Source organism: Micromys minutus (assembly GCF_963924665.1).
Source record: "Micromys minutus genome assembly, chromosome: 13".
In the NCBI taxonomy this organism is placed as follows: domain Eukaryota; kingdom Metazoa; phylum Chordata; class Mammalia; order Rodentia; family Muridae; genus Micromys; species Micromys minutus.
Window position 1 is genome coordinate 57,306,583 of NC_137982.1, and position 72,089 is coordinate 57,378,671.

Genomic DNA, 72,089 nt, shown 5'->3' on the forward strand with positions numbered 1-72,089 from the left:
TATACATTTATATTTGTAACAAGAATAAAAAAAGAAAAAAAAAGCTACAATAGATTTAAGTTTAAGAAGTGGCACATGGGAGAGATTTAATAGTATTATGCCTGAATGAGAGGAGGAAGGAAAGTGAAAGAGCATGATTTCAGTTAAAGATTTAGAAATACATACATATATACACAGAGATAGATAGATAGATGGATACATACATATATATGTATATATATATACATAAATAATATTTTAATAAAAGAATAGGCTGTATGAAGAAAATGAAAGTTTTTAAAGAATAATTTGTACAAAGTGATGGAAAATAATTTAAGTAACAAAGCTACTTTAGTTGCTATATTTTAATTTTATAAATACATTCAATAAGTATGTGTAATCATGTTTTTCTTTTACCTCAAATAGAGAAATCTCTCCACATTGAACAAATTACTTATTGTCTAACTCATTACCAAGGTGGTCATGATGCCCTAAGAATCAAGCATAGACACAGCTTTATAGTGATTTTTTGAGAAAATATATAAATCAAATCCAAAATGGAAAGGATCACATCAGCTGTGGATGTCCACAAGATTCCATCAGAGAATGTAACTGAAGCCACCATGTTTATTCTCCTGGGCTTCACAGATGACTTTGAAATCCAGGTCTTCCTATTTTTAATATTTCTTGCTATTTATCTCTTCACTCTGATAGGAAACTTTGGACTGGTTGTTTTGGTCATTGGGGATTGTCGGCTACACAACCCCATGTACTATTTCCTAACTGTTTTGTCTGTCCTGGATGCCTGCTATTCTACAGTAGTTACACCAAAAATGTTGATCAACTTTCTAAATGAAAATAAGTCCATTTCACTCTTTGGGTGTGCAACCCAAATGCTTCTCTTTGTTACTTTAGGAACCACAGAATGTTTCCTGTTGGCAGCAATGGCTTATGACCGCTATGTAGCCATCTACAACCCACTTCTGTATGCAGTGAGCATGTCACCCAGAGTGTACCTGCCTCTCATCATTGCCTCCTATTCTGGTGGAGTTGTGCATGGTGCTATACACACAGTGGCCACTTTCAGTCTGTCCTTCTGTGCATCCAATGAAATTAGGCATGTCTTCTGTGACATCCCTGCACTGCTTGCTCTGTCTTGTTCTGACACCCATATAAATGAGCTTCTACTCTTGTACTTGGTGGGCTTGATTGAGGCGGTCACCATCCTAATAGTTCTGGTCTCCTATGGATTAATCCTCTTTGCCATTATGAACATGCATTCTGCTGAGGGTAGGAGGAAAGTGTTTTCTACATGTGGCTCTCACCTCACTGGAGTCTCCATTTACCATGGTACAATCCTTTTCAGTTATATGAGGCCTAGTTCCAGCTATGCTTCAAGTCATGACATGGTAGTGTCAATATTTTATACCATTGTGATTCCCATGCTGAATCCCATCATCTACAGTTTGAGGAACAAAGATGTAAAAGAGGCAATGAAAAAATTGTGGGGAAAGTGTGGTTCATAATTAATGTTCAATTATAACATAAAACAAAACAAAATTACATCGTCAATTTCAATTTACAGGAAATACACATTGTTAGGAATTGCAAACGCGCTATAATTTAATTAGTAGTGTCTTATATGATCATGATTATATTAAAAAGACCAGTCTTTTTTCTCATGTGACATTTTTAAATAGCAAATTTCTTCTACGGCATATCAAATTAATCTGATCCAATTTATAACTATTTATGTCAAGTCTCTTTAGTTATAATTATATGATTTTTCTTGTTTGTTTCTACTAAACAGAGCCTGTATATTCAAGAGCCTTTGATTAAATGATTGTCATGTAACCTGTGGTAAACTGTTAATATGTTAATATTATGTAACAGTCCCCACTCAAGATTCCTTACTGAAGAATTCTCATAGAGTACTTTTTTTTCCTCAAGAAAATTTCCCACAGAAAGACATTCATTCAAAAAGTAACATGCACTTAGGGTTTCCAAGTTTATCTTTGCATCTAAATTTTTTCCTACTAAGAAATTATTTCCTTTACATTCACATGAATTGGATAGATTCATTATAAACATACTACAACACAGTCATAATATTTGCTGACGATTATTGTTATGCGTGTTAAAATTATAAAAACACATAAAATTTAAAAGTAGGAAATAAACACACAAGCACATACATGCACGCACAGAAAAACACACATGCACATATCTACATGTCTGTGTACATGTATGTATGTTATTTATAGGTATATGTGTGTATATTTTTGTCTCTGTATATATAGGCTTCCCTAAGAGATGATACAGTAGATTTCTCTCTGGGTTATCTGGGATTCTTGAACCTTGCTTCAGGTGCTAGAATTGTTTTCCTTGTCTCTATATCTATGACATTCAGCCATAGATTTTCTCTTTCAGGAAAACATATGGTCAAATAAAAAATACTCGGAATGAAAACAAACACACTATATTGTCACATTTATCTATTCTTTATATGTTTTACTTATTTAATTTTATTCTAATATTTCTCTTCCTTAGTAGAAATTTTGTCTAGAAATCAGTATTTCTTCCAAAGAAACACTACTTTACTTCTAGGTTTATTTTACTCTGAAATAATCAGAAAAATCTAACCAAAAAAATTATAAATAAAGAAGGTTTTATTTTAAAAGAATTTGTTGGCTGGAGAGATGGATCAGTGGTTAAGAGCACTGGCTGTTCTTCCATGTTCCCTGGATCAAATCTTAGCATCCACATGGCATCACACTACTGTGTGTAGCTCCAGTTACAGATGATCTGACACACTAATATGAAAGCACATAAAAAGCATTTGTTCTATGTATTTACACACTCTCTCTCTCTCTCTCTCTCTCTCTCTCTCTCTCTCTCTCTCTCTCTCTCTCTCTCTCTCTACCTCCCTCCCTCTCTCTCTCTCTCTCTCTCTCTCTCTCTCTCTCTCTCTCTCTCTCTCTCTGTCTGTCTGTTTGTCTTTGTGTGTGTTTGTGTGTGTGTGTGTGTGTGTGTGTATAAATACTCACACACATGCTTGAATGCCATGATACATAGGAGGAATTCAGAGGATAGCTTAGGAACAATGGTCTTTTTTCCCCTACTGTCACTGATATTACTGAGATAGCCTTAGATTGGTCAGCACAAGGATTTTATCATTATTTTTTTATTTTATTTATTTTTTTAAGGTTTGATACTCTGTATTAAGGTCTAAATAGTTACAATGAGAAAAAAGTACATGTAAAAGAGGATGTAACCCGGAATTAGTCAACATTTTCTTGGTGTGTAAGGATGGAGAATAATGTTTTTTGTTGTTGTTGTTGTTGTTTCTTTGTTTTGTTTCTTTCTTGAGCTTCATACAGTCTGTGAGTTGTTTCTGGGAGAGTGCAAACCTCTGGGGTTAGCATCCCACTATCAGTGACTGTATATTATGTCTGTTCTTTTGTGACTGGGTTATCTCACTCAGGATGATATTCTCTAGATGCAACCATTTTCTTAAGAATTTGGTTAAGTCATTGTTTCTGATAGCTGAGTAGTATTGCATTGTGTAAATTTACCACAATTTTTGTATCCATTCAACTACTGAAGGACATCTCGGTTCTTTCTAGCTTCTGGCTGTTATAAATAAGGCTGCTGTGAACATTGTGGTGCATGTATCTTGGTTGTATATTGGAGCATCTCTGGGGTATATGCCCAGAAGTGGAATAGCTGGATCTTCAGGTAGTACTATGTCCAATTTTCTGAGGAATCACCAGACTGATTTTCAGAGTGGTTGTACCAGTTTACAGCCCCACCAAAAGTGGAGAAGTGTTCCTCTTTCTCCACAACTTCGCCAGCATCTGCTGTCATCTGAGTTTTGGATCTTGGCCAATCTGACTGGTGTGAGATGGAATATCAGGGTTGTTTTGACTTGTATTTCCCGGATGGCTAAGGATGTTGAGCACTTTTTTAGATGTTTCTCAGCCATTCCATATTCCTCAATAGAGAACATTTTGTTTAGCTCTGTACCCCATTTTTAATAGGGTTGTTTGATTCTCTCATGTCTAGCTTTTTGAGTTCTTTGTATACCTTGGATATTAGGTCTCTATCTGATGTGGAGTTAGTAAAGATCTTTTCCAATTTTGTTGGCTTCTGTTTTGTTTTCTTGACAATGTCCTTAGCTTTACAGAAAATTTGCAATCTCATTAAGTCCCATTTGTTAATCTTTGACATTAGAGCTTGAGCCATTGGTGTTTTGTTCAGAAAATTTTCTCGTGTGCCTATGTGTTCTAAGGTTTTCCCTACTTTCTCTCTAATAGTTTTAGTGTATCTGGTTTAATGTGGAGATCTTTAATCCACTTACACTTGAGCTTTGTACAAGGAGATAAGAATGGGTCTATTTTCATTCTTCTGAATGCTGAGTGCCAGTGGACCAACACCATTTGCTGAATAGGCTGTCCTTTTTCCACTATATGTTTACGGCTCCTTTATCAAAAATCAGGTGCCCATATACATGAGGGGTTATTTCTGGATCTTCTATTCTATTCCATTGATCCACGTGCCTATTTTTGTACCAGTACCATGCAGTTTTCAGCACAATTGCCTTGTAATAAATATAGCTTGAGGTCAGAAATAGTGATTCCTGCAGATGTTTTCTTGTTGTTGAGGATGGATTTTGCTATTCTAGGTCTTTTGTTATTGCAGATGAAATTGTACATTGATCTTTCCAACTCAATGAAGAACTGGGTTGGAATTTTGATGGGGATTGCATTGAATCTGTAGATTGCTTTTGGTTGGATGGCCATTTTTAAAATGTTGATCGTTCCAATCCATGAGCATGGGAAACCTTTCCATTTTCTGAGATCTTCCTCAATTTCCTTCTTTAGATTTGAAGTTCTTAGGTGTGAATTTCAGGTCATACAGATTCTTCACTTGCTTAGTTAGAGTCACACCAATGTATTTCATAGGTCGTGTGACCATTTGAAGGGTATCTTTTCCCTAATTTCTTTCTCCACATGTTTGTCCTTTGAATAAAGGAAGGCTACTGATTTGTTTGAGTTAATTTTGTATCCAGCCACTTTGCTGAACTTGTTTATCAGCTGTAGGACTTCTCTGGTGGAATTTATGGGGTCACTTAAATACACCATCATGTCATCTGTAAAGAGTGATGTTTTTACTTCTTTTTTTCAGAGTTGTATCCCTTTGATTTCCTTTAGCTGTCTAATTGCTCCAGCCAGGACTTCCAGTACTATGTTGAATAGGTAGGGATAGAGTGGGCAGCCTTGTCGGGTCCCTGATTTTAGCGGGATTGCTTCAAGTTTCCCACCGTTAAGTTTGATTATGGCTGTTGGTTTGCAGAATATTACCTTTATTATGTTTAAGTATGGACCTTGGATTCCTGTTCTTTCCAGGACTTTTAATATGAAGGGGTGTTGAATTTTGTCAAATGCTTTCTCAGCATCTAGTGAGATAACCATGTGATTTTGTTCTTTGAGTTTGTTTATATGGTGGATTACATTGATGGATTTCTTTATATTAAAACATCCCTGCATCCCAGGGATGAAGCCTACTTGGTCATGATGAATGATCGTTTTGATGTGTTCTTGGATTAGGTTTGCAAAGATTTTGTTGAGTATTTTTGCATCAATTTTCATAAGTGAGATTGGTCTGAATTTCTCTTTCCTTGTAGGGTCTTTGTGTGGTTTAGGTACGAAGGTTATTGTAGCCTCAAAAAATGAGTTAGGTAGTATTCCTTCTGATTCTATCTTGTAGAATTGTTTGGAGAGTATTGGTGTTATGTCCGCAGTAATTGTCTGATAAAATTCTGAACTGAACCTGTCTGGACCTGTGCTTTTTTTGGTTGGGAGGCTTTTGATTACTTTTTCCATTTCTTTAGGTGTTATGGGATATTTTAGATGGTTTACCTGGTCCTGGATTGACTTTAGGATCTTGTATCTTTCTAGGAATTCATCCATTTCCTCCAGATTTTCCAACTTTGTGGAGTTTAGAATTTTGTAGTAGGATCTGATGATTTTTTTGAATTTCCTTAGTTTCATTTGTTATGTCTCCACTTTTCTTTCTGATTTTGTTAATTTGCATTCTCTCTCTTTGCCCTCTAGTTAGTCTGGCTAGAGGTTTATCAATCTTGTTGATTTTCTCACAGAACCAGCTCTTGGTTTTGTCGATTCTTTCGATTTTTTTTTTTTTTTTTGGTTGTTTCTATTTGGTCCATTTCTACCCTAAGTCTGATTATTTCTTGCTGTCTACTCCTTTTGTTCTAGAGATTTTAGCTGTGCTGTCAAGTTGCTGATCTATGCTCTCTCCAGTTTCCTTTTGGAAGCGCTCAGAGCTATGAGTTTTTTTCTCAGTGCTGCTTTCATTGCATCCCATAGATTTGGGTATGTTGTGTTTTCGTTTTCTTTGAAGTCTAGAAAATCCTTAATTTCTTTCTTTATTTCTTCTTTGACCCTGCTATCTTTAAACAGAGTGTTGTTTATTTTCCATGTGTATGTGGGCTTTTTGTTGTCTTTGTTGTTGTTAAAGACCAGCCTTAGACCATGGTGATCTGAGAGGATGCATGGGAGTATTTCAATCTTCTTATATCGATTGAGGCTCGTTCTGTGTCCAATTATGTAGTCAATTTTCAAGAAGGGGCAATGGGGTGCTGAGATGAATGTGTATCCCTTTACTTTAGGATAATATGTTCTGTAGATATCTATTAATTCCAGTTGGTTCATAGTCTCTGCTAGATTTACATTGTCCTTGTTCAGTTTTTGTTTCCATGATCTGTCCATTGGTGAGAGTGCGGTATTAAAGTCTCCCACTATTATTGTGTGGGGTGAAATGTATTTTTGGAGCCTGAGTAGGGTTTCCTTTATGAATGTGGGTGCTTTTGTATTTGGAGCATATATTTTAAGGTTTTAGAGTTCTCGTGACAGATTTCCCCTGTAATGAGTAAACAGTGTCCTTCCTTATCTTTTTTGATAACTTTTGGTTGAAAATTTACTTTATTTGATATTAGAATATCCACTCCAGCTTGCTTCTTGGGGCTGTTTGCCTGTCTTTATTTTTTTATTGAAAAAATTTATTTTAAAAAAACAAAGATAAATGTAAAAATATTAAGCATTTTCGTATAAAAGTATACAAATATATTTTGTCATTGTTTGGCTTTTTTTTAAGGTTTGATAATGTACATTATGATATTCCTAGGTACAATGAGCATAAATTTTAAGTAAAACAAGTTGTAACCTGGAATCAGTCAAAGTTTTCTTTGTCTGTAAAGATTAAGCATAGTGGTTTTCCATTTACTTATTTTTTTCTTTTTTTCTTTCTTGAACTTCATATAGTCTGTGAGTTGTTTCAGGGGTGTTAAGAGCTTTCTGAGGTTAGTATCAAATTATCAGTGACTGCATATTATGTCTGTTTTTTGGGACTGCATTATCTTGCTTAGGATAATAATCTCTAGATGCATCCATTTTCTCAAGAATTTCATAAGGTCATTGTTTCTGATAGCTGAGTAGTAAACAATTGTGAAAATGTACCACAATTTCTGTATCCATTCAGGTACTGAAGGACATCTGGGCTCATTCCAGCTTCTGGCTGTTATAAATAAGGCTGCTGTGAACATGTGGTGCATGTGTCTTTGTTGTATGTTGGAGTGTCTCTGGGGTAAATACCCAGAAGTGGATTAATGTGTCTTCAAGTAGTACTATGTCCAATTTTCTAAGGAATAGCCAGACTGATTTCCAGAGTGGTTGTACCAGTTTACAACCCCACCAAATGTGGAGAAGTGTTCCTCTTTCTTCCTATCCTCACCAGCATCTGCTGTCATCTGAATCTGTGATCTTGACATATCTGACTGATATGAGGTGGAATATCAGGGTTATTTTGATTTGCAATTCCCTGATGGCTGATGATGTTGAGCATGTCCTCACAAGCTTCTCAGCCATTTGATATTCCATAATTTAGAAATTTTTGTTTAGCTCTGTACCCCATTTTTTAATAGTGTTGTTTGATTCTCTGGTGTCTAGCTTTTAGAGTTCTTTGTATACCTTGGATATTAGGCCTTTGTCTGATGTGGGGTTGGTAAAGATTGTTTCCCACTCTTTTGGCTGCCGTTTTGTTTTCTTGACAATGTCCTTAGCTTTACAGAAACTTTGCAGTCTCATTAAATCCCATTTGTCAATCTTTGACCTTATAGCACGAGCCGTTGGTGTTCTGTTCAGTAAATTTTCTCCTGTGCCTATGTGTTCTAAGGTTTTCCCTACTTTCTCATCTAATAGTTTCCCTATCTTACAACCTCATCTTCCATGAAATTTACATCATTCTCACTAACAACCTTCTCTATGAGGAGCTTAGGTACGTTTCAGAACAGGCTAGGGCACACTCAGAAGAAATCTTCCAAACTAATGCTGCCACCCAGTTGAGGCTGAGGAAGTCTCAGGACAGAATCCTAAATGGATCTACGTTACCCCATTGGAACATTTTAGTTAAGTGTTTATATATAACTTTCCTCTTGGTTGGTCTCTGTAAGGCTGCTCTAGAAGCAAAAAAATTTGAAATAATAATATTTCTAAGGATTTACCAGAACAAATTTAAAATTCCATCACAATTACTTGACTGCCTTACAACGTTTAGCCACCAATATATCAAACTTAATACTGAGAACCAAGATGAGAAACAACTCCTTATTACTTATTTTATGCCCACTTACCTGAAGTTTCTTTGAAGCTAGAGCCAAACTTAAACACCTAGAGAGGGAATGCCTTACTCCATACAAAGAATTCTTAACAATGGCATTCAAGTTGTAGCATATGAGAGCTGAGAAAGTCTATACACAAAATGCCTAATGATCCTTAAACCAGTTCATCTAGCCATACTCCCTATTCAGGCTTCCTCAATTTCAACAGCCTCAGGATCTCTGAGTCCCTGTTTTAAATTTTTTCAGGCAGGTCACTGAGCCTGCTCATACCAAATCCCTTAGTACCGCCTTTAGCAATGTGTAAAATGTCATTAAAAGAACATTGGGTTATTGGCCACAACCATAGCCTTCATAGAATCAGAATATCAGACCTGATTACATTTCAGCCAACCTTATAGGTTTGATCATGGGTGAATGAGAAGGTCCAGATTTACTTGACCTGACCACTGCTATTTTCAACAATGAACCACAGGTAGTAATAATGATATTAGGGTGATCCATGCTCTTCCTTTTGTAAACTAAGACCACTTACAGAGTCCTAATGGAGTTTTGGTGAACCACATCTTCTTTTATTCCCTCTAGTGTTAGAGTGGGGATACAGCCTTAACAACTTCAGTATACCCCAACAATAGGTTGTATTTTGGGGGTTATCCGTCTTACTCAGACATTTCTAATATTACCAACCTATTCTTCCTTTTACTTATAAGTTATCTTTTAGCCATAATAGGAGGTAATCTCTTTTTTTCCTCCAAACCACACAACCTGGCAGAACTTTCCCTTTACTGAGCTCCCAAATGGATACTAACATGGGTCTTCAAGTGAATTCCCAAACCCCTCTTTAACAAAACATCATCTCTTTCTTGTAATTCATTTATAAAACCTACCAATTACAGCAACCATGATCAATACCAACTCTCTATCTAAAGTCTTGGGGGACTTAATCCTTATTTATAACTTCTTAAGAGAAAGCCTTTTATGTCAAATAACTTGACCTTTTAGTCCTCTCATACTCATAGTTAAAAGCAAAACACAAACAAACAAACAAACAAAATACCCCACCAAATCCAAATTCAGTGTACCTCCTGCTTGCTTCATGATCTTCAAATTATGCATTAGTTACTCTGAAACCACTGTATTTTCTCTTGTACCATCCACTCAGAAACTTCTCATTTTTCTCTTCTAGACCTCAATAATGCATTTTTTCCTTATAATTTTCAATCACCAATTATAAAATATTTTTTATTTTGCTTGTGCTTACCTGGATACCCAACTTTGTATTCAATTTGTTTGGACTACCTATGGCAGGGGTTATGGGAAAGCCCACAGTTATTCTTACTTCCTCTCTTTGTTTTTTTTTTTTATCTAAATTTAGAAAATTGGGCCATCTGGGGCTAACAGAGACTAAAGAGCATGCAGTGGCTGGACCTAGGACCCCTACACATTTGTAGGAATGTGAAGCTTACTATTCATGTGAGTCCCCTAAATATTGAAGCAGAAGCTGGCTCTTACTCTGTTGCCTACTACTGGATCCCTTTTTCCTAATTGTACTCTATGGTTTGGATACAGTAGAAGAGGATTCAATTGGGCTTATAAAACTGTATATCCCAAGGCAGGCTGGTACAATATGGAGGGTTTCCCCTTCTCTGAGATAAGAGGACTGGACTAAGGGAATGGACTTAAAAGGGTGAGATTAAGAAGAAGGATGTGTGAAGAGCAGTGATCATAATTTAAATTGAATAAATAAATACATTATAAATTATATAAGTTATATTTACTTTTGTAGTATATTCCTACAAATGAGCCATTCTGAAACCTCTACACTATTAAAATTTCTTCTGGCAAGGGACGTAGATTCACATTCTAGTATCCAACTGTCTAACACTCAAGTTACTTAACTAGACCTAGCTATTACTCTAACACAGAAGGCTAGATTGGAAACACTAGTTAGAAATCAATTCAGCCATTTACAGTTCCCACCAAGCAGAAAATTGTATTCTTCCTGGGGATGGCTGCTTTCTTGTACTGTGTTTTTGTCTCTTTCTATATTCGTGTTTACCCCTTCTATGAGGTGTTTCTTGTCTATTCACATAAGACCCTCCTTGCACCAATTTCCAAGTCTTTTAATAAGCTTCAAATAGCTTTCCAGGTCCAAACCAACAATCAACAGGACAAACTACCCTTTCAGTTGGTAAAGAGACTTGGGTACCCTGAATCAAACTTTTGATCTGATTTAAGCTCCTGATTTGACTTTCTTGTGTTGTGAATGGTTTGCTTGTTTGCTTTTGCAACTCAACATGTTTGATTTGAAGTTCTAGACTCTGCCTCTTTCACTACCTCTCCACTCAACCTTCTCTAGTTATTTTTCTCTTGTCTGGAGCCATATATACTTCCCAGCATTCCTCCCACATGGGTACCTCCCGGCAAGTAACCTCAGTGGCTCTGCCATGGTAGGCAACACTCTAGTTAATAAAATAAGTATTCTCCTTCTTCTATTAGAATTAACACATTTTCCTTGCCTTCTCTTTGTAGGAAGTCTGCTAAGTTCAGCACTTTTAGGTGCCTGAGAGCTTGTCCCATCAAAACTCTACCTTCTTGCAACTCTCACTAGTTTTCTGTTTCCTCCTGGGTCTCACTCTCTTATTACAAGCAGCTTTACCTCAGAACAGCTGAATGCCCAAATGTAGCATGCTCAACTTTCAAATTTTTTCATATATATTTGCACTTTCTACTACTACACAAACAATACAAAAATCTTTTATATCTAAATTTGCTCTTCTTATGTTTCTTCTCATCTATATCTTTCTGGGGTAATACTTCCATGTGTATATTTACATTAAAGATAAACACTATGTTAACCAGCTGTTCATGCTAATAAGGTTGGAAAATTGTTCTACGTTAGGCTGATAAATGCAATCCAATTATGTATGATCCTTAAAAATTTCTCATTCACAGGGCTTTTATCCCTACATCTGTTTCTTCTATGATCACAGAAAAAAAAATTTGCCAAAACTAGGTATAATAAAAATTAAAATATATTTTCTGTACTTTCAGCTTTGGATGAAGGCAATAAAGGATGAAACAATTTCTAAAGCTTCATTGAACTACATCATGAATAGAGTCATGGCAATTGACAGTATATGGAAATGGAAAGAAAAGATGGAAAGCTATTCCATGCTCATATATTGCAAGAATTAACATTGTAAAAGTGTCCATCTTGACAAAAGCAATCTACAGATTCAATGCAATCCCCATCAAAATTCCAACTCAATTCTTTATAGAGTAGGAAATAGCAATTTGCAAATTCATCTGGAATAAAAATAACAACAAAAAAACCTAAAATAGCAAAATCTGTTTTCAACAACAAGAAATCTTGTGAGGGAATAACCATTCCTGACCTCAAGCTATATTATAAAAGCAATAGGGATTTTTTTTAAAAATCATAGTATTGGTACAGAGATAGGCAGGTAGATTATTGGAACAGAATTAAGGACCCAGAAATGAACCCAGACCCTTATGGTCACTTGATCTTAGACAAAGTAACTAAAAGCATTCAATAAAAAAAAAAAGACAGCCTCAACAAATGGTGTTGGTCCTACTAGTAATCAGCATGCAGAAGAGTGCAAATGTGAGAAGGAGCCTTTGGTCCAGGGAGGGCATATTTTCCCAATGTAGGGGAATGCCAAGGCAATGGGTTGGAGAGGGTGATTAGGAGCTAGTACATCTTCCTGAAGACAAATGCAGGGGGAAGGGAGATGGGATCTGGATGAGGTAAGGGTGATAACATTTCAAATGTAAATATTAAGAGTTTCTAGTAAAAAATGAGAAAAAGAAGTCAAATGTGGTTTATACATGTTATTGGAAAATCTATCATTTATGACCATTAGAACAAGTATGCTTCATTTTTTTTTATTTTTGAGTTGTAATATAACCATGAAACATATTAATTTCCAGTTCTTTTCTTGTGGAATTGAAGGTTGAAGGATGAGACTTGTTTTCATTATAATAAAACAAATACACAAACATACTTATTTCTTAGATTGAGAACAAAAGTAACAGTGGTATTGATTAAAACATAGGTTATAATTAAATTGCTAGAGACATATTATAAATATTTCACTGGAGACTGAGTGTAACCTTGCAGAAAAGTCTGTCATGATTGCCAAGTATACAGATCTATGTATATTTTCTTGTGTTTTTCGAGGGATGAGGGGGTACAAAAGAAAATGGGGACTGTGTGTATGTGTCTGACTCTCTCTCTCTCTCTCTCTCTCTCTCTCTCTCTCTCTCTCTCTCTCTCTCTCACTCTCTCTCTCTTTCTCTGTATGTGTGTGTGTGTGTGTACACGTGTGCATGTTTTACTTATTGATTAGGTGGCATTTCACCAAGCTAGGTCATAAACAAATATGAAATTGTATAGAATTACAAACCTGAGAACTAAAAATATTTTTCACTTTGGAGAAATGATAATTTGCTTTTGAAACAATGATCAAATGAATATGTAGCCTATATTTTGAAATGTTTCCACAGATACACACACACACACACACACACAGAGAGAGAGAGAGAGAGAGAGAGAGAGAGAGAGAGAGAGAGAGAGAGAATTCAATGTTAAAAATAAACACCTAATTCTTCAGAATGTGGCTGAATTTAGAGCCATGGACTTTAAAATATAGGTAGTTACAATATAGTTTTGATGGGGGTTAATCCAATATACTTAGTATCCTTATAAGGACAGATTAGCAAAAAGACATATATAGAGGAAAACTACAAGGAAGACAGTAAGAAAATACAAGCATCCACAATCCACACAAAAAATCTTAAGAGTATTTACCACTGTACACTTTTTGTTTTTAGATATCTAACAACTAGACCTAGAAAAAATAAGGTTTTCATATAAATCAGGTTCTTTATATTGTCCTGTTATGAGAGTCAGATCCAGCTACTACACTACAATCAGTTTAGCATATTAGTAATTGTGTTTGGAATATCTGAAAACACATATTTTTTTAAGAAACAAAGAGTTTCCACATCTTTAGATATGTAAATATCATGTAGAATGTAATCATTGTTTAATTTAAAATGAACATATAATAACTGCATTATTCAAATAATGATACTTAAGGATAAAAGTGAATGGAATTTCTTCAAAATCAAAACACTGAGGTGGTGGTAGATGGCTCAGTATGTTAAGTGCTGACTATGAATGTTTGAAGATGTGAGTTTGAATCTCTAGAATACACAGAAAGCCAAGGGAGACAAGATACAACCTATATGACAGTGGTTCTATGAGGAAATGAGTGATGGAGACAGGAGAATTACCTTGAATAGTACAGGCCATCTAACCTATAAGGGACAAATAGCAACAATTTTATGTGTAAAAGAATTAAGGACTGATAAAATGTCCAGTATAAAATATATGAAAATTTCTTTTTTTAAGACCCCATGGTGTAAGGAACACAGAATAAAACATGTATTTTTTTAATTCAAGGTTTGATAAGAATTTTTTTCTCAGAACTTTTTTCACTGCCTCTTTTACATCTTTGTTCCTCAGACTGTAGATGATGGGGTTGAGCATGGGAATCCCAATGGTGTAAAATGTAGACACTATCATGTCATGCTCCAGGGAATAGTTAGAACTCGGTCTTACATACATGAAGAGGATTGTGCCATAATAAACAGATACAGCAGTCAGGTGAGCTCCACATTTAGGGAAGACTTTTATCCTTCCCTCAGCTGAATTTATCTTCAGAATTGACAACAAGATAAAAGCATAGGAAACCAAAACAATCAAGATGGTGACTAGTTCTATGAAACTCACAAAGAAGAGCAACAGCTCATTTATATAAGTTTCAGAACAGGAAATAACAAATAGTGGAGGTATGCCACAGAATATATGTTTGATTTCATTGGACCGACAGAAAGACAGGCTGAAAGTGGCCACTGTGTGGATAATAGCATGCAGAATTCCACCAGCAAAATAAGCAAGGATAAGTGGTACATAGACTTGAGGATACATGCTCACTGCATACATAAGTGGGTTGTGAATGGCTACATATTAATCATATGCATTGCTGCCAAAAGAAAGCATTCTGTGGTTCCAAATGTGACAGCAAGAAACATCTGTGTCACACAACAATGAAATGAAATAATTTTGCTTTTAGACATAAAACCTACTAGCATATTTGGAGTGATATCTGAAGAATAGCAGGCATCTACAGAAGACAATACACTGAGGAAACAGTACATAGGGTTGTGGAGTTGGTGATCTCCAACAACTAAAATAAGTCCTATGTTTCCTATTGGAGTAAAAAGGTAAATTGCTAGAAAAAGGAAAAAGAGGATGATCTGAAGTTCCTTGTTGTCTGTGAGTCCCTTAAGGACAAATGAAGTGGCTTCTGTGATGTTTTTCATGTTGGAATCTCATGCAACAATTTTGAAGATACTCAGGCTATGGTTCATAGTACTGTGATAACAGCAGATAGTATGTAAGTCAGTAAACATAGACTAATTGATATACACCAATCAGTGGTGTGAGAGAAAATATCTGTACCATATATGTACATAGTGTAATCCTATATGCCACTTAAATATGACGAAATATAGATACTGTTGTTTAAATTACAGAGACTGATATACTACCTAAAATGTTCTATTTATCCAATGCAATCAAAATTTTAATGGGATTCTTCACATAAGAATTATTATAGTAAAACATTACTGAATTAAATTCAGAACAAAGGGATCTCTCTGAACAAATCAAAATCATCTTCCAGAAATCAATTGTGAAGACACCTATACATAATGTAGCACAAACCCTTAAGATCAAAGACAGTTTCTACCAGTACAAAACCCAGGAGTATAATGTAGAAGGAAAAGAGACATAGAAATAAGCAAGCAGAGATTGTAACTTTTTGCAGAGATTTGCAAACAAATAGTAGAAACAATCTCCTTCAATGTGTGAAGACAGGAAAATGGTGATGAGGGCTAGAAGATTGAAATTAGACATCAGTCTCTCACTATGCTCAATAATAGTTAAAGTATATCATTTATCATAATTTTAGTATTGGCTTACTGAAAAAGCTTGAGGAAAATACAGAGGAAACACCTCAAAATACAGGCAAGAACATTCTTAAAACAACTCTCATAGCATAAAATATAATCCCTCAAACTGAAGATTAAAATTATAAGAGACTAAGCATTTCTGTCCAACAAAACAAAAATACTCTTCAGAATGAAAAAAGTCTATATCCTCTCAAAACTCCTTTTGTTCAGTATTTATCACACAAGAGATTTTATTAACTTCCACAATGAAAAAAACAAACGAATAGATAATTCTTTTAAAAAAAGAAAAGAAATAAAGAAGAAAAAGATGGAAGGAAGGACAACAAATTATTGCATTAATTGAAACAATGTTCAACATTTTTAGGAAAAAATTTTAAAAAATGAAGTACTTTGAGATTTTTCTTTACACAAGGAAATGTCTATCCACATTAATACAAATGACAGTAGGTACTGGACAAAGATCAATACTTAAAATATTTAGTAGGTATGAAAACACAAGCAACCACATTGGAAATTTGTATATTTTGAACAAAAAAATTATTATAGAAAGTAAAAAGTCTTCCTACATATGTCCAAGGTTCTATAGGTTCTACCACAGAGATAATTGCACATCTATGGTTTTTTTTTTTTTTTTTTTTTTTTTTTTTTTTTTTTTTTTTTTTTTGCTAAATTATCCACAAAAGCTAAGAAATGAAGAAGCCTAGATATTCATCAGCATGTGTATGTGAAGAAGAAATATGATGTAAAAACAAAGTTAAAATTGCACTGTACATACCTAAAAGTGAAATCATGTGAAAACAAAATGGATGAAGCTGGGGATAGCCTCATAAGCAAAATGAAATACAGTTTCCAAAAAAATTCATATTTGTTTTCACTGTAGAACTTGGATTTAAAGTTTGTGTGTGTGTGTGTGTATGTGTGTGTGTTGGGCAGGTGGTGTTTCTCTCTAGAAAAGAATACAAGTAGGAAGTCGACATCAATGGAGAATATCAAGATAATGCAAACAACCCATCAATAGACAATTACAGAAGCTGGAGAGATGGCTCAGTGATTAAGAGCATTGACTGATCCTCCAGGAGGAGAGATGGCTCAGTGGTCAAGAAAACTGACTGTTCTTCCAGAGGTGCTGAGTTTAATTCCCAGCAACTACATGGTGTCTTACAACTAATGTAACAACATGTCATGTCCTCTATTATTGTCTCAGAAGACAGCAAAAGTCCACTCTAAATATATATATATATATATATTTAAAGTGACAATTGCATAAATTTTGTTTGCAAATTTATGTTATATATCAATAGTGTACTTTTAGGAAAGGATAAATGCTGATATTTAAGAGTCTGGATAAATTACAACTTAGCATGCATGTCAAATTAAAAATAAAGGATCTATTTGTGATGACTTTACCAAAAATTTTGAACTAAATAAGTTTGAATAGATGATGTAAAAGCATCCTTTTAAAACAAATCATGGAGAAATTCTATGAAGACACCTTAGTACAAAACAAAGATATATGCACCACAATGTTCATAGCAGCTCAATTTATAAAAGCCAGAAGCTGGAAAGAACCCAGATGTCCTTCAGAAGATGAATGGATACAAAAACTCTGGTCCATTTACACAATGGAATACTACTCAGCCACCAGAAACAATGACTTGACCAAATTCTTAAGAATATGGCTGCATCTAGAGCATATCATTCTGAGTGAGATAACCCAGTCACAAAAGAACAGACATAATATGCAGTCACTGATAGTGGGATGCTAACCCCAGAGGCTCGCACTGCCCCAGAAACAACTCACAGACTGTATGAAGTCCAAGAAATAAAGAAAGCAAAACAAAACAAAACAAAAAAATGTCTATACAACAAGATAACTTTAACTATTTCCATGTTACATTTTGTTTTACATGTACTTTATGCTCATTGTAACTATTAAGTTTTCAATGCATACTATCAAACCTTTAAAAAAAATCAAGTATCTACTAAAAAATATATTCATACAGTTTTATGTAAAAATTATTTTAAAATCTGGAAAAAAAGTACTGACAAACATGTATTGTATAATTTTATGCAAAAAAATGCTTAAAATCTGTACAGTTATCTTTGTTTTGTAAAGTAAAGTCGTTAAAAAAATTTTAGTATAACAATGAATCATAGGAAATAATCAGGCTGAATATAACACATTTTAAAATAATATATGCTGAGGGGGTGCCTGGGAGGTGGGAGAGGGGCTGGGGTTCCTTAGCGCCGATTCCACCGGAAGGGCCCCGGGCCTCACACTGCTACTAGTGGGAGAGGCGTGGCTTACCCAGAGAGGCCCCGTACCTGGAGCCCGCGCCGCCGCCATTCCCAGCCGGCTCTGGAGCGCAGGCGAGGGCCGCGGGGCGGATTCCGGAGCTGGACTGAACTTTTGAAATACTTCAACCATGACTAAGAGAGAAGCAGAAGAACTGATAGAAATTGAGATCGATGGAACTGAGAAATCAGAGTGCACAGAAGAAAGCATTGTGGAACAAACCTATACTCCAGCTGAATGTGTGAGCCAGGCCATAGACATCAATGAACCAATAGGCAATTTAAAGAAACTACTAGAACCAAGATTGCAGTGTTCTTTGGATGCTCATGAAATTTGCCTGCAAGATATTCAGCTGGATCCAGACCGAAGCTTGTTTGATCAGGGAGTGAAAACAGATGGGACTGTACAGCTTAGTGTACAAGTAATTTCTTACCAAGGAATTGAGCCAAAGTTAAACATCCTTGAAATTGTTAAGACTGCGGAAACAGTTGAGGTTGTCATTGATCCAGACGCCCACCACGCAGAAGCAGAAGCACATCTCGTTGAAGAAGCCCAAGTGATAACTCTTGATGGCACCAAGCATATTACAACCATTTCAGATGAGACCTCAGAGCAAGTGACAAGATGGGCCGCTGCACTGGAAGGCTACAGAAAGGAGCAGGAGCGCCTGGGGATCCCCTATGATCCTATACAGTGGTCCACAGACCAAGTCCTGCTTTGGGTGGTTTGGGTAATGAAGGAGTTCAGCATGACTGATATAGACCTCACCACACTCAACATTTCTGGAAGAGAATTATGTAGTCTGAACCAAGAAGATTTTTTTTCAGCAGGTCCCTCGGGGAGAGATTCTCTGGAGTCATCTGGAACTTCTTCGAAAATATGTTTTGGCAAGCCAAGAGCAGCAGATGAATGAGATAGTTGCAATTGACCAGCCTGTGCAGATTATTCCAGCGTCAGTGCCTTCTGCTACACCAACTACGATTAAAGTTATAAACAGTAGCGCAAAGGCAGCAAAAGTACAAAGATCCCCACGGATCTCAGGAGAAGATAGGAGCTCACCGGGGAACAGAACAGGAAACAATGGTCAGATCCAGCTACGGCAGCTTTTGCTGGAACTTCTTACTGACAAGGATGCTCGAGACTGTATTTCTTGGGTTGGTGATGAAGGTGAATTTAAGCTAAATCAGCCCGAATTGGTTGCACAAAAATGGGGACAACGTAAAAACAAGCCTACGATGAATTATGAGAAACTTAGCCGTGCATTACGGTATTATTATGATGGGGACATGATTTGTAAAGTTCAAGGCAAGAGATTTGTGTACAAGTTTGTCTGTGACTTGAAGACTCTGATTGGATACAGTGCAGTGGAACTGAACCGCCTGGTCACGGAGTGTGAGCAGAAGAAACTTGCGAAGACGCAGCTCCACGGGATCGCCCAGCCGGTCACAGCCGTAGCACTGGCAGCTGCCTCTCTACAAACAGAGGACAATTGAGGTCTAGCACCTCCTGAGGAAACTTAAGGTTTTTCTTAAATATTTAGAGCAAGCTTTGCTCTAACCTTTATTACTGAATTTGAATATTATTTCTAGAGTGTACAATCTGATGCATGATTTTTTTTATAAATATTTCATACTCTTGTGAATTTGGATCTTTTTACGGTGAACATATATTTTAGAATATGTTAAAGGATCACCACGATGCCTGCGATGCGAGAGCAGGTTCATCGGGGGTTAGTTTGCTAACAGTCAGGAAAGCTAAACTGGTCAGTATTAATGTCTAGCCCTACCAAAAAAATAGCGTCTGAAGATGAAAGTAAGGAAGAAGCATTTCCAGGAATCAGCCTGGTGTAGCCACTGCGGGAGTGTAGCTGTTTCCTCTCTGCTTTCCACAGAGCCTGAAAACGGACATTCTCAGCTAAAGCATGTGTGCCTGTTTCATCTAATCAAGCAGAGCTAAATGGTCATATCAAATAAAATTATATTGGTAATTACTAAACTATCAGGTTATTAATTTATATATTTGCAAGTAAGAAATAACTTAACTGACAGAAGAAAGTGTTGAATGAGACCCAGGTTTAAAGCTGGCTTAACTCAAACCATTATTAGTGGTTTTCTGTATAGATTATTCATTATGTCAAGCCAAGGACTTAAATTATTTTGAGAGAGGCATTTAATTCTAATAAACCAGCTATTGCAAAAATTCTAAAATGATATCATTCTTTCTCTCAGATTTTAAAAAGTATACCTCAGAAAAAAAGATGGTTTAGTCTTGACTTCCTCTTAAAAAATTAATCTGTAGTACCAGATTATTATGCAACACCATTTATATATTCTTTTCTGTGTTTCTGATAAGATGAAGACTTTAGATCAGGCGAAAGTGTTTAGTGTTGAAGTAAGTTCCTTGTGAATAGTTATGAAAGGGTATTTGCCTGAGCTCTGTAGGCGATCTTCTTTAAATAAAGTTTCCCACTTGTTCCATTTTTTTTTTTGAATATTGCATATATGACTCTAAAAATACTATACGCATTGCTAACCACTTTCTACAGATATGAAAACAGAAAAATATTTAAGGGGAAACTAATATTTCTAAAATCTTTAAATAAATCTTAAATGAAATGCCTTACTGCTTGCTAACACCAAGAAGAAAGAAATGGCTAGAAAATTCTTTCTATGTTTATTTTAAAGTATTATCCATAAATCATGATATGAGAGATTAAGCATATAGTTTTCATAACAGAAAGGAATTTCTCAGAATGGTATAAGGCTATTTTATATACACCTCTCTCATTTGTTTTTCTTTCAATTCATTCCCCAAATTGGCTTTAGAAGAGTTGGTAAGAAAAGAAAGCGCATGCAGTTGTAGCCTGACTGTGCGTCCAGGACTAAGTGGAGAATTGGGGACAAGAAAGAGGTTCCTTACCTCTTACGTCATAACTTCCAGTGCTGGCTGTCAAACTTCAGGTGTTTCTACTTTCTTTATATTAAATCCTTTATGATTCTACAGTAAGTAGAAAGAGTTAAACTGGATCTTTTATTTTTGTTTGGTTTATACACACACACAACAGTAGGCTGGCAAATTATTTAGTACAATTTGATCACCATGGTTTGAAGAATGCAGAGTATAAGAAGGATCTCAAGGCCCCGACTTGAGATAACAAATAGGCATTCCTTATCTTCTGAAAGCCTGAGGAGCCGTCAGTCACTGCTTCAGAACAGGACATTCCACAGTACATCCAGAGCTTGAGAATCTTAAGAGTTACAGTGTTTTGGAGACAATATGTTAAAGTTCTAGCCAAGAGGACAGACTTTGTGTATCATTCAGAGAAACATGTTTTTAAGGAAAGGAATATTTATATTTGTTTATGTCTGTAAAATCAAACATTTCCGAATGCTTAAAAAAACAAAACACAAACTGCATTCTGTAGATTGCCTTTCCTTGGAAGCTGCTGTGTTAGTTGTGATTTGAGCACAGTTCCCAGACATGAGGTGCTCCTTTTCTTCACCCCTGCATCCTTCCAGGAGCCTTCACATGGGAAACGAGAAGGGTTCCTCCTCAACTCAAGCTTTTCCACTCTGTCTCCACTTAGATTTTAAATATTGGTTGTTCTTATTGAGACCACACTTTGCTATCTTCAATGAAAACAATTCATGTTACAAGAGAATATTAATTCATGGTATTCCTTGCTTGGTTTTGTCATACATTTTTCATAGAACCTAAGATACAGTTAAACAAAAAGAACAGAAAACTGTTATTTGTACCTTGTAAGTTTGAGAATAATGAAATGTTCATTTTGTTAGAAAACAATTTTTCCATGTGATGTTTACATTGAGCCCATTTTATACATGTGCTAGCCTGAGATCTGAACATGTACTGGCATTGGATCCAGCTAGTTAGGCAGAAGCTCTGCGTGCAGCCAAGCTCCACATGATGAGTTAACCAACTACATTCAGTTTGGTGTTGAGCCATGTAAGTAAAGTAGGAAAGATCACTCAGTTTTTCTGCCCAGATCCAGCACTGATGCTCCAGTGCGGTTACGTCCTTTAAAGAGCGGGCCTCCAGATAGTTTGGGAGAGTAGTGTCATTTTCTGCATTTGCCACTTACGCCACTGCCTTTTATAAAGAACTACTGTGTCCTTGAAATAGCACAAAAAGGTTTTATAATTTATAATTGCAAAACAAATCTGTGACTGACTTAATGTCTTCAGATAAAGGCTATAAGATGTTGATATTTCAATATTTCACTTATTCCCAAGATAAAAACACTCTCGGTCTTTTGTAGAAGAGAGATTTTTTGCATACATTTTCACTCTTTAAATAAAGACACTTATACTATCATAATAACAATTATGTATTTCTTTGTTTTTTTGTAATTTTATATAAAACAGTTATTTTCTATTTTTACTCAGATAAATATTTGTGCATAAAATGTAAAAATAGTAAATGAGAAAAATAAAACTATTATACAATAAAAAAATAAAATAAAATAAAATAAAATGATATATGCTAATTTAAAAATTATCCAATATTAGATCACAAAAATAAGTATTGAAATTATATTATCTAAAGTATGTGACTGGAGACCCAAGCTAAATATTTAAATCTTTAGGTATACAAAATATTTTTATTATTAATATATTTTCAACTATTTTTCAGAATTAAATCTAAAATATATTGAATGGTGTAGTTTAATGAATGATATTTTTTTCTCTACTTCTAGTTAGAGAATATGGGTTTTTTTGATATATCTATCTCCACCATACTCAGATACACATTTCATTCAGTATGCTACATTATAGTGAGTTCAATTTCTTTTTGATTAATAAAATTGTAAAAGCTATACTATTGAAATTATAATCAACAATAAGTAGAAAACAAAAGTAACTTCTATATAATTGGACGTTGATATTTTATTCTTTCAAAGTACTAGTTCTTTTGACAGGGTATGGATTGAGTGTATCTTTTCTATTTATTGTGGTTATTATTTTAATTCTTTGAAATGTTTCTTTTCTTTGAAGGGATAAAATTACATACTACTAAATTTGCCACACTCATATGTGCTCAAATGTACAATAATTGTTTTTATGTTGCTATGGAAGAGTTTCTTTCTAACATTTTGATGAAATTCTATATAAATCATGTATAGATAAATACCTTTCATTCACCCAAGCAATAATTAGTAACTAAATTTTTACATCATATACAATAGGCAAAATTGAGTGAAAAATGTTTTTGGTTCAATGTTGTAATCATCTTAAAATGTTCTGCAACTTAACTAAAATTTACCTGTGAAGCCAACAATTTATGTTTATTTGTTCAAATGATATATTAAATGTAGAATGTTTATATCTACTCAATCAGTTTCATGAATCCTCAAGAGATTATCCACAGGGAATACACACCAATTAATAACTTGTTCAATAACTGGTTCAAATAGCAAAATAATGGACTATGTCATCATAAAACAATTACTATCATAATAAACACATTTAAGCTCGATATTCATAAAATGAATTAAGTTTTCTACTTTCTCTTTTTAAATTTTAACATAGAAATTCTATTTTAAATTATTTGATTATTAGTGAGTAAATAGCCAGAGATGGTAAATATTATGACTTAGATTTGAGATTTTGTTATAAATTGTCCTTCCCTGATTTAATTTCTTCTCATTGGTAATACAAGATGTTAAATGTTTCAGTTATTTGGTAATAAGGGTAAGCTATAATGACGTTAAAAATCATCATCAATTTGAGGATCTGATAAATGGGTTCATGAGCTTTTGAAACATTGTACTTTTGCTGAATTGATAATATAACCTAAACTCGTTGACATAAGTCAGTTATAAATATTAAGTTTATTAGATTATTATAATTAATACTTACAAAACTACAAAATTTTAAAAGGCAAAATATAAAATTTAGACTTTGCAAGTCATATAATGCTACTAATCCTGACTACCCTCAATTTTCATGACTTAAATCACATATTATGCAATATATTCATAAACAAATGCAATAAACAGACCCAGTACTGGGACATATAAGGAAACACACCTGATCAAATAAATGTATGTGCAGAAAATGATAGAGTAATTTGATGTAGATAAATATAATGGTATGAAGCCTTTTCCTTCTTAATCAGTATTCAAGATAGATTTTTTTAAATAATATTGATTGAAGGAATTGAGAATATAAGGTTCTCATTTTATAAATGAGCAGTTAGAAATCAAGTACAGTGTAACATGCTAGTATATGCTATGATTATAATCTAAGCAGTTCCTAGGCTAAGTTACTAATACTGAACTCTTGAGGAAAGTCTAGGCTATATTGGAACACTAAACTAAAAATTTTGTACAAAACTTGAGGTACTGTAATTATGAACTCTTAAGGTAAGTATTATGACTCATAAGCAAATATCAATGAGTCTGAAGTACTAAGCGTCATAAATAACAAAAAATATGAGTAAATGAAAATATGTAATACTGTCACAGGTTTGAACATATTGAGAGACTGAATAGTGCATCTCTACAAAAAAATCAATTTTGAGCAGAAGCTTAACAACTTTTTGGTACATAAAACTAAGAATAACTAATAAAATACTTCATTTGTGAATGAGAACATAACAAACATAACACATGAACAAAGAATATTATACGTATAAAAGAACTATACTACTAGGTAAAAAGACAATAAGGTATTAAAATTAGTATAAATTGAATGAAACTGACTAAGGTATGGCAAAATTATATTATTTATTAATAAAATTCAATATTGTTTTATAAAAGTTGATGAAAATGAAAAAAATCTCATAAAATGATAATTAACCTGTGGGGCGCCGCCCACACATTCCCACGCTTCCGTCATTACAAGATGGCGCGGATATCTGGCTGTGGGGCGCCGCCCACACATTCCCACGCATTCGCCATTACAAGATGGCGCTGATATCTGGCTGGAGTTAGCAGTAAACAAGCCATGTGCGCACAGGCTGGGTAACTTCCGCTTCATGAGTTCCGCCTCTTCCCGTGGCGTCATAGGGCCTGCTGAGTCTCAACCAATCAGGGGGCTCCGCGTCCAAGGCAAGGACTGATCCTTTTATAGGGGACGGGCTGGATAGCTCCTCTCTCTCTTCCTTTCTCTTCTGCCTCTCTCTCCCTCTCTCCTCCCCTCTTCTTCCTCTCTTCCCCTCGTTGGTTTTCGGCCGTCTCGTGGAGCTTGTTCGTCTTGTTCGTCTCCTTGGATCTCTTGGTTTTCCCCGTCCTTTTCGTTACGTGAAGCAAGTACCGGTTTTTCCAGATTAATAAAGTTTACCGCAGAAGGATTCTATTTTGTGTGCCGCGTCGTTCTTGCAGGCGAGACGGTTGCGCGGGACATCTGGTGATCCTGGATCTTTCTTTAATTTGGTTTAAATCTTCCACGGCCGTGTGAAGGGTCCGTAGAGGCTCCGGTCTTCGTCAGTGCAGTTTTTATTCTCTTCCTCTTAATTTCCTCTGTGTCCAACGGGGCTGGTGTTAATTTTGTGCTTAAGTCGGACGTAGATAAGCAGAGGCACCCCTGCGTTCCATAAGTCTTTGTAGATAAAAAAAGCGAGAACGCGCTGAGACTTGCCTTTCAGTTTCGCCTTGGGCCGCCACGCGAATAAGCCGCGGGCATTACATCGCTGTGATGGGCTCTTCACACTCGACCATTACAGCCCTGCAGTCAATTCTTAAGCAGAGAGATTTAGAATTGCCCACCCGCATCTTGCAGCGTTTTGTAAGAGAGGTTGAGCGAACGGCCCCTTGGTTTGCGGTTTCGGGGTCTCTCTCGCCAGCCTCATGGAACAGATTGGGTAGAGAATTAAACTGTGCACAGAATGCCGGAAACCTCGGGCCCGGAACCATGGCTATTTGGACGATGGTACAAAATTGTTTAAGAGATGAGAGTTGTAGGCCCGCCGTCGCTGCGGGGCAAGAGGTATTGAGTGAAGCGCAAGATAGGCTATCAGAAGCCGAACAGAGTGAGAGAATGGGCGCGCGCAGGAAAAGGTATTATCCCCCTAAGGAAAAAGGACCTCCAGGAACGCTGTACAGCGGGAGAGTTGTTACCCACAAACCTTCAGATTTTCATTCTTTTATGCCCTCTAATGTTAAGAAAAGGAGAGTCAGCTTGTACCCTGTAGAAGACTTTGAGGCCCTTAACATTGGTAGCCTCGAGACTTCAGATGATGATTATGAGCGAGAAGGCTTAGACCCAAAAGAGGAGGCAGGGGTAGATGAAGGAGCAGCTAGTTATGAGGAAAAAGGATATTATCCTGACGAGCAGTATAGGCCCACGCGCTTGTCCCCAGTTGTCCCGACAGCGCCTCCTTTACCAGTAGCTCCTCCTTATGAGACACGCGCACCTTTAAAAGCCTTCTCATTCCTCCCAGAGAGAGTAAAGAAACAGGTGCGTCTTGCATTATGCCACAAAAATTTGATGATTTTAAAAGAGGCATTTCCCATATTGTTACAGGCACTAAAAAGTAAGGGCCTATATATTGCCACAGAAAAGCTCCAGATTTTTGATACTGGTCAATTCCTAGGGTCTGTGGTATTTATTCACTGATAAGATTGTCCCTCAAAAGCTCGAGATAAGAAGGGATCACCTCCACACTCTTAATGATTTTCAAAATTACTGGGAGACATTAATTGGCTTAGACCTTTTCTTAAGATTCCTTCTGCTGAACTTAAACCCTTGTTCGATGTTTTAGAAGGAGATCCGCATGTTTCCTCACCTAGAAGTTTGACCCCGCAAGCAGAAAGAGCGTTACAGTTGGTAGAAGAAGCTATACAAGATGCACAATTGGTTCGCATGGATTATGATAAACCTTTCTCATTATGTGTTTTTAAAACAAACCGGCTCCCTACTGCAGTGCTTTGGCAGCAAGGACCCTTATTATGGGTGCATCCTAATGCCTCGCCAGCTAAAATAATTGACTGGTATCCAGATGCTGTGGCGCAATTAGCGCTGAGGGGGCTAAAATCTGCCATCACGCATTTTGGCAGCGAGCCACAGCTGTTAATTGTTCCCTATAATGCCATGCAGGTTTCCACTCTTGCTGCCACTTCAAATGATTGGGCTATCTTAGTCACTTCCTTTTCAGGAAAAATAGATAATCATTACCCAAAACACCCAATTTTACAGTTTGCTTTAACTCAACCTGTAGTTTTTCCCAAAGTAACGTCCTGTAGTCCCCTAAAAGAAGGGTTAGTTATTTATACTGACGGTTCCAAAACTGGGCTGGGGGCTTTTATAGTTAACGGTCAGGTCTACTCGAGGCAATATGCAGAAACTTCCCCACAGGTGGTAAAATGTTTAGTGGTTCTTGAGGTTTTACAACGTTTTTCAGAGCCTATAAATATAGTGTCTGATTCATCTTATGTTGTTAATGCTGTCAATTTGCTTGAGGCGGCTGGCATTATTAAACCGTCTAGCAGAGTTGCCTCAATTTTTGCGCAAATTCAAAATTGCCTTCTAGCCAGAAGATCGCCCTTTTTATTACTCACATTAGAGCTCATTCTAGATTGCCAGGACCTATGGCTAAAGGCAATGATTTGGCAGACAGGGCTACAAAAATAATTGCTATAGCCATGTCTTCGCCGCTAGAGGCTGCTAAAAGTTTTCACAAAAACTTTCATGTAACTTCCGAAACTTTGCGGCGCCGCTTTTCCATTTCCAGAAAACAGGCTCGCGATATTGTTGTCAATTGCCAAAATTGCAGTCAGTTTCTGCCTGCGCCCCACTCGGGGGTTAATCCTCGGGGCATCCAGCCTCTTCAAATATGGCAAATGGACGTTACCCATGTCCCCGCCTTTGGTAAGCTGCAATATGTACATGTATCCATTGATACCTGTTCAGGAATAATTGTAGCCACTCCCTTATCTGGAGAAAAGGCCTCACATGCCATCCAACATTGCTTGGAGGCTTGGAGTGCCTGGGGTAAGCCAAAGTCCTTAAAGACAGACAACGGGCCGGCTTTTACCTCACAAAAATTTCAACAATTTTGTAGCCAGATGGCTGTGACTCATCTTACAGGTTTGCCGTATAATCCACAAGGACAAGGTATTGTAAAACGTGCTCACCGCACTCTTAAATCATATCTAATAAAACAGAAAGGGGGGGTTATGCAGGCCTTGCCCCCCGTGCCTAGGACAGCAATATCCATGGCACTGTTCACCTTAAACTTTTTAAATCTTGATGACCATGGCCATACGGCAGCCGAAAGGCATTGCCTACCCATGGATAAACCAAAAGAGATGGTAAAATGGAAAGATGTCATAACTAATGAATAGAAAGGACCGGATCTTGTGTTGATAAGATCCAGGGGAGCTGTTTGTGTTTTTCCTCAGGATGAAAATAATCCTTTCTGGGTTCCCGAGAGGCTCACGCGAAAAACGGCAGAGACTCCTGATGACAGCCCTGCTCCTGACTCGGTGGAACCAGAGAGCCAGAGAAGAGACGAGACGGGCGATTCTGTCGGCATTCCTGAAACCAATTCCAGTGGAACTTGATGCTACAGTCTCCCCTAACCTTTTTCACCCCCAATACTAACTTGGGTGGGGGTGGGACTCTTGGGAGCAATCCTTTGCTGCGGACTTGCGTTGCTTCTCTGGCTGGTTTGTAAGCTCGAGGCCCAAACAAAAAAGAGACAAGGTGGTTACTGCCCAAGCGCCAGTCGCTCTAGAACATGCAGCATCAGCCGATATCTGTTTGTCTTTGCTTAAGCAGTAGGTCGCCGGCCAGACAGCTCTTGCACTCCTAGAACTTCGGTTCATTGCACAGGATTAGAGTGTCTGGTTTGAGCAGCCCATGAGGGATGCCGAGCTTAGCATCGCACTGAGAAACCCCTGGTCGCGGGGTATTCTCCGGGAGATAAGCCATTTGTATGAGGGTTTCCTGCCCCAGTGTCCCTCCCTCAGAAAAACGGCAGAGTGACAGGTCAGGTGTACTGCGGGCTACAAAAGGCCTAGTGGTTACTCCTGTACATGGTCTTTATACACCTTAATGAGGATTTGACCTCTATCTCCGCCCTCCTAATATGGGTGTCCTACTTTGCTCAAAGTATAAAAGATAGGGGGAGATGTGGGGCGCCGCCCACACATTCCCACGCTTCCGTCATTACAAGATGGCGCGGATATCCGGCTGTGGGGCGCCGCCCACACATTCCCACGCATTCGCCATTACAAGATGGCGCTGATATCTGGCTAGAGTTAGCAGTAAACAAGCCATGTGCGCACAGGCTGGGTAACTTCCGCTTCATGAGTTCCGCCTCTTCCCGTGGCGTCATAGGGCCTGCTGAGTCTCAACCAATCAGGGGGCTCCGCGTCCAAGGCAAGGACTGATCCTTTTATAGGGGACGGGCTAGATAGCTCCTCTCTCTCTTCCTTTCTCTTCTGCCTCTCTCTCCCTCTCTCTTCCCCTCTTCTTCCTCTCTTCCCCTCGTTGGTTTTCGGCCGTCTCGTGGAGCTTGTTCGTCTTGTTCGTCTCCTTGGATCTCTTGGTTTTCCCCGTCCTTTTCGTTACGTGAAGCAAGTACCGGTTTTTCCAGATTAATAAAGTTTACCGCAGAAGGATTCTATTTTGTGTGCCGCGTCGTTCTTGCAGGCGAGACGGTTGCGCGGGACATTAACCTACTAAGAAAGTACATTTAAATGATTATGCACCATGATTAAGTTCAAATTCTTCTAGGATGATTCAGTATGCATTAATGAACAAGGATATTGGAGAAAGCATAGCAAATGGATAACACAAAAATATTACAAGGGGCTTCTTTGGCCCAGTGAGAAGCCTCAGTGACCACCATCAAGACTCAAGACCAGCCCTCAGACTGCTGTGACCTCCCCCTCCCAGAAGAGCATTGCAAGCTCTCTTCATCCTGTGCCCACAGGGAGCTTGCCACACACCATACATGCTGTCCAGGGAGGGACTTGCCTGGAGCTTTCAGAGGACATATAGTGGCACTCTGGGATCTGGTCATTTCCAGCCCAGCTGAGCACCTGGTGACCACTATCAAGGTCAGGACCTGCCTGCAAACAGCTTAGCTCTCAAAACAACCTCACAAGGGCTCTCCCACCTGAGCCTACGGAGACAGAACAGAATCACTGTACTCAGAACTCACTGTCTGCCCACAAATAGCCAAACACCCAGATGCAAATTTCTTCCTGAACCCACAGGCCCTCAGATCCACAGGAGAGATAGGTTCTAGTCAGAGACAGTAAGAACACCTATAATCACAGATAACAAGATGGAAAGAGGAAAGCAAAAATATCTAAGCAATGGAAAACAAGACAACCTGGGAACATCAGAACCCATCTCTCCCACCACAGCAAGTTGTGGATTGCCAAACATCAGAAAAACAGGACTTAGACTTGAAATCATACTTCATGATGATGATGGAGATCTTGGAGTAGCTTGTGGATAATCCATTTAAAAGTTACGAGAGAACATGCATAAACAAATAGAAGCCCTTAAACAGGAAACACAAAAATCACTCAAGGAGCTACAGGAAAACACAAACAAACAGGTAAAGGAATTGAAAACAGAAATAGAAACAATAAAGAGAGAGAGAAAGAGAGAGAGAGAGAGAGAGAGAGAGAGAGAGAGAGAGAGAGAGAGAGAGAGAAAGAGAGAGAGCCCTGGAGATAGAAAACCTAAAAAGAAACCAGGAGTCACAGATGCAAACATCACCAACAGATTACAAGAGATAAAATATAGGATTTCAGGGGCAGAAGACAACATAGAAAAAATAGACAAAACATACTAGAAGACGCAAAAGCTAAAAAGCTCTAAACCCAAAAATGTCCAGGAGATCTAGGACACACTGAGAAGAGCAAACCTAAGGATATTAGGTATAGAAGAGGGCAAAGAGTATCAAATAAATGAGACAAAATATCTTCAATAAAATCATAGAAAATAACTTGCCTACTCTTAAGATAGAAATGAGCATGAACATACAGGAAGCCTACAGAACTCCAAATAGACTGAACCCGAAAGGCAACACCTCCCAACAACTAATATTCAAAACAAAGAAAAAATCCTAAAAGCTATAATGGAAAAAGGACAACTAACATATAAATCAGACAAAACAGAATTACACCAAACTTCTCAACAGAGACAACTTAAGCTAGAAGTTACTGGACAGACACCATATAGACCTGAAGAGAACACAAATGCTAGACCAGGTTACTATATCCAGCAAAACTTTCAATTACCATAGATGGAGAAACCAAGATATTCCAGGACAAAAGCAAATTTACACAATATCTGTCCATAAATCCATATTTACAAAGAATGATACATGGAAAAATCCAGCACAAGAAAGGAAACTACACTCCAAAAAAGGAAAAAGTAAATAATAATAATAATAATAATAATAATAATAATAATAATAATAATCACTCAAGAAACCAAAAGAAGAAAAGCACACAAACATATGTCTATCTCTAACAACAAATATAACAAGAAAAATCCATCACCATTCCTTAATGTCTCTTAATATCAATGAACTCAATTTTCTAATAAAAAGACATAGACTATCAGACTGGATATGTAAACAGGATCCAGCATTTTGCTGCATTCAAGAAACTCATCTCAGAGACAAAGACAGATACTACCTCAGAGTAAAAGGCTGGGTAAAAAACAGGAAGCTAACTGGAGTAGCTATTCTAACAACAAATAAAATAGATTTTCAACCAAAAGTTATCAAAAAAGATAAGGAAAAACAATTTTTACCCATTACAGGAAATGTCTCTCAAGATGAACTATCAATCTTGAACATCAGTGCTCCAAATAGAAGGGCCCAGCTATTCCACTTCTGGGCATATACCCCAGAGACACCTTAGTACACAACAAAGATTTATGCACCACAATGTTCATAGCAGCTCTATTCATAATAGCCAGAAGCTGGAAAGAACACAGATGTCCTTCAGGAGATGAATGGATACAAAAATTGTGGGACATTTACACAATGGAATACTACTCAGCCACCAGAAACAGTGACTTGACCAAATTCTTAAGAAAATGGCTGCATCTAGAGAATATCATTCTGAGTGAGATAACCCAGTCACAAAAGAACAGACATAATATGCAGTCACTGATAGTGGGATGCTAACCCCAGAGGCTCGCACTGCCCCAGAAACAACTCACAGACTGTATGAAGTCCAAGAAATAAAGAAAACAAAACAAAACAAAACAAAAAAAACTTTACACAACAAGAAAACTTTGACTATTTCCATGTTACATTTTGTTTTACATGTACTTTATGCTCAATGTAACTATTAAGTTTTCAATGCATACTATCAAACCTTTTAAAAAAATCAAGTACTGACTAAAATATATTCATATAGTTTTATGTAAAAATTATTTTAAAATCTGAAAAAAAGTACTGACAAAAATGTATAATTTTATGCAAAAAATGCTTAAAATCTGTACATTAATCTTTGTAAAATAAAGTTGTTAAAAAAAGAAGGACACCCATTTATAAAAGAAATCCTACTAAAGTTCAAAGAATATATTACAAAAAGAAATTATTACACATAATAATCTTGGGAGACTTAAACACCCCACTCTCATCAATGGACAGATTATGAAGGCAGAAACTGAACAAAGATACAATGAAAGTAGCAGAGGCTATGAACCAACTGAAATTAACAGACATCTACAGGAAAGACATTTCATTCAAAAACAAAAGAATATACCTTCTTCTCAGGACCTCACTGTACCTTTTCCAAAATTGACCATATAATCAGTCACAAAACAGTCCTCCACACATACAAGAAGATCAAATATTCCCATGGATTCTATCAGATCACCATAGACTAAGACTTGCCTTTAATAACAACAAAAACAAAAAAAAAAAAATCCATATACACATGGAAGCTGATAAATGCTCTGCTCAATGATAACATGGTCAAGGAAGAAATAGAGAAAAAAAATTGAGGATATTTTACAATTTAATTAAAATGAAACAACTATATACCCAATCCTATGGAATGAAATAGAAACAGTATTAAGAGGAAAACTCATAGTTCTGAATGCCTCTAAAAGAAATCTGCAGAGAGCACATACACTAGCATCTTAACAGCACACCAAAAAGCTCTAGAAATAACAAAAAGCAGACATACACAAGGCATGAAATGATCAAAATCACAGCAGAAATCAACCAGATAGAGACAAAAAGAACTATACAAAAAAAAATCAACAAAATCAAGAGTTGTTTTTTTTTTGTTGTTGTTTTGTTTTTATTTTTTTATTTTTTTATTTTTTGAGAAAATCAACAAGATCAACAAACCATTAGCCAGACTAGCTAGAGGGCAAAGAGATATCCAAATTGACAAAATCAGCAGTGAAAGGGGAGACATAACAATAGAAACTGGGGAAATTCAAGAAATCATTAGATCCTCCTAAAAAAGACTATACTCAATAAAACTGGAAAATCTGGAGGAAATAGAGAAATTTCTCGACAGATACCAGAAGATAAATGAGGCTCAGATAAACCATCTAAACAGTCATGTAACATCTAATGAAAGAGAAGCATTCATCAAAGACCTCCCAACCAAAAAAATCCAGGACCAGATGGGTTTAGTGGAGAATTCATTCAGAAAGCTCTGAACACCCCAGAAACAACTCACAGACTATATGAAGTTCAAGAAAAAAACAAAGGCCAAAAAAATAACCAAAAAAAAAAAAAAAAAAAGAAAATGAAAAGTCATTATGCTTAATATTTACACACCAAGAAAATTTTGACTATTTCCAGGTTACAACTTGTTTTACACGTACTTTATACTCATTCTAACTAGTAAGATTTTAAAGCATATTATCAAACCTTTAAAAAAATCAAGTACTGACAAAAATGTATTCATATACTTGAATGCAAAAATGCTTAAAATCTGTACATTTATTGTTGTTTTTTAAAATAATGTTGTTCAACTTATAAAAAAAAAAGAAGACCTAATACCTATACTCTACAAACTATTCCACAAAATAGAAATAGAAGTACTGCCCGACTTGTTCTTTGAAGCCACAATTACACTCATATCTAAACCACACAAACACACAACAAAAAAAGAGAACTTCAGACCAATTTCTCTCATTAATCTCAATGCAACAATACTCAATAAAATTCTTGCAAATAGAATCCAAGAACACATCTAAAGAATCATCTGCCATTATCTAGTAGACTTTATCCCAAGGATGCCGGGATGGTTCAGTATATGGCAATCCATCAATGTAACCTGCCATATAAACAAACTCAACGAAAACACTATATGATCCTCACACTAGATGGTGAGAAAACATTAGACAAAATTCAACACCCTTAATGATAAAAGTCTTGGAAAGATTAGGAATCCAAGGCCCATACCTAAACATAGTAAAAGCAATATAAAACAAATTGGTAGCCAACATCAATCTAAATGAAGAGAAACTTGAAGCAATCCTATTAAAATTAGGAACTAGGCATGTCTGCTCTCCGTCCCCCTGTCTATTCAATATAGTACTGGAAGTCTTGGCCAGAGCAATTACACAACAAAAAAGAAGTCAAAGGGATTCACATTGGAAAGGAAGAAGTCAAAATATCACTATTCACAGATAATATGATAGTATAATTAAGTGACACCAAAAATTCCACCAGAGAACTTTTACAACTAAAAACAATTTCAGCAAATTATCTTGATATAAAATTAACTCAAACAAATCAATCGCCTTCCTCTACTCAAAGGATAAATAGGCTAAAACGAAATTAGAGAATTGACACACTTTACAATACTCAAAAGACTATAAAATATACTTCAGTGACCCTAACCAAGCAAGTGAAGGATCTGTATGATAAGAACTTCAAATTTCTAAAGAAGGAAAATCGAGGAAGATCTCAGAAAATGGAAAGCTTTCCCATGCTCATGGATTGGAAGGATCAACATTGTAAAAATGGCCATTTTACCAAAAGCAATCTACAGATTCAATGCAATCCCCATCAAAATTCCAACTCAATTCTTCATAAATTTGGAAAGAGCAATTTGCAGATTCATCTGGAATAACAAAAAACCTAGAATAGTGAAATCTATTCTGAACAATAAAAGAGGATCCAATGGAATCACCATATCTGATCTCAAGCTATATTACAAAGCAATTATGATAAAAAAAAAAAAACTGCAAGGTACTGGTACAGAGATAGACAGATCAATGAAACAGAATTGAAGACCCAGAAATGAAATCACTCCTATGGTCACTTGATCTTTGTCAAAAGAGCTAATAACATTCAATGGAAAAAGAAGAGCCTCTTCAACAAATAGTATTGGTTCAACTAGCAGAGAGCATGCAGAAGATCGCAAATCAATCCTTTCTTATCCCCTTGTACAAAACTGAAGTGCAAGTGGATCAAAGACCTCCACGGAATACCAGATACACTGAAAATGTAAGAAGAGAAAGTTGGAAAGAGCTTAGAATATGTAGGCACAGTGGAAAATTTCCAGAACACAACACCAATGGCAAAGTGGTTTCTGTTTGTGCCAAGTTACATTGGCTCTGTTGCTTCATTTCTGTGCTTGCCTCTTAACATCTCTTTATCTCTGCTTTCACTGGCCTGGATGTTTCTGCCTAGAGCTTGTCCTTCTGTGGAGGCATGTACAGCTTTGTGACTTGGGTTAGATCAGTCCTCCTTGGAGACAGGCAGTGCTGTCTCTGATTAGGTGAATCTTCCTATGTCTCTGGTTAGAGTAGACCTCCTGTGTCTCTGGCTACTACTGACCTCCTGCAAAAAAGGCAGAATATGTTGCGGGTTATGTCAGTTCTACAGGGAAACCGCTATTCTCTGGGGTGTAGGAGAAGAGCAAGAGAGCCTGATGTGTCCCGGGGGGTAGTTACAGTGCAGAAAAAGAAGATCAGATCAGGTAGTTCCGATTCTATTAGCTTCTTGGTGAGTCCCAGGTGAGAGAGCTATTAGGAGCAGGAGTCTCACTTGTCCTGGCAGGCCTCCTGAGGGACAGTCAGGCACTCAGATATGGGACATGGGCAGGCACGTCAATCTGGCCCATCTGGAGTTGCAGACAGGAAAGAAAATGGGGCTCTGGCAGAGCAGTGTCCACTGGACTCCTTGGGGGTGCCAGTTGGGGCAAGTATCCTATTATCATTTTCACTTTCAAATCCTGTAAAGTTTTATTTATTTCCTTCCCATGTTTAATTGTACTTTTCTGGGAGATGGGAGGTCCTCAAGACTCAAAGTGGGGGGACTCTAGATAAAATGCCCTAAAGTGGAAAGAAGGAACTTGTAGAGCCCACCTATAGTAGAAAGGCAGGGCATCAAGTAAGGGATGGGGTTGCAATTCCACAGGCAAAACTCTGACCTATAATTGTTCCAGTCTGAAAGAACTGCAGGGATGGAAATAGAGAAGAGCCTGAGGGAAAAATAAAGGTCCAGTGACAAGCCCCAAAGGGGATCCAGCTCAAGAGAAGGTCCCAGGGCCTCACACCATCACTGAGGCTTTAGAGTGCTCACAAAAAGGTACATATTATAACTGCCTTCCAAAAAGACCCAACAAGCAGATGAAAGAGTCAGGTGCAGATATTTGCACCCAACCAATCAACAGAAGCTGCAGACCCCTGTTGTTGAATAGGGAAAACCTGGAGGAAGCTGAGGGGGAGAGAGACCAGGGTCTCAATTAACCTGGGTTTCTGAGATCTCTCAGACACTAGATCACCAACCGAACAGCATACTGTTGGTATTAGGAACTTCTCTTGCCCCCAACAATGGTACTGCACACAGATGTCAGGGACTTTTGTATCTGTCCCCATGGGGAAAAAAAAAACCCAAACATTCCCAGTGTACACTGGTTCAGATGGCCACCTACACCTGGGAGGAAGTGAAGTCACAGCCCACACAAAAGGCTGACCATTCTGTCTGTCTGTCTCTTTCACTTCTCTCACACCTCATCCTGGTATTTCATTTAACCTTTTCACCTGGAGTCCTGTTGGCCTGGTGTGATTCGTCCAGATGTAAGCAGTGATTTCTATTCCAACACTCAAATAAATTTTCTAAGCATATATTTAGTTATTGGAGTTGTAACTCTTTTCTGTTACATTAATTTCTTGGTTCTATGTATGTATGCTCCTTTCACTGAGAAATGATTTGGGGCCAATATAATATTCACTTGCAAATTACTCATTTGCTTGTTATAAAAAAAAAACTTACATCACCTGGGTATTTTTGTATCCTAAGAGAATCAATATGTTCTCTCCCTCGAGCATCCTGTATAAGTCAAGAGCATTTCAAAGGGCTGGTGTAAGAAAGAAAATACAGAATTTTCACAGATTGCCTTATGTGACTGAAGCAATCATTTTAAGTGTAAGAGGAAAAATATATCACATACAAGATATTTAAAAATTCTGAATTTTAAATAATACTATATGCTTTAACATGTAAGATTTTAAACATTTTTAAAAATTCTGTAATATTATTTTATTTCTGAGATTATACTATTACATTATTTCCTTTTCCCCTTTCCTCCCTACATACCCTCCTATATATCCATCCCTGATCTTCTTCAATTTTATGACATCTATTTTGCTAATTATTATTCTGTGCATATATATGTACATATATTACTAAATAAAGCGGCTGAGTCCATATAATATTACTTATACTTATGTTTTAACAACTAACTGTTTTGCATGGTGTAAAGAAAAGATATGTTGTTTCCCAGTGAAGTGCATATCAATTGATTTTATATGTAATTTGATGATAATGTTATACTTAAATCATGCAATTGAAGCATATGTCTCCTATAGAGACTTATTGTGTCTTATTTTGACCACATATTTGTTGATTAGAAATCTTGTTTTACTTCTACAAATACAGTAAGATTAAGATAAGTAAAATTGAGTGTTCTTGTTCAAATTAGGAAAAAAATGAAATGCATACAAATTTTACAGGCTGTAAACCAAAAACTGTTTTATGCTTTCTGGAGGTTCTGTTGTTAAGTGACAAAATGTAACTGTATTTCTAAATGTTAAAGAATTCAATATAGAAACATCCAGCATTTTATTGAATTTTCTTACATAAATTATCTCCTTACTAAAATTAATCAGATATGTAATGCTGTGTTCATGTCAGGAGTTATTGATTCCTAAGTATTGGCACAACATAAAAAGTCTATAACAAATCCCCTGATACTTGTGTTGTAAGTATGTATAAGAAAATATTTAAATGGTATATTTAATTTTGGCTACAGAGACTCTTGTCAGATGATTAGAGAGAACTAGGTCATTGTTTCTGTGTAGTTCTTTGTTGAATAGAGTATATTGGTAATTTTTAAAAACATCTTTGCTTTAAAATCAGAAGTGTGAGAACAAGTGGATAATTTGAAAAAATATCATTACATGACTGGTATGATTGACCTTGAGTAACCAAAACAAAATCTACTGGAAATTTAACTAAATATTCTTATTACCTAATTTGAAGCAGATATAGTTAAACAGTATATTTGTAAGATCATTAAAACCCATAAGACTGCTATTTAGTATTCAGAATTGCACTTAACTTCTTTTTGAGATATATTCTGTTGATATATATATATATATCATATATACAGAGAGAGGGGGTAAAAGGCCATTATTTTAGTAATAAATAAATATAAATTCATAATTCATATTTATATTCATGTTTTACATTATATTTTAGTAAATTGTATAATAAACAACTTGCAATAAATTATTGTTAAGATTGAACAAGGTATAATGTCAACAATTTAATCAATATTACTTATACTTATTTATACTTATCAATATTATATTGATACAAAATAAACAAATTTTCCTAGTTTACCATATTTATAAATCATACATCTGAGATTTAAACACAGAAATTTCACTCAAAATATAATGTTGCTAATTGCTTACAGTCATCTTTTATCAGCTACATGAACGTCATGTTTGGGATATAGCTGTGTATACTTCTGCATGTGTATAAGTCAACATTACAAATGTGTCCCACAAAGAGTCTAAATGGTGGGCTGTCTACTGTTACTTTATGCAATTGGACCTATCTAATTTATAGTGAACATTTCTATTTGTATCATAGGATTATTTACATAGAACACAAGGGATGGGAAAAAGGTAATGAATATCACTGAACTGAGGTGGAGTATTAGGATGTTTGATAAACATGTTATTTTTTCATATGTTTTGTAAATGATGATGTAAGTATTTATAAAAATTTTATTAACATATTTAAATTAAAGTCGAAGCTATTATGTTTGCATTTATTTATGAAATGTGTACTGGTTTTCTTTACACATACCTGGGAGTTTTGGATATGTTATATATTAGATTTCTGAAATTATGGGTAAGAACTTAATGGATGTTTTGTTAAATACCACACTATTCACTCTTTAAAAAAAGGGGGGGGACCTACAAATCTAAAACTATTCTTTTTTTAGAATATTGAGTTTTATTAACCAACTACTGAAAGTGCATGCTTCTTTTTTACTATTATTAATTAAAATTTTTTTTACAATATAGCTGTTATGTCCCTTCCTATATGTCCTCTGACTGTCCCTTATCAAATACCTCCTACCCTGTCTCCAAGAGGATGTTCCAGTCTTACCCTTTCCCCACTAAACCTTCCTACTTTCTGGAACCTCAGTTTCTGAAAAGTTGGGAGTGTCTTCTCTGACTAAGGCCAGACCAGGCAAATTATAAATACAAAAACATGTCTTTTCCTCTTTCAGAATCATTCGATTGCTGTTCAGCTGATAATTGGAAGTTTCAATGCAAAACTTATGTATTTCGTAGTGAATATAAATCAATATGTTACAAATGATTTAGCCAAGCCTAATGTAGAATGACTGTTCCTAAATTCAAATATGTTTATTTGTCTGAATCCCGAAGATAAAGCAATAACTTTGGTAAAAACCAGTTCTCTAGAGGGTGAAACCAGAATTTGTTCACAGTAAGTAAGCAGGTTAAATTACCAGGAGCTCATAATAAAAACACTTGCTGTGACTTTCATTAAATCTTGTATTTTTTTCAAACTTAGAAGGTTAATATCACCTGATCCAGGATTTTTCAGAATTGCCTATTGCAGCATGTTTGTAATTCACATCATAACATTAATTTTGAAGAATATTTCCATAATGTTTAATACTGAAAGTTACAGAAAGATACTTAGCTTACAGCAAATTTATCCATTACATAGAACTAGTACTAAGAGATTGACCAAGCCTTATCTATGAAGCAAATAGTTTTCATATTAAATCCATCAATATGTTTTAGTATTTTTAGACAGGGTCGCATTTGACCTGGGCAGATTTGAACATAGCTATGTGGACCAAGCTAAACTCATTATGCTAACAGAGTTTAATAGATTTTTCAAAAAAGCACACATCCTTCCTTGTGAAATGTGATCACCCATATTATAACTTAAATTGTTTTAAAATAAAGGAGAGAATAAAAACCACCAAAGGTGAAAAAAAATATAGGTATGCTATGTTCATTTCAAGAAAGTAAGGTGAGAAACTAAAATACATTTTAAAGGTATTTTCTTTCTTTAATTTAGTTTTTTAAGCTCAAAATGCTCATCTCACCCTTTATGATTTCTCTCTGTTGATTATAGTTCATATAGATCATGAGTAAATGAAGCAAGAAAATCTCACAGGAAAGGCAGTCCTGAATGAGTTAGATATCTAAAACAAATTCATTCCATGTTCCAGTGTCTCACATTCACTAAGGGATGCTCATTCAATTTCACTTTTTAAACTCTAATGATCTCACTATCTAAATATGACTTAGATACTGAGGAAATTTTTAGATAGATCCTGTGTATACCATATTATGTATCTTCATTTTGATATTTATGAGAACAGTGTAACTTTAAAAAGTGAGAAAATTAACAGAGAATAATGAACACTCTCAAGATTAAATTCACTGACTCTAAATTTGAAAAAAAAAAAAAAAGTAAAACTAGACTTTTTAAATTTTAACCCAGTAATGCAGTTACTTATTCTCAACTTCTTTATTACAGCTTCAGCCTCCAAGGATAAAGTGTTTATTATAGATTTCTAAAATATAAGCTCAGGAATGTGGTGACGGACATGGTTCTCAAAAAGCATTGACTTCATATGGCATATCGGTCAGAGATGTGGAGACGTCCACTAGGTTACACTACACAAAGAATTTCAGCGAACAATGTGACAGACGTCACCATGTTTATACTAACAGGTTTCACTGATGACACTGACTTGCAAGTCTTATTATTTCTTCTGTTTTTTGTGATCTATCTTTTTACTCTCATAGGCAACTTGGGGCTTGTTTTGCTAGTCATTGGAGATTCCCGCCTCCACAACCCCATGTACTATTTTTTAAGTGTCCTATCATTCCTAGATGCCTGTTACTCCACAGTTGTCACTCCAAAGATGTTGGTCAATTTTCTTTCAAAAGATAAATCTATCTCATACCCTGGTTGTGTGACAGAGATGTTTCTCTTTGTAACATTTGGAACCACGGAATGTTTCCTGTTGGCAGCAATGGCTTATGACCGCTATGTAGCCATCTACAGCCCACTTCTGTATGCAGTGACCATGTCACCTGGAGTCTATGTACCTCTCATCGTAGCTTGTTATTTAGGTGGAATTATGCATGCTACGATACACACAGTGGCTACATTTAGCCTGTCTTTCTGTGCATCCAATGAAATTAGACATGTCTTCTGTGATATTCCTCCATTGCTTGCTATTTCTTGTTCAAACACAAATATAAACCAGCTTCTGCTCTTCTATTGTGTGGGTTCCATTGAGATTATCACCATCCTGATTGTCTTGGTTTCCTATAGTTTCATACTCTTTGCAATTCTTAAGATGCGTTCTGCCGAAGGGAGGAGAAAAATCTTTTCTACATGTGGTTCTCACCTTACAGGAGTGTCAATTTATCATGGGACAATTCTTTTCATGTATGTAAGACCTAGTTCTAATTATGCCTTGGAGCATGACATGATAGTGTCCACATTTTACACCATTGTGATCCCTATGCTGAATCCTATCATCTACAGTCTGCGAAACAAAGATGTAAAAGAGGCAATGAGAAAGATGTTTGAGAGAAATTTGTTCATGAATAAAGTGCATTTTTAATTATAATAACATTAAAAATAATGTTTGTTGTGACTCTGCATTTTACAGAGAAAACTCACTTTCCAGTTTTGTTAATAGTGCCCATGTTCCAAAATGTTAGAGCTAACATATTAATAGTATCTTAATTCCTGTTTGTCAAGAATGGCAATGAGCATGTTAACTTACACAACTATGGATGAATTCAAACAAAGGTATATTAAAAATACTATTGATACCTATGTTTTGTCATTAACTTATTTGAATTTTTAATAGCATTCATTTCATCAGTAGCATTCATTCTTTGGAATGCTGTCATATTGCTTGTAATACGTCCTCTTCATGTAGTCTAAATTTATATATCATGCTTCTGTTTCCCTCTTCCCTGTCACTTAATTTCTAGTAACAGTTCCTAAGGAACTGTTCACCTGTAGTGGTTTTAGACATGCATGTTTACCTTAAGCCATAGACTTTTTCTTTCCTTTCTTTCTTTCTTTCTTTCTTTCTTTCTTTCTTTCTTTCTTTCTATCTTTCTTTCTATCTTTCTTTCTTTCTTTCTTTCTGTCTGTCTGTCTGTCTGTTTGTCTGTCTCTGTCTGTCTTTTCTTCCTTCCTTCCTTCTTTTCTTTTCTCTTTTCTTTCTTTTTTCCTTCAATCCTTCATTTCCTTCCTTCTTTCTTTCTTTTCTTTGTTTCTCTTTTCTTTCATTCTTTTCTTCTTTTTTTTCTTTCTTTCTTTCTTTCTTTCTTTCTTTCTATATTTCGTCTGTCTGTCTGTCTGTCTTTCCTTCCTTCCTTCTTTTGTTTTTTTATTTTTTTCTTTTTTCCTTCCATCCTTCCTTTCCTTCCTTTCTTTTCTTTTTTCTTTCTTTCTTTTTTCCTTCCATCCTTCCTTTCCTTTCTTCCTTCTTTCTTTTCTTTCTTTCTTTCTTTCTTTCTTTCTGTCTGTCTGTCTGTCTGTCTCTCTTTCCTTCTTTCCTTCCTTTCCATCCTTCCTTCTTTCCTTTGCTATTTTTCTTTCTTTCTTTTTTCCTTCGATCCTTCCTTTCCTTCCTTCCTTCTTTCTTTTCTTTTCTTTTCTATCTTTCTTTCTTTTTTCTTTCCTTTTTTTCCCTCTTTCTTTCTTTCTTTCTTTCTCTTTTTCTTTCCTTCTTTTCCTTCCTTACTAAAGTTAAATAGGTAAACTATCTGAACAATCACATTAGCCCTAAGAAAGTAGGTTTTGTCACTAAAACCTGCCAAACTATAAACAAACAAAAAACAAAGTAAAACAAAAAACAAACAAACAAACAAACAAAACAGAACCACAGTACGATCTCCTTGGTTTTAGTGAAGAAGTGGAGAATTTTACCACACATGCAAATAATAACTAATGAAAAGCTAAACCTACTCCATCTTGGGAAAAGCCTCTGTCTTAAAGAAAAAGAAAAAAAAAAAAGCCTGTGAACTTGACCTACAGCTGAATTTATGGTGCACCAAAGTATCAGCAAGAACACTCTAACTACTTCCTAGCAACAGTCAAAGATTTGTCTGACTGTTTCAGACATATTTTTAAATTATTTGCAATTCTTCACCGTTTTGCTTCAGAACTCCAACCTGTCAATTTACAATAGTCATTTTATTATATGCTTGCCAAGCTGGACACCCTCTTACATGCTCCCATGTCCTATGAAACCTTTTTCTGCTGAGAGATTGATGCTGATCTGACTTGGCCTCATGCTGTAGCAAGATTGGTTTAGAGCTGATTCCAAAGCCAAGCTTGTAATAAAGATGTAATGCAATTAGAACAAAAAAAAAATGGTTTCTTGGTGGTAGTTGGGTGTTCAGGAAGCCTCTCTGGAACAAGAGTAATACCGAATCTCCTCAAACTATTCTACAACTTAGAAACAGAAGGAACACTAATTCATTCAGTGAAGTCACAGTTACTCTGATTGTTATGTAAACTACAGGACTCAACAAAAAAAAAGAATACTTATGACCCATATAGCTTATGAACATCGTGGAAAAATACTCAATAAAATTCTCACAAACCTAAGAACCCATTAAAACATCATTCCTCATGATCAAAATGACTCATTCCAGAGATGCAGGGATGGTCTGATATATGAAAATCTCTCAAAGTAATCCACTATATAAACAAACTGAAACAAAAAGTCATATGGTTCATCTCATTAGAAGCTGAAATGCCTTTGACAAAGTCCAATATCTGTTTAGCTAAAAATCTTAGAGCATATATTCAAGCCATATATCTAACCACAATAAATACAAGATAAGGCAGATCAATAGCCAAAATTGAATTTAATAGAGAACTTGAAGCAATCCCACAAAAATCAGGGACAATACAAGGCTGCCCACTCTCTATTTATTCAATGTCATACTTGAATTTCTAGGTAATCAAACAGACATCAAAAGGATATCAAGTGAATACAAATTAGAAAGGAAAAAAATAAAGGTACCAATATTCTAGGATGATATGATAGTATATATAAGCAACTAAAAAATTCTATAAAGATCTCCTACAGCTGATAAACAACTTTAACAAAGTGTATATAAATTTAACTCAAACAAATCAGTAGCCCTCTTTATACAAATAATAAATGTACTGGGGAGAAATTAGAGCAACAACACCTTTTACAATAGCCACAAGTAATATAAAATGGCATGGTGTAATTCTAACCAAGGAAGTGAGAAATATGTATGCAATGAACTTTAAGTTTCTAAAGGAAGAAATTGTAGCAGATATCAGATGTTGGAAAGTTCTTTAATTTTCACAGATTGGTAGGCTCAACATAGTAAAAAACAGCCATCTTACCAAAGCCTATCTATACATTAAATGTAATTCCCATCAAAATTCCAAGACAATTTTTTAGAGCTTAAAAGAACTATTCTCAATTTAATATGAAAAAACAAAAAGACCCAGGATAGCAAAAACAATTCTGAATGTCAAAAGAACTTCTTCAGAAATCATCATTCCTGATCTCAATCTGTGCTATAGAATAATACTGATTTAAGTAAAAAGGAACTGCATATTATTGGTACAGAAACAGCCAGATTGTTCAACAGAATAGATGACCCAAAAATAAACCCACAAACCAGCATTACTTTATTTTTGACAAAGAAACCAAAACACTGGAAAAAAGAAAGCATCTTCAGCAAATAATGCTGGTCTAACTGAATACCTACATGTAGAAAAATGCCAGTAGAACAATATTTTTCACCCTTTGTAAAACACAAATCTAAATGAAACAAGGATCTCAAGATAAATTCAGATACAATAAATGTAACAGAAGAGAACATGGTAAATAGCCTTGAATGCATTGGTAGAGGAAATAAATTCCTGAATACTAATGTCTCAAGCACTATAACCAACAACTGATGAATCATACCATAAGAAACTGAAAAGCTTCTGTAAGGCACAGAGCATTGCCAATAGGACAAAACAGCAGGGTAGAGATTGAGAAAGGATCTTCATCAACCCTACATCTGAAAGAGGACTAATATCAAAAATTTATAAAGAATTCAATAAATTAGATATCAACGAACCAAATGATCCAACTCAAAAGTGGGGTACAAAGCTCTAAAGAGAGAATTCTCAGCTGAGGAATTTGAAATGGTTGAGGATTATTTAAGAAAATGTTCAACAACCTTAGTCATCAGTGTTATGACTGATGCAAATCATAGCAACTCTAAAAATGTATCTCACACCCATCAGAAGGACTACAATCAAAATGAATGGGACAGCACATTCTGGGCAGGGTTAGGAAGAAGGAGAACACTTCTCCCTTGCTGGTGGGATTGTAATCTTGTACAATCACTATGGAAATAAAGACTCAACTCCATTGCCCCTGGGCATATATGCAATAGATGCTCCACCAAACCACAACAGCATGTACTTCAATATTTCCATAGTAGGTTTATTAGTTACTAGCAGAAACTGTAAACAACCAAGAACAGATACAAAAACTGAGGTTCTTTGCATAACGAAATTCTATTCAATTATAAAAAACAAGCATATCATGGATTTTGTAGGCAAATTGATGAAACAATATATACCATACTAGAAAATATCATCCTGATTTTGGTAATCCAGATCCAACAGTATGTACTAACTGATAAGTGCATTCTTTTTAGAATATAGAAAATATCCCTCATATACAACACACACACACACACACACACACAGAGAGAGAGAGAGAGAGAGAGAGAGAGAGAGAGACAGAGAGACAGAGAGACAGAGAGACAGAGAGAGAGAGAGAGGAGAGATACCTAAAGAATTTAAACCAGAGGAAGGCCCAAATGAGGATGCTTGACTCTCACTTAACAGGGGAAATAAATAAAAGGTCATGAGAGACAAAAGCTAGGAGGGACCTTGGTGGGGGAGCAGAATAGGTTAGAGGGGGCAGGATTAAGTGTGGGGAGAGACAGGATATAAGCTCAAAGGACCAGATAAATGAATGGAAATATAGAGCTGCTGGAGGTATGTAAGGAGGAGTGAAAAAATAAGAAGTTCTGAAACCTGGGATCAGGTGCTGCCAGGAGTCAATGCACGTGACCCTAACTGAAATACCTAACCGTCAGGATATGAAACCTGAAGAGGCTAAATCCTGTGAGCGGGCTTGATCCCCAATGATCAATAAGTACACAAATCTGACCATAACACTTTTGTTCCAATTTTTGTCTTGTCTAAGAGAAATACAGGGACTCAATATGGAGGAGAGTAGAAGGAATAGTCAGCCAGTTTATGGGCAAGCACCAATCCCTATTCATAGTACTCTCTTATGCTTACACACAACAGCCTAGCATAACTCTGACTAAAATGGATTTGGATAAAGATAAGAGACTTTTATGGGAAAGTTGAGGGAAGGACTGAAAACCCTATAGGGGATAGAAACCTCACAGGAAGATGAACAATTTCAACTAACCTGGATACCTGGGAGCTCCCAAAAACTTAATCACCAAGCAAAGATCATACAAGGACTAGACCTAGGCTCTGGCATATGTGCTACAAAGGGCTATCCTGTCTGTTCTCTGTCCTGTCTGTCCTAATCCTGCAGCTCCATGCTCCCCATGTATTGTTTGTGGATATGCAGGGGAGCACCATCTTCTCAGAGGGGTAGAGGACACGTAAGGAACTCTATGCAGTTGGGACCAAGACATGTGATGCAATAGAGATGTAAAGAAATACATTTTAAATTAAGTAAATGAGTAAACAAAGAAATAAACAAACAAATAATATATTAATGAGGAAATGCAATATTCAAAACAAAGTACAAAATGTCATCATAGCCTAAATAAAGCAAACATAAAATTAAAATAAATTCAAGTGTCAGAGGAAATAAATTAGGGAAGATAACAGAAGATGGAAAGGTCGACCATGCTCATGAATTGGTAGGATTTACAGTGCAAATGGTCATCTTACTAAAAGCAATATATATTGTCAATGCCATTTCCATCAAAATTTCAACACAATTTCTTACAGACTGTGAAATAACAATTCATATTTCTGCTAGTAAGAACTTCTTAGCATCAGAATCAGTGTTTGGGTTTAGGGGCTACATATTGGTTGGATCCCCAGGTGAAGCAGTCTCTGAATGATCGTTTCTTCAATCCATGCTCCTCTATTTGTCCCCATATTTCTGCTCATGAGTGTTTCTTTCTCCCTTCTAAGAAGGACTGAGAGTTATTTGTGTTCTTCTTCAAGTCCTCTATAATCATCATGTGTGATTTTTAATCAAATCTTGCTTCTCCAGTGTGTGGGCTATTCAGGACTTGCTGTGTTGGGAGAGCTGCTTTCTGATGATGCCAAGTAGCATTGGTTTCTGCTGTTTAACTTCTTGTGCTTCGCTGTTGCCACATGGTTATCTCTGGTGTTAGCTGGTCTTGCTGTCTTTGACTGGAGCTTGTCCCTCCTGTGGGCCTGAGAGCCTGTCATCTTAGGAGTGAGTGAGGGCACTCCTCAGAGACCAGTTCTCTCTAGGCTGGATTTGGATATGGCTCCAGTTGCATATGTAGTGGACAATAGCAGTGTCTGGCATCAATGTGAGAAGAAACCTTTGGTCCAGTGGAGGCATGTTTCCCAGTGTAGGGGAATGCCAAGGCACTGAGCTAGAGAGGGTGAGTGGGAGCTAGTGCCACTTCATAAAGATAAGTAGAGGGGGAGGGGGAAGGGGATGGGGTGGATGAAGGGAATACAATTTCAAATGTAAACACAGAGAGTATCTAATAAAAATTGGTAATAGGCTGCAAAAAATAAAAAGCAACGGGATGAATAAAACATAAAAAGAACCATTTCTAAACTACTGGTATGAAATAGCATCATTCTAATACATGAAACACATGAGGATGTGACAAACAGGATAAGATCTCTGATAAACATTTTCAAAAGTACTCAGTTGAATACTTACAAACGGAACACAGACAAACATGAAAAAAGAAAACACATTATCATAAATTTGCTTAATCCCTAAAATAGACAGTGATGCAAAATATATGAGTTGGTAAGTGTGCTAAACCACAGGGATGAATTAAAGTCAAATATTATTGATCTCCTCAGTAGATGCAATACTTGTCAAAAATCTATGATGCTTTAATGACAAAATAATAGAGGATGTGAGGACAGAAGAAATATAGGTTAATATAGGAAAAAATCTTTACATGAAAAATTCTATGCCTGACATCATTCTGAATAATGAAAAGCTTAAAGCCATCCTAATAAATTCAGCAAAGGAAATAGAAATAATATAAATATACTTTAACTGATAAATGAATATTGAATTTTTGGTACAACTACTGAAGAAAATACTTTTATCCTGAGAATAAAACTACTACCTAACTCATTTTTTGAGGCTAAAATAACCCTCGTTCCTAAACCACACAAAGACCCTACAAGGAGATAAACTTCAGACCAATCTCACTTATGAACATTGATGCAAAAATACTCAACAAAATCCTTGCAAACCGAATTCAAGAACACATCAAAATGATCATTCACCATGATCAAGTAGGTTTCATCCCTGGGATGCAGGAATAGTTTAATATATGGAAATCCATCAATGTAATCCAACATATAAACAAACTCAAAGAAAAAAAGGCATGGTCATCTCACTAGATGCTGAACAAGCATTTGACAAAATTCAACACCCCTTCATGTTAAAAGTCTTGGAAAGAACAGGAATTCAAGGCTCACACCTAAACTTAATAAAAGCAATATACAGCAAACCAACAGCCAATATCAAACTTTACCATGAGAAACTTGAAGCAATCCCACTAAAATCAGGGACTCGACAAGGCTGCCCACTCTGCACCTACCTATTCAACATAGTACTGGAAGTCCTGGTTGGAGCAATTAGACAGCAAAAGGAGATCAAGGGGATAAAAATCGGAAAGGAAGAGGCAAAAACATCACTCTTTGCAGATGACAAGATAGTGTACTTAAGTGACCCCAAAATTCCACCAGAGAACTCCTACAGCAGATAAACAAGTTCAGTAAATTGACTGGGTACAAATTTAACTCAAACAAATCAGTAGCTTTCCTATACTCAAAGGACAAACAAGAGGAGAAAGAAAATAGGGAAAAGATAACCTTCACAATGGTCACAAAAACTATGAAATACTTTGGTGTGACTCTAACTAAGCAAGTGAAAAACCTGTATGACAAGAACTTCAAACCTCTAAAGAAGGAAATCGAGGAAGATCTCAGAAAATGGAAAGATCTCCCATGATCAAAGATTGGAAGGATCCACATTTTAAAAATGACCATCCTACCAAAAGCAATCTACAGATTCAATGCAATCCGCATCAAAATTCCAACCCAGTTTTTCATTGAGTTGGAAAGATCAATGTGCAATATCATATGGAATAACAAAAGACTTAGAATAGCGAAATCCATCCTCACCAACAAGAACACATCTGCGGGAATCACTATTCCTGACCTCAAGCTATATTACAAGGCATTTGTGCTGAAAACTGCATGGTACTGGTACAGAAATAGGCATGTGGATCAATGGAATAGAATAGAAGATCCAGAAATGAGCCCTCATGTATATGGTCACCTGATTTTTGACAAAGGAGCCGTAAACATTCAATGGAAAAAGGACAGTCTATTCAACAAATGGTTCTGGTCCAACTGGCACTCAGCATGCAAAAGAATGAAAATAGACCCTTTCTTATCTCCTTGTACAAAGCTCAAGTGTAAGAGGATCCAAGATCTCCACATTAAACCAGATATCCTAAAACTATTAGATGAGAATATAGGGAAAACCTTAGAACACATAGGCACAGGAGAAAATTTTCTGAACAAAACAACAATGGCTCAAGCTCTAAGGTCAAAGATTAACAAATGGGACATAATAAGATTGCAAAGTTTCTGTAAGGCTAAGGACATTGTCAAGAAAACAAACGGCAGCCAACAGAATAGAACAAGATATTTACCAACTCCACATCAGATAGAGGCCTAATATCCAAGGTATACAAAGAACTCAAAAAGCTAGTCACCAGAGAATCAAACAACCCTATTAAAAAATGGGGTACAGAGCTAAACAAAACGTTCTCAATTGAGGAATATTGAATGGCTGAGAAACATCTGAGGAAGTGCATGACATCCTTAGCTATCAGGGAAATGCAAATCAAAACAACCCTGAGATTCCACCTTACACTAGTCAGATTGGCCAAGATCCAAAACTCAGATGACAGCAGATGCTGGCGAGGCTGCGGAGAAAGAGGAACACTTCTCCACTGCTTGTGGTGTTGTGTACTGATACAACCACTCTGGAAATCAGTCTGGTGATACCTCAGAAAATTGGACATAGGACTACCTGAAGAACCAGCTATTCCACTTCTGGGCATATACCCCAGAGACACTTTAATATACAACAGGTACATGTACCACATTGTTCATAGCAGCTCTATTTATAATAGCCAGAAGCTGGAAAGAACCCATATGTCCTTCAGTAGATGAATGGATACAAAAATTGTGGTACATTTACACAATGGAATTCTACTCAGCCTCCAGAAAAAAATGACTTAACCAAATTCTTAAGAATGTCATCCTGAGTGAGATAACCCAGTCACAAAAGAACAGACATAATATGCAGTCACTGATAGTGGGATGCTAACCCCAGAGGCTCACACTGTCCCAGAAACAACTCACAGACTGTGTGAAGTCCAAGAAAAAAAGAAAACCAAACAAAACAAACAAACAAACAAACAAAAAAGTCATGCTCAATTCTTACACACCAAGAACACATTGACATAGTCTGGGTTACACCCTGAATTACATGTACTTTTTGCTCATTGTAAAAAAGAAAAAAAGAAAAAAAAAGTCAAGCACGGACACAATTGTATTTGTATACATTTATGCAAAATATTTAAATTTTTTTTATCTTTTTTTTTTAACATAAAGTCTAAAAAAAATCTGAAATATTTAACTTTGGAGGTAATATTCCCTGTTTAAATGTAGAAACCAGGAAAGGAAAATTGAACCACTGCTGGCATAGTGGATTTGGTGAGCAAAGTAATAACAGGAAGCACACATGCTCTAACTAGGGAATTCTATTTATTCTGTGGTTAGAGGGTGAATGCTGGATGTGGGAAGAGGTTGAAGGGCAATAACAGGATGCAAGGGATCTGAGAGAGTAAATGGAAAATAGCGGTGGGGGAATCTTAAGGTAGAATGGACCAGAATCAATGCATATAAAATATAGAAGTGCATAAAATGTTGTGCATGCTTTAAAAGACTTAAAGAAACATATATTAATGGTTTAATTAGTTAAAAATATTATATCACACATTGCTCTCTGACTTTAAAGTGTTCCCTCCAGGAGACAAAAACTACTTTAAAATCATATCTGACATAGAGGCCCTGGTTTGATGTGCTGGCCATGGCTGTCAGAAAGACTCCCAAAGCCCTTTAATTTACACTTATTTATTCCCAGGAAATGGAGGGTAAGTCCCTATTTCTACCGATTCAGTGGAATTGAAAAGTTATGCCCAGGGTTCCTGAGCTGGAATAGTCCTGAACAGCTAGCTCCTCAGTGATGACTGGCTTCCATAATAAGAAAAGACAATACAAGCTTCCAAATGAGGGCCAGGAATCTGTCCAATTTACCTGTGGTGCTTCTGACTATCAATCAACAGCATGGCTCAGTAAGTCTGCAAGTCAAATAGTATCATGCTTACATTGGTGGTAACTGTTTGCTTGACAACTGTATCTCATGTTATTTATTGAGATGGAATAAAGAACTGTTATTGGAAATAATTAAGTCAACTAATTTCTTAGTACTAATGTAGCCATGTTATTGGAAAAAAATCCATAACCATTAATTCAATATGTCAGTGAATCCCTAACAACATTCTATAAAAATTTGTCCTTATACCCACAGATCAATTTACCCCCAATCAAATGTATATCTCATTTTTACAGATAGAGATCATAAAAGAGAACCATAACTAATCAAAGTTGAAGAATCTATTCCTAATGACTATATATGCATCTAAGGCTCAGGAAACATTGCCTAAAAAGAATAGATAGACTGTAAGAGCCATGAGATCAGTACAGTTGTTGTATAGATGTGTGACTGGCTAAATGTGTACTGAACAAGAATTGTGACAATGGACATGGCAAAGTGGACATGGAAGAGCTCATTTGGCTCCAGCACTGTGAAGAAACTACTGTCTTTAAAAACTGCTGAAGGCAGAGCAATAGTTTTTTCCCAGGGAAGAACACATGTGTTTATCTGATATGAAGTGATACTCCCTGAAGACATACAAACAAGTAATATTATAGACTCAAGTAGCTATATTTAGCACTACTTATATATGTATGCACACATGTGTATATTGTATTAATATAGTAAAAATGAGTACATATATTAGAAAAAAGCAAAAAGGGGCATGCGGAAGTGTTTGTAAGGACAAAAAGGAAGAAGCAAATGATTTAACTATAGTATCTTAAAAACTATAAATATAAATGAACAAAATAAAATTCTCTCTCCAGCCCCACTCTCTCTTCCAAATTCTCTCCCTCCCTTCTTCCCTCCCTTCCCCATCCCTCTCTCCCTCTCCCTCTCTCTGCCTCTCTCCTCTCAGAATTTCTCTCCCTCTCTCTCTCCCTCTTCCTTTCTCCCTCCCTCTCTCTGTCTCTCCCTCTCTCTGTCTCTCCCTCTGTCTTCCCTTCTCTATCTCTTTACCCTTCTCTCTCTCTCTCTTCTCTCTCTCCTATCCCTGGCTCTTGTCTTTAAGTTGTGTTTTCCCTGTCTATTCTCATGAGAGTTGAACATATTCTTTCTCTGAGGCTCTGACTCATTTGTCAAATGTTTCTCTGAATTGTTACTTTGTCTGCCCTCAATTACAGGTCACATTCAAACATGGTTGCTTCCATAAACTGGTTTTACTTTTTTTCTTTTTCTTTTTTTCCTTGTGTATTTTCTTCACTTACATTTCAAATGTTATCCCTTTTTCTGGTTTCCCCTATGGCATCCTCCTATACCCTCACCCTGCCTCTAAGAGAGTGTTTCCCCACTCACCCACTCCCTCCCATCTCCCAGCCCACTCCTCTCTGTGATGCCTAATAAGGCCATCTTCTGCTACATATGCAGCTAGAACCATGTGTCCCTCCAAGTCTTTGGTTGGTGGTTTAGTCGCTAGAGATCTGGGGTCTTCTTGGCTGATATTATTTTTCCTATTGGGTTAAAAACCTCTTCAGCTCTTTTAGTCATTTTTCTAACTCCTCCATTGGGCTCCCCATTCTCAGTCCAGTGGTTGACTGAGAGCATCTGGCTCTGTATTTCTCAGCCCCTTAGGAGACAGCTATACCAGGATCCTGTCAGCATGCACTTCTTGGCTACTTTACTTTTCATTGTTAGGGATCAAAGGTGTGTACAAAGTGTGTGTGTGTACCTCAGGCAGAGGGTTAGAGGTATATCATTCCAACCAAATCACACACACCTAGAAGTTCTTTGTATATGTTCCTTAGGTAGACCAGCATTGTTGCTAGAATATAATTTTGCTGGAATCATATAAAATTCTGATACAACAGTGGTTATTTTTAGTTTGTCCTATAGATCCAATAAAATTAGGCATGACTTCTGTGCTATTATACATCTCTTGGGTAATTTTATTTCATTCTGATGCACATAAAAATCAATTTATGGAGTCGATTGTCCTGACTACCCTGGTTTTCTATTTATTAATCCTTTTTTCTCTTCTCAAGGTGTATTGTGTTGGTCTCTACAGGAAAGAGTCAAACAATCCCCTGAATGGGACATGAGGATGAATATAGAAAAGATAGAAATAGTACAGAGACAAGATATAGACTCTGGAGGGCTGTTAGTTAAACTCATGCAGCATGTTTATTTCTCATGTTTTTTTTTTTTTTTTTTTTTTTTTTTTTTTTTTTTTTTTTTTTTTTTTTTTTTTTATACTCCACAGTACTATGGGAAGCTGTATCAGTAAATATTAAAAATAGATTTGTTATCTCTTAAACAGCCCTGAGGTCTCACTCTGCAGGTACCACTTCTAGCCTGGAGCCTGGCACATGGACTCTGTGACTCAGTCTGCAAGCTGTATTCTTCACAAGGCTCCCTTCTCTGGTGGCTCTCTCAACATGCCCTACTGCCTATGTACCTGCTGGAATACCAACCACCCCTCCCAACACAAACATGACTCTAAGGCCAGATAGCTTTCTGTATAGGTTTATATATTCAATTCTCAATCAACAAACCCTCTAAACAAGATTACATCAAATGGGCAAATATACAAACTGTCCTTCTATATGAGATAAAAGACCTATAAAATTTTTAAAATGTTTATAGCGACCTAGTGCCAATTAAGTCCTCCTGGAACCAGTTCATCCTTCTCCAGGTATATCTTGGTCCTCCTGCTTCGCTCTCCCTTCCTCTCTCCTCTGACCCTTTCTCTCCACCTTCCTTCCTCTGACCAATCACCAGATCTCACCATTATTTTGCTAATTAAAATAGGAAGGTTCTGACAAAGTCACCAGAGTAAGTGACTAGGCAGCCAGTCTTAGGGATGGAGTTAATATCAAAATACAAGCTACAGGACAATCAACAGGAAACAATATAACAAGCTAAGAGAAACAACTGCTGAAACATACTCAGATCATCTTTTTTTTCATGATCAATTTTATTTTAAAATACAAAGATAAATGTACAGATTTTAAGCATTTTGCATAAAATATATGAATAGATTTTTGCCAGTGCTTGTTTTTTTTTTTTTTTTTTTAAGGTTTGATAGTGTGAATTAAGATCTTACTAGTTACAATGAGCATAAAGTACATGTAAAACAAGATGTAACCTGGAATTAGTCAAAGTTTTCTTGGTGTGCAAAGATTAAGCATAATGGTTTTTCATTTTCTTTTTTTTTTTTTTCTTGAACTTCATATAGTCTGTGAGTTGTTTCTAGGGTGTTCAGGGCTTTCTGGGGTTAATATCCAATTATCAGTAACTCCATATTATGTCTGTTCTTTTGTGACTGGGTTATCTCACTCAGGATGATATTCTCTAGATACATCCATTTTCTTAAGAATTTCATAATGTCATTGTTTCTGATAGCTGAGTAGTAATCCATTGTGTAAACGCACCACAATTTTTGTGCCCATTCATCTACTGAAGGATATCTGGGTTCTTTCCAGCTTCTGGTTATTATAAATAGAGCTGCTATGAACATTGTGGTACATGTGTTTTTGTTGTATGTTGGAGCATCTCTGGGGTATATGCCCAGAAGTGGAATAAGTGGGTCTTCAGGTAGTACTATGTCCAATTTTCTGAGGAATTACCAGACTGATTTCCAGAGTGGTTGTACCACTTTACAACCCCACCAACAGTGGAGAAGTTTTTCTCTTTCTCTGCATCTTCGCCAGCATCTGCTGTCATCTGAATTTTTGATCTTAACCAATCTGACTGGTGTGAAGTGGAATCTCAGGGTTGTTTTAATTTGCATTTCCCTGATGGCTAATGATGTTGAGCACTTCCTTAGATGCTTCTCAGCCATTTAATATTCCTCAATTGAGAACTTTTTGTTTAGCTCTGTACCCCATTTTTTTAATAGAGTGGTTTGATTCTCTGGTGTCTAGATTCTTGAGTTCTTTGTATTGGTCCAACTGGCACTCAGCATGAAGAAGAATTAAAATAGACCCTTTCTTGTTTCCTTTTACAAAACTCAAGTGTAAGTGGATCAAAGATCTCCACATTAAATCAGGTACACTAAAACTATTAGAAGAGAAAGTAGGGAAAACCTTAGAACACATAGGCACAGGAAAAAATTTCCTGAACAGAACATGAATGGATCGTGCTCTAAGATCAAATATTGAAAAATGAAAGTTAATGAGATAGCAAAGTTTCTGTAAGGCTAAGGACACTCTCAAGAAAACAAAACAGAAGCCAACAGATTGGGAAAAGATCTTTAACAACCCCACATCAGATAGAGGCCTAATAGCCAAGGTATAAAAAGGTCATCTGTTCTTATCTAGAGGTCTCCCTGTTTCATCAAGATCAATAGGACTTTCAACCCCTCACTATTAACCTCAAGTGTGCCTCCTCCTATAGTTCCACGTCTCAGTAGGCCAGGAAATCTGCCAGGAGCCCCTGACCTGCCTTTACTCTGCTTGGCAGGTAGACATTTTTTCTCAGAAGCAAGCAAATGGCTCTTCACAGTGCACCCTGCTGAAGAGATGAGAAATCTACTCTCTCTATATGCCTTTCTTTAGTCGAGTGTCTATTTATCATTGGACCATCCTCTGTGCTTTGGTGTATGACATGATAGTTATCATTTTACATTACTTTGCTTTCCCTGCTGGAGATGATCTTTATCCACAGACTAGTGAAAAAGAATACATAAAAAGTCTCCTGGAGATATGATGTTATGTAAGTATGTATTTAGAATTAGCTGAACAAATAACACTGGCTGTATTTATTTGTTGTCAGAATCTAGAAAACCGATGTGCTTTTTATGCTACAGTATATTATTTCTTGCCATGTCACTAAATAAAATGTTGACTTGTTCTTCCATGTTGTATTTTAATACATAAACATCATGTCTCTTCTATCTTAATCAGTATTTCTGAAGACTATTAAGTATCTATTTATTTACTGGACTGAGCTTATTTTTTCCTCCAAAACTGTGGAAGAGTCCTTTCAAGAGACATCTTTCATTCCTGGAAGTGTCTTCATGGGTATCTGTGCTTACTAAATCTATCCTACAAAATATTAGCCTTTATTCTTTTAAGAATTACACTTAGTAACTTAAATTCAGTCACAGACCCTCCTGATTCATATCTGCCCTGTTCTAGCTGTAATCTCTATAACAACATCTTAAGCATCTCTATTATAAACTTTCCAAAATTAACCATGGAAGAATAAAAGGATATTCAACATTTAGTCAAGATGTAAAATTTATTTGTAGGTAAAATTTTATACAAAAAAAACACATTAATAGTTACTTATGGCAGAGTCATTTAATCTACTTTTAATAAATACTTTTGAGAGAAAAGAATGACTATTAATAACACACCTAAATTTTGAAAGCAAATATCGAACTAAAGAACACAACAAGCCAAGATAAACTTATCATTAATAAAACATAAAGCACTCAAGGCTATGAGTTTTCCTCTCAGTACTGCTTTTATTGCATCCCATAGGTTTGGGTATGTTGTGTTTTTATTTTCATTAATTCTAGAAAATCCTTAATTTCTTTCTTTATTTCTTCATTGACCATGCTATCATTTAGTAGATCATTGTTTAGATTTCGTGTGTATATTTGCTTTTTGTTGTCTTTGTTGTTATTAAAGACCAGCTTTAGTCCATGGTGATCTGATAGGATGCATGGGAGTACTTCATGCTTACAATAACTAGTGGGATTTCTATGCATGCTATCAAACCTCTAAAAGAATTGAATACTGACAAAAGTATTCATATAATGTTATGCCAAATGCCTTTAAAAATCTGTAAATGTATCCCTCTTTTTTAAAAAATAAGGCAGTAAGAAAAAATAAACAGAAAGCTAGTGAATAAAGTATTATTTTCATATTTATAAAATTATTTATCTGCATTCCAAATGTTGCCCCCCACCTCAAGTTCTTTACCCTTCACCTCCCCTTTCTTCTCCCACTGAAGCCAGACTGGACATTCCTCTGCTACATATAGGCCAGGGTTAGGGGCACATACCAGTCCATGTATGCTCTTTGGTTGGTGGCTTAGTATCTGGGAGCTCCCAGAAATGCAGTTTTGTTGACACTGTTGGCGTGCCCACAGAGTTTCCACCCCTTTTAGCTCCTTCAGTCCTTCCCCTAATCTTTTCATAGGGGTCTCCAACTTCAGTCCAATGGTTGGCTGTAAGTATCTGTATATGTGTCAGTCAACTGGTGGTAGAGGCTCTCAGAGGACATTCATGCTAGATTTCTGTCTGAAAGCACAACATGGAATCTATAACAGTGTCAGGGTTTAGTGCACATACATGGTATAGATCTCATGCTGAGCCTCTCACTGTGTTGGCTTACCTTCTGTTTCTGCTCCATTTATGTGTCCCTGAATTTTCTTTAGGCAAGGACCAATTCTGGGTTGAAATTTTTAAAGATGTTTGAGTGCCCCCATCCCTCAGCTGGAGGTGGTCTCTTCAGGTTCAATCTTCCTATTGTTGGACTTTTTGGCTAGGATAATTCCTATTGTCTCCTGGAAGCCTCTCACATCCCAGGATTCTGGGATTTTCTTACCCCACCCTACCCCCACCTGACACTGTTACAAATTTCCATTTATTTTCCTGCTTCTCTGGTCTTCTCTCCTGTCTTCCCCCATACTTGAATCTATTATTAAGACTTGATGTTAAGTTTTAAGAGCACACAATGATTTCTGCTATTATTTTAGAAACCCAGAAATCCAATGGAGAAAATAGTTACATGAACCTGAGAGTATGATTATAACATTGTGGACATACCATAACTTAATACACACTATTGAAAAGTGTTAAAATGATAGAATTCTTATTTTCTTTATGAATTATTTATGGTATTAATAAGCTAGTTACTACCATAAAATGTGTTAAATATATATGATAAGTATTTTAGAAGACTTAATTCAATGTGAAAATTAATTATGTTGATTAGTGAGGAGATTTGACTAATTACATTCTCCCCATAGAGCCATATATTTGCATGTTTAGTTATCAGGGAGTGGTATTATTTGACAAAGATTAGGAGTAGTTGCCTTGTTGTAGCAAGTATGGTATGTTTGGAGAAAGTGTATTACTGGAGGTAGGCTTTGAAGTTTCAATGGCCAGTTAAAGCTAATGACATTATCTTCCCGAGTCTGGTCTCATGTCTAGACTTAGAATCCTCAAGCACTTCTCCAGCACCATGTATCCGTGTGTGCACGAGTGTCTCCTGCCATAATCATGCCATGCTAAACTATTTTAAACAGAGAATTCTGAACTAATTTTTAATCAGAGAAATTTCTGAAGTTCTCTCTTTAACCAGGACATATAATTCTGTGTTAAATGAATTACATCGTTACTATGCAAGCCTTTACAAAATACATTGTTTAGAATTTTTATAGATCAGTGCTTTGTCAGCTACCATCTTTCAGGATGTGGAAATATTGACAGAGACTTAGAACTGGACAATGTTGAGAGCACTAGATGTCTTCTAACAATCAGCCTTGTAGGGGATGCCTTCATCAGATCTTTCCTACTGGGCTCAAGGAACTCTGGATGATTATGTGGAGTTAGAAAAATTATAAGAACCAGAGGGGAGTGCTATCACTAAAGAAATAAAGATTTTAAATCATCAGGTATGATATAAATATAAAATCATGGAGACTGTTGGAAAATGCACAGGGCCTACAAAAGTCTGGGCATGTTGGGGTCCCAACACTGAGAGGAGTAAATTCAAGTTCACACCCCTAACCCAGAAGCTTTCTCCAACTGATAAGTTCTTGCAAATGAATAATTTGCTGACTTATGTTGTCTAAATTATTGAGTTAATTTTCTCCAATGGAGTTCATTGGGTATTCAGTTTGCTCTTAATGCTGGACCTCATGACAAAAAGTAGATAAACAACAACAACAACAAAAAATCAGCACCATTTGTGTGTTGTGTGTGTGTGTGTGTGTGTGTGTGTGTGTGTGTGTGTGTATTTGCATGAAATGTTCTGTAAATATTTTATATTGTAAGCTGCAAAGAAATGTCTTCTTTTGGAAGAGTTGTTATAGTCATTTGTGATTTATCACAGCAATAGAACACAGAAAATCAAGAGTTAAAAATGTGGAATTTATAAGTTTTTTGGCCTCAGTGATCAGTAAGATAAAAATATAAGGAAGAATAAGGAGAAAGGAGGAAAAGAAGCAGTAAGAAGAGGAAGAGAGAGGAGAAGTAGGTGGAGGAGAAGGAGGAGGAGAAAGAAGGAGTGAATGCAAAATAACACAAATACCTACAATTATTTCTAGGCTCCTTTAAAGTGACAACAAGAAGTTAAACTGAGGAATGTGGGATGAAATAAGAAAAAGATACTTGACATTGTCACATGAATGTTTTAGTAGCACATGTAGAATTTTTAGTCTAATTTAAGAAACATAAGATAAATGAAAATAATGTTGTTCTAAACTAATGAGTTTGCAGTCAGAAAATTTGCAGTGATAACTTTTCGTTGGTTCGTCAGACATGTGAGGGTCTACATAGCACAGTTACATGAATTTCATGTGGCTTGGTTCTCAAAGTCAACATGAGAGATGAAGGAAATGACTTTTTACATACAAGAAGAAAGATGTGATACCAATAGAATATTGTTGAACTAGGTATAATTCAATATATTTTTATTTTAATGGAGAGGATTATAGAATGAAGGTGGACAAATAATAAGTAACAAATAGTTTCAATCAAGTGTTTATTGCATATTTTTCTGATTCTTTCCTTTCAGTTTTGCAATTATATAAGTAGAATATTTTCCATTTAAATTGTCTCCTTTCAAACCCTATCACATATTCATCTTTGCTGTTTTATATTCATGTCCGTTTGTTCATCAATCATTTTTACATATAAATATACATAGGCATATATACACATTTATTCATATAACATATAGTTCAAAAAATAAACTGCTCAGTTTATAAAGTAAAACTTTTATGTATATCTTCAGGGCTGACTGTAAAGTCTATTCTACTCTAAAAAATGAACATTTAAAATATTAAAATTTCAAATTATCAAAGTAAATAATGTTTGTGTATACATGTATTTTTTTCAGAAATGAATCTAAAATTAAGTGAATAAAAATGCCAACATTAAAATTAAACATACTATTTTAGTGACTCATACATGGTAATGTTTTAAATGAAAACATGGGAACAGTGTGAAAAGGCATAGACTTCTATACATTCACAAGATATATGATAAGGAGTAGAATGTGAATTAAAAACAAGCCAGCAGTAACAACAGCAAAATATCAATACACACACACACAATGAAGGAAAGAAAGAAGAAAATAGAAGCATTTAAAATGTTAATATTTGAATAGAGCTGGGATGTGAGGTGCAACAATACAGTTTTAACTTCTTGAAATCCTACCACTGCCAACTATATGAACTCAAGAAATTGAAACTCAAATCTGCAATAGAGCTAATATTCTTCTATCTCACTGGACAACATTATCTGTATACTGTCTGTTTCTCTTTCCTGCCATCATTTTCTATCCTGTTTCCCATATCTTCTCTCTTAATTATCCTCCTTATATCTAAGTCTCATACCACTTGGAAGCAGAAATCTTTAAAGCCAAGTGAATAAACTATAACTAAATAGACTGAACTCAAACTGTGTTATTATATCATTGTCTAGATGGATGTGAACTCAGTTACCACATAAGGAGAATTAGAGATGCAACTATGTCTTTTATAAGTGAAAGACTTTTCTCATGGGAAAGAATATTTACTTTAAACTAAGACAGAAGAATAACCTCAGTGTATTTTTAAGGACATAGTTTATTATTTTAAGATCATTCCCTTCATTATGTTTTTTTTTTTCTTTTTCAAGTGAGAAGTTTCTGTCACAATGAAGAAATCTGCATCTCCCAGGGGCTTCACCGTGACGTTTAAGTGGTGAAGGATCTGGTTTAATAGCTCACATGCATCATGACTAGACCGCTGCCTAACTGATTGTCCAAGCAGCTCAGTTTTGTAAGTATGAGAAGAGCTTTTCTTTACATATAAAATGTTTAAAAAGATATAATTGATTTTAAGTTAGGGTATATGTCTGAATATTTATATTATATAAAACAATGTTGTGTTACAAATCAAAATAATTTCTACTGAGAAGAAAAAGGAGGAAAGACTATTCACATATTTTGGACATAACTATCAAGTTTCTTTCAGTGCTTTTGATGACATTAGTTAGAATAGACATTTAACTTCCAATGAGTTTTTATAAGTAAGATTTTCTGACTCAATTTTCTTTAAATTTAATTTCTGACATAGTTATTAAAATCTTATATTTTTTCTATTGTCCATGTTTTTAGAATAATTTAACCCTTTCAGTTTTCAACTGTGCAGTTCATTTAAATGTAGCATCTTTCACTTAATAAGCCAAAGATAAAAGTTATCGTATTTGATATTTACAAGGTTATATTTCCATAAAAGCCAGTAGACAGTGAAGACACAGTATGATCATAGAGATAGTATGCAGTGTGCTGCCATAGAATTCAATTATTGACTGCTGATTTATCTATTACATAATGATCTGACAGGGTTTATCATCTAGCTGAGGCTCAATTTATCTTTGTATAGGAAAATAATATGCTATGTATTTTCAAAGCATATTTAAATCAAATAAGAGAAATAGCTACATCATTTATTGCCTATTATAGTTTCTTTACATCATGTAGACTGTTTATGATAATATTCATTTTGCTTTCAGTATTTCCAATATTACTAACATGGATTTGACCTCGAGGATTGCCAAGCTTATTTTTAACATATATTCTTGGATTTAGAATATTGCAGTTAAATTTATTTCCTGAATCTATTTAGCACCTGTATTAAATGAAATTAGACAAAATGTTTTTATTATTATATAACTACATTATCTTTATGCATAACATTAGAAACAATTACTCAGCTTTAACCTTGGAAAAGCCTAGCAATGTTTAGTGTTTTTCCTATCATGTCTAAATTTCTTACAGTGACCTATAGTGTGCTCTAATAAAAGCTGATTAGAAAAAAATATATCAATTTAGAAACCATAATCTTGTTTTCCAAACTATATCCAAACAATATTTGCTAAAAATCATAATGGCTAAAGTTTTAAGACAATTTAAATAAGCCCATTATGTTTGCACTTATGTTTTCCCAGACCATAAAACATGACAGAGAAAGTTTTTTTACTTCTTATACAATATGCAGAATATTCTTATTTTTAATTTCAAGAGAAATAATACTATATTCTCTTAATGCTTCTGTTTCACTAAGTGTTAAATATTTTTATGACTAGTCACTTTATATATCTCTAAGATTTTGTTACATAAATAAAACCTTATATTGTATGCATATAAAAACTCCAAATTATTAATACTTATAATTCAAAATATGTAGTAATGAATAAAGGAAATCTTTATTTGTAATTTTTTTGTGGAAAAAAGAGTCAAGTGTGACTACTTTAACCTTAATTAGCATCATCTCAGTCCACAGTGATTGCCAGTGTAATTTCTCTATGAAATTCTAGCATCAGGATTTAGACACTGAATGTAATTTTTTTTCTCTCTTACAACTTTATTTTTAAAAAAGAAGGATACATATACAGAGTTTTAAAGGCATTTTGACATAACACTATATGAATATTTTTGTCAATACTTAATTCTTTTAGAGGTTTGATAGCATGCCTTGAAATCTCATTAGTTACCATAAGCATAAAGTACATGTAGGACTGAACGTAACATGGAAACATTTTTTTGCTGAGTATAGATTAAGCATAATGATCTTTGAATACAAAAATTTGCCACAAAACTATATTCTTAGCTCTTGGATTATTAATGATTCCTGTACACTTGCTTTGTCTCAGATCATTGAGCAGGAAACAAAATCTTAGACTTACAATACATGTGACATTTCTTTAGTGCATAGCAACTAACACACATTTTTTTCTTTTTTGTTTATAAAAACAATAAAAATTTTCAAACTTATTTGCTAATTAATTTTTTTTTATTATGCTTCCTTTCATTTGATTACTTTTTGTCTCTGTAAACATATTTGACAAAATTTCATTAAAATTCCTGACAGAAAATGAAAGAAGAAAAAAATAATAAATATTTAAGTTAATTTTTTGAAATCCATGATTGTATATTTTGAATTTACCTAATTAATTAATAAATAAGATGAGTTTATGCCCAATTTACTAAAATAATTGTTATTACTAAAGTATATATTAAAATTTCCATGCATTTTTATTTTTAATATTTAAATTACCCATGTAAACTTAAACTAAATTCACTTACATTTTTATGTTTATTTTGAAATTATCTAAAAAGTGATAAACATTTTTTGTTTTGTAGTCTCACATTTAAAAAGTAATTGATATACTGGAACAAAAAATTCACACAGATTAGAAGATCCTACAGAGACAATATAATTACATGATTTCCTTCTTGTTCTAAAATGACTTAAGTCCAACTTTTTCTCCTATTTGTATGAATATCCAATTTACTTTGACAACCTTCATCACACTTCATATTGTAAATAAATACATTAACATAACTAAATGACACTGTACTCTTGCGTCCATGATTTTAGTAGTTTTTAAACCATTGGTCTCAGAAATAATTAAAAAAATAAGACAAAAGCAAAGGCACTCTGCAGGAATCATCTCATGGATGTTTGGGAGGTTCAGTGAGCTTTATTGTGTTTTTATGAGATTTACCAGTAGAAATACAAGTGATAAATATTTTCTTTATTTAAAACAAATCCCATATTTTTACATTATAAGTTGCTAGTGACAGAGTATAGATTCTAATATTTAAAACTCTGGACTATTAAGAGTAATCTTTGATATATTTACAGCAAAAGGAAGGCTAATAAAAAGGCAATTTTTATTATAATAATTTGAAAGTTAATTACACTTATATACACGAGACTTTGAAAAGAGAAATTGGTGAATAAACAGGGCCTGGCCAATGCTAATATGATAACATCTATGCCATAATAAAATGACATGGGGTGAGGAATATTATGGGAATTTATTCCTAAACAGATATACAGTCAATTAAAGAATTGCTTGGAGGAGACTTAGCTACTTTAAGGGATAAGCCCCCTCATAGGTTGTACATGTAGAGTTTAGACCCATGTAAGCATATGCACACAAACAACAAAAATAGACCTGGAGCTATATTTTTATTTTTGTGCACATGTATTTACATTTGTAAAACAATAATCAAAAAAAAATAGGCTAAGAAGTTAGGAGTGTATACAGGGACACATGCAAGGGATTTAGTACTACAATACCTGAAGGTGGCCATGGAAGAAGCAAAGAGAAGAACATGATGCAATTTTACTTCAATCATATATGTTGCAATACATACATATGCATATAAACATAATGTGCATGGTATTTGAAAATAAAAATGCAGTAAAACAAAAATGCAAATTAAAAAAAAAAACTATACCTTGAATAGAGTGATAGACTTGGGAGAGGATGTGCCTGATCCTGTAGAGACTTGATATCCCACAGAAGGGAGATGTGCGGGGAGTGAGTTAAGGTGAGGTAAGGGGGATGAATGGGTTAAGGGAATGTGTAAGCTGATGGGTGTGTATGGGTGGGTGAGGGGTTTGAGGGTGAATGAGGGGGTGAGAGGGTAGGTGAGGGGGTGGGTGGCTGTGTGTGAACACTCTATCAGAGTCAGTGGGGAAGGGGAAAAGGTAAAGAACTCATAGACAAGTGACTGGAAGAGGACAACATTTAGAATGTAAATAAATAAATCAATTAGGAAAAAAAACCACTTTCAATACTGGATTTTTTACTTTATTAATTTATCCAATAAGTAAGTGTAATTATGTTTTCATTTAACCTCATACAGTAAAATGTGTTCATTTTCAACAAATTACATTTTATTGCTTAACTCCTTAGGACCAATAAGGTAAATAATTCCTAAGAAGCAAACATAGAATCTACTTTTATAAAGGACTTTTCATGTGTAACCTATAAATAGAACCGAAATGGAAAGGATTGCATCAGCTGTGGATGTCCACAAGATTCCATCAGAGAATGTAACTGAAGCCACCATGTTTATTCTCCTGGGCTTCACAGATGACTTTGAAATCCAGGTCTTCCTATTTTTAATATTTCTTGCTATTTATCTCTTCACTCTGATAGGAAACTTTGGACTGGTTGTTTTGGTCATTGGGGATTGTCGGCTACACAACCCCATGTACTATTTCCTAAGTGTTTTGTCTGTCCTGGATGCCTGCTATTCTACAGCTGTTACCCCCAAAATGTTGATCAACTTTCTAGATGAAAATAAGTCCATTTCACTCATTGGGTGTGCAACCCAAATGCTTCTCTTTGTTACTTTAGGAACCACAGAAAGCTTTCTGTTGGCAGCAATGGCTTATGACCGCTATGTAGCCATCTACAACCCACTTCTGTATGCAGTGAGCATGTCACCCAGAGTATACCTGCCTCTCATCATTGCCTCCTATTCTGGTGGAGTTGTGCATGGTGCTATACACACAGTGGCCACTTTCAGTCTGTCCTTCTGTGCATCCAATGAAATTAGGCATGTCTTCTGTGACATCCCTGCACTGCTTGCTCTGTCTTGTTCTGACACCCATATAAATGAGCTTCTACTCTTGTACTTGGTGGGCTTGATTGAGGCGGTCACCATCCTAATAGTTCTGGTCTCCTATGGATTAATCCTCTTTGCCATTCTGAACATGCATTCTGCTGAGGGTAGGAAGAAAGTGTTCTCTACATGTGGCTCTCACCTCACTGGAGTCTCTATTTACCATGGTACAATCCTTTTCAGTTATATGAAGTCAAGTTCTAGCTATGCTTCAAGTCATGACATGGTAGTGTCAATATTTTATACCATTGTGATTCCCATGCTGAATCCCATCATCTACAGTTTGAGGAACAAAGATGTAAAAGAGGCAATAAAGAAATTGTGGGGAAAGTGTGGTTCATAATTAATGTACACATGTAATAAACAACAAAATTTAAGGTGTTAATTCCAATTTACAGGAAATGTACATTGTTACAAATTACAAACATGCCATGATTTACTTATTAGTTTCTTATATAATAGAAATTATTTTAAAAGCATCAATCTTCTTACAAAATGATATCCATTAAAGCTACAAACTTACCATTTTTGTTTCTGTGTTTATCTGTGTGTCTAATTATATTCTCTGGTAAGAAATTACTTCCTTGACACTCACAGAATTGATCAGATCCATTGTAAACCTAGTACAACATAGTGGTAATATGTGTTGATGACTCTTAAAGTTTGAAAACACACACACATATCCACACACATACGTGTATATGTTTGCATATTCATATATATGAATATTTATGTTCTGAGAGCTGAAATAATAGACTTTTGTCAGGGACCCCTGTGATCCTAGACCTCTGCTCAGTTGCTAGACTTCTTTTCAATGTTACTTTGCCTGTGAGCTAAAACCATGTATTGTCATTCCAGAAAACTTATGTCCATGTGAAAAGTACACAGAATTAAAACGAACATACTATACTGTTACATCCATTTCCTTCTGTATGTTTTTGCTTGTTTTAATTTTATTTTAATATCGGTGTAGAAATAAATATTTCTTTAAGTGAAACACTAATTTATCTCCAAGGTCACTTTATGCTTTAAAATAATCAGAAAATCTGATGAAAACATCATAATTAAAGAATGCTTTTGATCAAGCTGCTCCTGGAACTCTAACATCCATTCTTCACTGACCTTCCACTGCTGCTTCCACTGCCTATAATATCCAGCTGATCCTGTGGCTCAGAGATCTCTCCTGCCAAAGCAAAAAATGCAAATGAACCTCCTGTAAGAAAAGCTGCTGCTCCTGCTGCACTTTGATCTATACTCAGTGCCCCCAGGGTTGCATCTGCAAAGAGGCTATGGACAAGTGCAGCTTCTGCTCCTGAAGTGGGGAGTCCCCACAATTGTGTAAATAGAATACATAGGAACCTAGCCTTTTGGTACAACCCTGACCCCTTCTTCACACCTTTTTGTATAAAGCATAATTTCAAGGCAATAGAAATTATTGACTTGAGTAAAAAATGTTTTACTTTTAAACTCATTTATCATATTTAATCATTTTGTGTGTGTGTGTGTGTGTGTGTGTGTGTGTGTGTGTGTGTGTGTGTTTGTGTGTGTTCTCGACCTTACATTGCATGCCATACAATATAGGAAAAAGTCAGAAGACAGCTTGGGACCGGAGTTTATTCTTTCTTTCTGCCATTGATATTATTGGGATGAGATGACATCAGATTGGTCAGGGAAGGGGGGTGTTGTGGTGTCTAAGGTGAGGTGAACTGAGAGTGAGAAAAGCCCGAGGGGGGGAGGGGCATGGGTGAGGGAAGTGAGTGTGGTGGAAAAGGAAATAACCTCCCAGAGGCAAACTGGGGTGATTAGTGTTAACAACCCAGAAGGGGAAACAGGAGAGGAGACAAATATTTGGAATGTAAGTAAAAGAAATAAGAATATTAATTTAGTTAGGAATAAACAGAACTTGGTTCTACAACCCTGAATTTTACAGCTGAGTAATTTGCAGAATAGTAACTTGTCTTGGGTCTGTCAGAGATGAGATTGTCCACATAGCACAGTAATATACATTTCTTTGACCTGGTTCTAAAAGACAACATCTGAGACATGAAGAAAATGACTTTTTAAAATATCAGAGAATAATGTGATACCATTTGAATATTGTTGAACCTGGTATAATTTGGTATAATTTAATGTGTAAAGGAAGAATTCTAGAGTTTGATATATAAAAAGACTTAAAATTAAATTGCTCATGAGAATAACAAAATAAGATGGTTTCAAAAGCATAATTTGTCTGATATTTTTTGTTTAGTTTTACAACTATAATATAAGTAAATCATTTGTTCCTTACCATTTTTGACCTGCAAACCATACCACATACTCATCCTTTCAAATTCAGGCGGTTTTTGTCATTAACTGTGTGATACACAAATTTGTATATACATTGTGTGTTTGTGTGTGTGTATATATATATAGCATATATATACATATATATGTTGTATTTCTTTGCTTAATTGTATATATATATATATAATACATATTTCTAAATATAAACTTCAGAGGCTATAAAATAAAACTTATATGTATATTTTCAGAGCTAAATGGATAAGAATTCTACCCTAAAACATGAACATTTACATGATTAATATTTCTAATAGTCATGGTAAACAATGTACATGAATTGTGATATTTTTCAGAAATGGACCTAAGAGGAGGTGTTTAACAAATACCAAAAATGTATTCCAAATCATTGTATTCATAGTAAATATTGCCTTTAATCTTTAACATTAGCACATATGAAGAAATGAGGTTGAAGAATTTACATATATACCCAAAATATTCTCCAACATATAAAGAAGACACATGCGTCAATATGTTCACAGAAGTCTCATTTATACTAGCCAGAAGCTGGAAAGAATGCAGATGTCCTTCAACAGAGGAATGGATACAGAAATTGTGGTACACTTACACAATGGACTACTATTCAGCTTTAAAAACAAATGACTTCATGAAATTCTTAGGCAAATGGATAGAACTTGAAGTTATCATCCCGAGTGACCAAGTTGTAACCAAGTCACAACACACAATGTACTCATTGATAAGCAGACACTAGCCTGAAATCTCTGAATTCCCAAGAAACAATTCATAGACCATATGAAGCACAAAAAGACAGAAACCCAAAATGTGGATGGTTCAGTCCTTCTTAGAAGGGAGAACAAAATATGGGAGAGAAGGAAATAGAGAAACAAAGAGTAGATCAGAGACAAAGAAAAGATCATCCAAAGATTGCATCACTTGGGTACCTATTCCATATGCAGCCACCAAAGACAGTCACTACTGCTGATATAGCTGATGCTAAGAAGTGTTTCTGGCAGATTTTTTTTTTTTTTTTTTTACCATTTGCAAATCTTTTCAGGTACATTCTCTCATTTGATCTCACAACAACCCTGTGAGGTAGTCAGCAAATGTTTACATGGTACAGTTGAGCATAGTGGATCTCCAAACCAAATGACCTGCTCAGGTTTCTACAATTAGCAACAAATCTGTGTCAGTCTTTGGCCTAAAAATTCAACACCCAACCTTCCCTTTACTTGCTTTACCTACTTCAAAAGGATAATAACGATAAAATGAATTCAAGCCTCAAAAACTGTTTGAGTGGAAAGAAATCATTGCACACTATAATTATCTGTAACATGATGGCTCTTCTCCCATCCCATCCCAGTTTGTGTATGAACCCAGAATTTTATCTCTTCTGTGCTCAACTAAAGAAGGCAGGGTAAAAGTGAAGTCCTATTGGAAGCTATGTAAGTTACAATCAAGGTAGCTACAATGACACAACAACTGAAAAAGACATAGACTAACTTGCAATCAAAACCCACTAAAGCACACACAGCAAGGCAGCATTATCAGTGGGCATGGTTGCATAGAAAGAAACTGTGGTGTCAGAGTTCATACTGGCACACACAGTTATCTAAGGCAAAGTGCTGGCAAAAGAGTTGTTTGTTCTAGATTTCTATAAAAGAACAAAAGCTGCATGGGAACCCAGGCAAAACCTTTGTACATCACAGATATGTCCAGCAGTCCACAAGAAATATATGCAGTCAAGAATGAGTGTGCATACTATGCCCAAGTCTTGGACCAAGGTGCAGCTCTTTGCTAAATCTCCTAGCTAAAATACAACTAATACCATTATTTCTAAATGGACAATAAATAAAATGTGCTTTAAAGTGAGAAGTTATGTGGCTCTTTAGCTTTTCTTCAAGATCTACTTTGGATTCTTTTGCTTTAAGGCCCAAAGAAAGCTATGAATTATTATTGGTGATTTTATATATATATATATATATATATATATATATATATATATATATATATATATATATATATATATAAAACATTGAAGTGTGATGAGTGAATTTAACATATTAAAAGTTTATAGCATCTTTTCAGGAAAGATCATAGACTATACAAGCTGTTCAAGTGAAACAAAACCAGTTTTCATTGTCTTTTTAACTAAGAAGAATCCTATTCAGCACGTTTCTCCTCCTGTGGTGGTTCATACTAAACAATCTTTGCTTTGAGGCTTTTTTTTGTTTGTTTGTTTTCTTCTACAGTAGCTTCATATTTCTCTTTCATTTCTGCCAATTTTAGGCAAAACAGCTCTATTTCTGGGTTTTCCAGGGTAACAGTTCCTAAGTGATGCTTTAAAAAATATCCAGAGCACTGTTGGGCATCTCTGGTTCTTGATGTAAGGCTACCAACACTTTCATCAAGTGTCCTGTACCTCTGACTTCTCCAAGTACCTCTAGAACTGCTTGTGTTTCTAGTCGGCGGTCATCTTGTGGGTTCTTCAAAGAGTACATGTGTCTTCTCCAGCTCTATCCTCTGCAACACACACAGATGTTCTTCTTAGGCTCCAGTTGTCTCTATTCCACTGCTTCTGCTGTTCTTGCTGGTACTGGCATAGTACTGGCATGGTACTGGCATGGTACTTGCATGGTACTGGCATCTCCAAAATGCAGGCCCTTCTTTCTTCAATTAGGGTGCACATTCACTAATAGCCTTTTCTGGGTTCTCTTCAGGGACCCCAGCCCTGTCACAGTGCAGAGCCTCAGCTGCTCTCCATGACCCCTTCATGCCATCAAAGCCAGTACAACCACGGTGACTCTTGCACTATCAAATTTGGCTGCCAGTGCAAGGTAC

General features: G+C 35.7%; 3 protein-coding genes and 2 pseudogenes across 5 annotated transcripts; 4 read left to right on the forward strand and 1 right to left on the reverse strand.

The window, feature by feature from the left end:
* Positions 1-536: 536 nt before the first annotated feature.
* Positions 537-1,505, forward strand: LOC308428960 (olfactory receptor 5T9-like; the record flags this gene model as incomplete). Its single annotated transcript, XM_080927600.1, has 1 exon — positions 537-1,505. The coding sequence occupies one exon, from the start codon at positions 537-539 to the stop codon at positions 1,503-1,505; it is 969 nt and encodes a 322-aa protein (XP_080783726.1).
* A 12,555-nt stretch (positions 1,506-14,060) lies between these two features.
* Positions 14,061-15,088, reverse strand: LOC308429222 (olfactory receptor 5T18-like; annotated as a pseudogene). Its single transcript has one exon. The product of its transcript is annotated as an olfactory receptor 5T18-like (transcript).
* A 3,077-nt stretch (positions 15,089-18,165) lies between these two features.
* LOC308428954 (GA-binding protein alpha chain-like) lies at positions 18,166-19,528 on the forward strand (annotated as a pseudogene). Its single transcript has one exon. The product of its transcript is annotated as a GA-binding protein alpha chain-like (transcript).
* A 21,713-nt stretch (positions 19,529-41,241) lies between these two features.
* On the forward strand, positions 41,242-42,162 carry LOC308429057 (olfactory receptor 5T9; the record flags this gene model as incomplete). Its single annotated transcript, XM_080927703.1, has 1 exon — positions 41,242-42,162. One exon carries the CDS (start codon positions 41,242-41,244, stop codon positions 42,160-42,162), a length of 921 nt encoding a protein of 306 aa, XP_080783829.1.
* A 24,165-nt stretch (positions 42,163-66,327) lies between these two features.
* Positions 66,328-67,296, forward strand: LOC308428961 (olfactory receptor 5T3-like; the record flags this gene model as incomplete). The annotated part of the gene is made up of 1 exon (XM_080927601.1): positions 66,328-67,296. One exon carries the CDS (start codon positions 66,328-66,330, stop codon positions 67,294-67,296), a length of 969 nt encoding a protein of 322 aa, XP_080783727.1.
* Positions 67,297-72,089: the final 4,793 nt, after the last annotated feature.